Source organism: Genypterus blacodes, unplaced genomic scaffold (assembly GCF_046128005.1).
Source record: "Genypterus blacodes isolate CSIRO-AG114 ecotype Tasmania unplaced genomic scaffold, CSIRO-AGI_Gbla_v1 ptg000115l_1, whole genome shotgun sequence".
Lineage (NCBI taxonomy): Eukaryota > Metazoa > Chordata > Actinopteri > Ophidiiformes > Ophidiidae > Genypterus > Genypterus blacodes.
The window spans coordinates 182694-249285 of NW_027466919.1; the positions used below are offsets into that span (position 1 = coordinate 182694).

The following is a 66592-nucleotide window of genomic DNA, read 5'->3' on the forward strand; positions in this document are numbered from 1 at the left end:
CAGAATGGAGCTAAGAGAGACTGAATTCAGTCAAGTCCTTTTTATTGAGAGCATATTTAATAATTCTGCTTCACCGAAAGAGAGAGAGAGAGACAGAGGGAGAGACAGACAGACACTCAGTCCCTCCCTTCACTCTGTGATCAGACTTTGTTTCACCTGTTGGGGCGTTTAGAGTTCAAGTTCAAACTCAGCTGAGCTCAAACCAGTAGAACTGGAAACACCTGTGTGTTACTGGGTCAAAGGTCACAGCTGGTTCAGTTGGACATTCATCAATGTTCTGTATGTAATTCCTCCTCCAGCTTCAGTGTATGAACTTGTTAGAGGGAATAAATTAGAGCTCGTCAAGAATTTGATGCAAAGTGTGTTATCTCTAAAAGACAAGGGAAAGACTCATGTTACTCTCATGACTAATAAACGGTAAAGCAAACTGTTCCAAGAAACACACACACACACACACACACACACACACACACAGGATGTGTTCTCCAATTTTTAATCCACATATTTCATACAAAAATTCACAGAAAAATATAATTTCATTCAGTGGATAACAAATATTTACAGAAAGTAGCAGGAGGAGCTGCAGGGAAACTGTTCAAGGCTGCATCTGGGAAAGTGCTCTCTGTGTGTGTGTGTGTGTGTGTGTGTGTGTGTGTGTGTGTGTGTGTGTGTGTGTGTGTGTGTGTGTGTGTGTGTGTGTGTGTGTGTGTGTGTGTGTGTGTGTAAACCCAAAGCAACTTATCATATAAACAAGGAGGGTTTGTGAACAGGAGTTGTGTTCTTGGAGTGTAACCATGAGCTGCAGTGCACTGCATCAATCCACCTTAAACCAGTGTGTAGGTGTGGGTGTGTGCAGGGCAAATGTCCTGAACATGGAGGGGAAAGATGTTCCACAGAATCCCTGCAGGATGAACCTTCACTGTGACAATCAACAACATTGTCTCCAGTCTACAGTAATATGAGGCCTTTCATCTCAGCTTTGAGTGGCAAACTGAAGAAAACACAAATCCTGCATAGGTCATGAACAGAAGAGAAGAGAAGATCTGGAGGCTTCACTGATCTAGAGGCTCCAGACCTGAGGACCCCACTGGAGAGCTACAGGCTATGGCACTACGGCAGAGAAGGGGGGGGGGAAGAGAGAGCGAGAGAGAGCGAGAGAGAGAGAGAGCGAGAGAGAGAGAGAGAGAGAGAGAGAGAGCGCCAAATTTCTGCTCCAATTTAACCCATTGAGTGCCGACAATGTCATCACTCACAGATCAAGTCAGATTTATTGGTGCGGCCTGATATCACATACAATGTCTGAAAGAGCTTTACAGGCCCGCAACAACACAGGGATCCTGACCCAGAGCTCTGCGGGATGACAAGGAGAAGAAGTCCAGAAGCGGCTAAGGAAGAAAGCTTGGAGGAGGAAATCCAAAGAGAGATTCCCTCCGCTCACACAGAGCAGCTGAGCCAAAGGAGCGGCTGCTGCTCTACCTGCATGGATCTCATCTTGATACTCAACATGGAACATCATACATTTATTTGGGCATCAAATGGAGTGCGTCTGAGGTCACAACGCTGCTCTCACACCCCCCCTCCTGGATTTCTTCACCTCCTCGTTAAGTTGGAGCCTCGTCAACATGCTCTCCACCAGGGGGCGTGACTGAGCTCGGTCTGAGACGCGTGTCGTAAAAGAGGCGCCGCAGACAAGTGGACGTAAAATAAGCGGTGAAGGCGTTCAGAGGCATGTTGGACATTGTGAAACGGCGCCCCCGTGTGGCGGTGCGGCTTCCTAAGGCAGTTTGTAGGCACTTCCACAGGCACGGGTTCTTACAGGAAACACATTCAATACAACACAAACTCCAATCATGTGCTACACACCTCCTTTAAAAGTCTGGATCCTTACTCTCAAACGTGTCAGGAATCTGGGTGTGATGGAACTAAGACACGACGTCATCTCTGCAAACATGAATCCAGACTGATGGAGCTCCTAGCCGAGGTCGCCACAGGCAAACTTTGCAAGAAGAAGCTTGAAAGTTAAACCGATGCTTTAACACAGACATCTACACACACACACCAAAAGCCCCTGAGCACCAAAGGTACATTATTGCATATAACTGCTGCCCCACAGTCTCGTTACAGGACTGCAGATGACATCACCAAATTACCTAAGAGAGCGTGGAACCGCGTGTTCCTCTGTGTTTCCCTGGACGGCCGCGTCACTTAAAGGGGCGCGTTCCAAACTCTGGCGATCGCACGGGTCCTCCTCTTCCTCCGGCCCCTCTTCCTCAGTCTCCTCTTCCCTCCCTAAAAAGCCCTGCTGGTCCCACAGATCCTGGCCGTCGCACACTTCGATCCCAGAGTCCCCCGTGAAGCGCCGGTACCTGCCCGGTGTGGAGTCCTTGTTGGGGTGGACGGCGGCGTGGAGCTGCGTCTGGCTGGACTCGGGGGTGGCCGGGTGCAGCGAATCGTTGTCTGGCGGGTCGGCGGTGGCCGCGGGGCAGCGAGGGTCATGGGGGCTCTCGGGCGGGCCGGCAGGCGGCGGCGCCAGCTGCAGAGGGGTGTAGGGAGGGGGAGGCGTGGCCGGGCGGTCCACCACCTCCTCATAGGCCGGCAGCAGGTAGGTTGGTAAGAATCCTGGAGAACAGCAAAGAAGAAGGTGGAGACAGTAGAGGGGAAATGTTACTCTGCTCACGCCAGGTAGGGATGGAGACGGGATTCACAAGAGTTACATAACATGCCTTATAACATGCTTCATAACATGCTTCATAACATGCTTGAGAGTGAGTGAGTGAGTGAGTGAGTGAGAGCGAGAGAGGGAGTGTGAGTGAGAGAGTGTGTGTGTGAGTGAGAGTGTGTGTGTGTGAGTGAGTGTGAGAGAGGGAGTGTGAGTGAGAGAGTGAGAGGGAGTGTGAGTGAGAGAGTGTGAGTGAGTGAGTGAGAGGGAGTGTGAGTGAGAGAGTGTGAGTGAGCAAGTGAGTGAGGCAGTGAGCGAGTGAGAGAGAGAAAGAGAGTGAGTGAGTGAGAGAGCGAGTGGGCAAGTGAGCGAGTGTGAGTGAGTGAGTGAGAGCGAGAGAGAGCGAGAGAGAGTGTGAGTGAGTGAGAGCGAGCGAGCGAGGGAGTGTGAGTGAGAGAGTGTGAGTGAGTGAGTGAGAGCGAGCGAGCGAGCGAGGGAGTGTGAGTGAGAGAGTGTGAGTGAGTGTGTGTGTGCTGGCAGCTGAATCCTCATGTACACCAACACTTCACACTGCAGTGGGTCCTTGAACGTCTCCATTCTCCATCATGAATAAAGAGCCGGTCACACTTACTGAGATAGAGCGGCAGGTGAGTGTTGTTGTGAGCCTCTCTGTAGGCAATGAGGTTGATCTCGTTCTGCCGGCGCTGCTGCTGGAAGCGTTGCTTGGAGCGCCAGTGCTGACACACACAGCAGCATGTCAGGATAATGATCAGAGTCCACACCAGCCAAAACCCTGCGGTGGGGGAGAACAGCAGGCGGAGCTCAGACACTCAACACATCTGAGGACAAATACTTCTACTGGGGAAAGGTGTTGTTGTCTTTGCACAAATCGCCACAAAAACCTGGAGCATGCCGGGTTTTTAAGGCAGATTGACGCTAGGGAATTAGGAGAACGAGCAGGAATTGTACTCACACTCTTGCAAGGTTTGCTCATTACATTACACTTTGAAACTGCAGTTAAGTCAGTACATCGTTTTGACGCCATGAATACAACAAGTAACAGAACTAAGCAGCATGATGAGGTCATTTATTATCATTTCCTCCATGTGCATCTGCCTGGTAGCCTGAGGCCCAGACGGCTGAAGGTTCAGGCCGTATTGGGAACAGATTGACCTGCCGACGCTGGAGGATTCCTACAATGCACGGACGAGAGGTTCAGGTAACTCACACCACAGCTCGTAGTAGTAACTGCAGCACTGCGTCTGTCCACAGCAGTGTCCCACCTCACAGATGTAGCTCTGGTTGTTGGCTCCCTGGCACACCAGCTTGCTCTGGGAAAAACACACACACAATACACACACACACACGTAAGCTGGGAGAAGCTACCACAACAAAGTCATAATGGAGGATGCATTTGAGGCCTTCTTGAATGAAACCGCAGGTCTGCAGTCCCGTCCAGGGGCGGGCAGAGTGGCTGGAGGGGGCGGAGTCAAACCAGGCCTTTAGCAGACCAAAGGTATTCTTGGTATTCAGGGTGAAATCTGTGATCTCCATGTGAACCAGAGGGAACGTTTAGAGCTATAGAATGCCTGTGAGTCATTTCTGACCGCATTCCTGCCGTGATGTGAACTACAGCGACCTCATTCACGGGTCAAGTCTTAATATCAGAACCAGAAGAAGGAAATGAACACAAAAGTACAAAACCCAAAGTAGGAGGAAATGACAGCATGACCACCAACGCCAGATTCAAACGCCGCTCATACGCGTTCCAACAACACAACCTCACCATAGAAACATTGAGCCAAACCGGACCGGCTCCTGTTGTTTATCTTCCGGCCGGGTCCAGGAGCTGCCTGGGTCTGACCGAGGAGAAGGTCAAATGTCCCCGGAGCGGACAGAACGGCGGAGCAGGAGGAACACAAACCTGCGGGTCGACTGATCTTAACAGCAGGACGACGACAAATGAAGCAGCGGCGAGTGGGAAACCATTTTACTGAGGCAACAGGACGCACAGATCAGAAACTAACCCAGACGTTTGTTGTCACATCAAATAAAAGCTTTTTAATACAGCAGAACAACCCAACACACATACTTCACTACATTATAGTCACACACACACACACACACACACACTTTCCTTCAAATACACTCAGGAGTTATTCGTGCTTTTATTTTGGCACATTTGACGGTCGGCTACAGATATTGGGTTCCGTTACTCAGCAGCAGGGAACTTCACCAACAACTGAACCTCCTGCAGTTCTGCCTGCCAGCTCGTCTCCCAGCTGGTCCTGAGCTACATTACAGACCTTCTGACCCTCATGGACCAAACTGCAGCTTGAGGTCACCGCACGCTCACAGTACCTTGGTTTAGTCACTTTAACAGATGAGCAGACTCATTTCTGTGCTTTATAAAACGCTCCATGTTCAGCTGCTGCCCCACCTTCATGTTCTGCTGCCCGGCTTGTACACATGAAGGTGGGGCAGCATGATAGCCACACAAGCTCCTCTCTTCAGCAGGTAGATTTGCATTCCAGCTCAGTCGCGTTACATCATCACCATGTCTCCAGTCTGAAGGGGGCGGCAGAAGCTTCTAGCCTCACGTCTCCGTCTCTTCACTGCGGCGCGTTTGTGCCGCTGATGAACTTTATTTAGCAGAAGTTCAACTCAAAAGTGAAACTCAGACGGAATGGAACTATGCGTTTTCTGTTTCACTTACTTGTTCGTTATTTGTTGATATTTATGTTATTTCTGATGTATTATTCTGCATTTGTGGCACCTTTTCTGTCGTTAAATTCAGATCAAAGGTTCAGATGTGAGCTGCTGTAGCTCCATGTTGTTGATTTCCTACTGATGTTTGTCATGTTTGTGACGTTTCCTGTCTCTACCTTAGCTAAGTATGCACAGTGACGACAGCTTGGTGGTTTTATATCAGTAAATATCGCCCACTTCTCATGTCCGCAGAGTATAAGAGTGTAGTATAAACATGTCTGCTGCTGTAGGTTAAAGGTGAGCCTTTGACATTTATCCCAAAACATCAGGCTAACACTGAGCTAGCTCCCTGCTCTGTTTCCTCCTGGCCGCTGGTCTGACAGTGAAACACGCAGCGGCTCCGTGTTTAAAAGAAAGATGTTGATTCAAAGTAACGAAGCTGCAAAAAGAGTGACGTCCAGCTGGAAGAGTACACACCGGAAGTGAGAGCCAGCTGGGCTTGGCTAGCGAGCTCGTGCTATGCTAACCTCACTAGGGCTACACTGCTAACGTAGCTCTTACCTCCGCCACTGTCGCCGCTGTCGCCGCGTTGTCCATGCCAGCGTTGGACTTCAGTAGACCCATCTCCCGTAAAACCAGAACCTAATCTACTTTACCCGGTAAAGCTTTTAGTTACATAGCTGGAAACGTCTGCCTTAGTGGCAAACACAAACAACAACAGCCGGAGCTCTTACACCTTCATGAACTTGTTCTTAGAACCCGCCTCTCACTCGCGCTGCCATTGGCCGATTCACGTCTATCTCGGACAGCGATTGGTTATTGATGATGTCACTCTACCAGCGTCCTCGCCGTACACGCATACGGCACTGTCACTGGGCGGAGTCAAAACATGGATAAACACGGACATGGACGGAGCGGAGCGAAGTGTGCGACGGCCAGGATCTGTGGGACCAGCAGGGTTTTAGACCTTTACCACGTTAAACCGAAAGAAGAAATTGAATATTCCCACTGTTTTCACTCAGGCCACCCACCTGACTTTGAGCCGGCGTTCCTGTCTGCTCACCAAATGCTTGTGCGTCGTTGTTTTTTCATAATGTAAATATAAGCATATACTGCACACACACATCCATGTAGCAGATGTAAATAAAGGTTAAAGTAGACAGACACACACACACACACTTGCGCACTCGCTCGCTCACCATCTGCTCTGGTTCCTGCTGTTTGTGACACTAAATGCCTGCGACGTGTCAGCAGACCTGCAGCTCTGTGTGTCGCTCTGCCTCTGTGATCATGCAGGCAAGGCTTTATGAAACTCTGGGTAAGGACAGTAACTAGCCCCCTCCACATGCTTTACAATAGCCGAGTGCTACAGCGTCACTCAATGGACGGTCAGAGTCATGGCCTGTAACAAATCCCAACATGTATTACTCATAAACAACCAGTCATCAAGCAAGCACACACACACACACACACACACATACATGCAGGTAGCGAGGAGAGAGCCACCGTTTGACCTTGACCTGAGAGAAACTGCTGACAGTGTAAATCTGCTGCTTCCATTATGCAACTAAGAAGGAGAGAGAGAGGGCGAGAGACAGAGAGAGAAGGCTAGAGACAGAGAGAGACAGACAGGGAGGGAGGGAGCGAGAGAGTGTGTGTGTGTGTGTGTGTGTGTATGTATGTATGTGTGTGTGTGTGTGTGTGTGTGTGTGTGTGTGTGTGTGTGTGTGTGTGTGTGCCGGGCCTTTTTCTCGCACACTAAATCTTGATCCATCCGTCTCTGAGGCAGTTGACCTGGCCAAGGGTCACCAGGGGTCAGACACACTCAAGGGTTAGAGGGTTCAGTTGGTCTAATCTGTGTCTTAAAGGCGTACAAGACACAGATACACACACACAAACACACACAGGCCATGAGTGAGTGTGAGAGCAGAGTGTGTAAAGCTCAGTCATGTTTGGATTGATCCTGGATTCTTCATCTAGATTCTCTGCTTTTACAAGCCTGTAAATTCAAACTTTTGTCATCCTAAGGCTTTTTTCATTTTATATTTGGAAATCATAAGCTCATATATTTCAAATAAAGGTCCAATAAATCAAATGAAGTGGTTCTGTGAGGTCTGAGGTGAGCGAGCGCCGGCCTCATTAAAGCCCCACGACCTCTCTGACATCCTGAGATGGTTCACATTAGCGATGTCGTAAAGCGTCTCTGCAGGCATCATGGGGGCTGACGCTTATATAGCATAGAGGACGGAAAGAGCTGACAGCACACACACGCACACACGCACACACACGCACACGTTGCCAATGCAAATGACATGACATCTGAGCTCTGTGAAGGAAGATTTCCATGATGGACAAAACACAAATGAGTAACTTTAGATTCTTTGTCCTCCTGTGCTGACATAAGCGTTTCTCATACACACAGGCAGGCGTACGTGCACACACTCACACACACACACACACACACACACAGCAGATTTCCTCTGCAGAAGCAAAGACCATCAGCAGCTTTACAGTGACGCTCAGCGTTAATGAGCCATGCATGACAGAGCCGAGTGAGGTCACTGTGGTTCCTGGTCACTGTGGGTCTTGGTCACTGTGGGTCGCAGTCCCAATACATGCGCGATACAATTGGCAACTTCAATATGAAGACAACGGGAACACTGGTGTGATTCTCTCTCTGGATGCAGCTGTCATCGCTGCATCTTATTGTCAATTAAGTGCTGAAGTTATTTATATTTCTTTCTGAGCAGCTGAAGACGACCCACACACAAAAAAACACACACCCCACCCCTGGCTAGCAGGCTAGCACGGCGAGCTGCGCATGTGCCACAGTTAGACCTCAGTGTTGTTTGATAGAAGTCTGCACCATTACGTCTCTATGAGGGAATGGCAGAGTGTGGTGTGCATCTAACCTCTGAGTGTGTATGTGTGTGTTTGTGTGCGTGTGTGTGGTGGATTGTATTTGACACAGTTGATAAATGACACGCAGACAGGCGAGGATGGAGGAGAGGCCGGAGAGGAATCCAATTTCTGACGACACGGGACATTACTCCTCAGTATCAGAACCTGTTTAATACGTTTGGCCTCGGAACCGTGCGTCCTGTGAGGCAGATTCACTAAAGCTTAGAGAGAGAGAGAGAGATAGACACACATAGACACACACACAGAGAGAGAGAGAGAGAGAGAGAGAGAGAGCGAGAGAGGCAAAGAGAGAGAGTGAGAGAGAGAGCAGGTTATGAGTGTTAGTGGAGCAGAGATGGTGGACAGACTCGTCCATCAGTCTGTCTGTCTGTGTGTGTGTGTGTGTGTGTGTGTGTAACTACATTTTGATGTATTGAGGTGTGTGTCCAAGTTCACATTGGACATTGTCAGGGATGAAACCTGAGGACATCCACAGAGACAAAGGGAGACAAACCTGTCAGTCTGGACCTGCACAGAAAGCTTTGACTCTGATTGGTCCTTTGCTGTGAAGCGGTGATGTCATCGCCTAACACAAATCAGTTTTGACGCGCTGACCGCACACGTATGTGGGTGATGCTAGTCAGAGCAGGCTCGGCTATTCGGGGGCGGCCCTCAAAGAGACAGTACCTGTTTTCACTCAGGATGCACAGAAGTACCAGGTTTTTATTGATGAGTACAAAATAAAAACAATCACAATAAACAGAATGAAAACCAAGTGATTAACGGTTCACTGAGATAAAGACAATAACTCATTGAGTGGGGTATAGCACTGTCCTCACCCAGAGAGCTTCACCTCCATTCATCACTGCAGCCCGGGCTATTTGATTATTGATTATAATATATTAATTGTTTAAGGCTATCATCTTAAAAGACATCAAATTTAATTAAAAAATGTAATTTCATGTGAACTTGGTGTCAGTCTCAAACAGATTCAATACATTTTCTAATTCATTTCGGCAGCCTTTATAAACACGACATCTATAACAGCTATAAAATAGGTCAGGACAAAGCTCATATAGTATATGAATAATCAATCATCAGCTGTCATTGTTTAAAGACTTCCAGCTTTGATTGGTCGTTTAAGGAAGAAATAAGTCAGTTAAGAATCTTTGTTTTAGGCTATAAGGAGTCAGGAAGGTTGAATATATATTTTGCTGCTTACATCAACCTCACACTGATGATAAGCTCGCCAATAAGAGTGACACGTGTCAGGATGCGACCAAACATCAGGGCAATGGCAGACTGTAAATAAACTGATCCACTAAGAAGTTCCACACTGCAGCTTTTACGCTGCAGCGTTTAATCAGAGCCGTTGTCACATTCTACAGACTCTCATTTCCAGATGTAAAAAGAGCCGATAACATGGTCAGAGAGCCGTCATGAGCAATGCTGGGATGTAAGAAGGAAGCAGATGTGGTAATGTTCAGAGCCGCTGGGCTCTGCTGAAGGGATGCTGTCAGTAAGGCGGGCTGGGCCGGCGTGGACGTGACAAATTGATGCTGCTTTGAATTCCTCCCAACCATCAGCATCTCCGGCTCAGAGGAAATAGGCCTGTCACACTCGCCTGATAGATTAAAATAGTCTCCATATACATACATGTATTTACTGAGATACACTTTCCATTTGATAGCTGCCTAACAGCGCGGCAGCAGTGTGTGTGTGAGAGTGTGTTGTAGATAAATGTGATTGATTTGAAAGCTGTGCGTGTTCGTGTTTATGCCTCTGCTGGGACGAGTTTAGATATCACAGCGCTGCATGAAAGCTTCAACCGAAACTCTTTGGCCTTGGATGATGACATCGTTACCTCGTTTACACTTTAACATTAAAATGCAATCTGTACCTGGAAACCATGTGGGAACAAACACGTTACTGCAGAGGAAACGTTAGGATGGGAGAGAAGTCAGACCGATCCCGAGTAAGGCCAGTGAGCGGGGATGGGGGGGTTTGGGGGAGGCAACAGCGCCGCTCAGAGTACAGTCTGGGTAAGGGTCTTTATTTCAAGGAACCTGACAGTCCCCTTAATTCAGTTGTCTCTGAAGAACCGTCCAAAGATAAACCCGTCTGTGGCTCCACTGGGGCCTTAAGTGCCAACACTCGCTCTCACCGCAGTAATGACTGACAATCAATGAAGCAAATGAGGAGGTTTGTTCAGAAAGGGAAACTTGCTGTGTGCTCAGTAAATAAAAGCAAAACACACAACTTGGTCAATGCGAGAGAGGTGGTGTGAAGGGAGAGAGAGAGAGAATGGGAGGGTGGTGAGGGAGAGATGACAACATCAGAGATCAGAGAGCACCCAAGAGCAGGAAATCAATATCTAATTCTGCAGGCGAGCAGCCGGCGACTCGTTGCCGCGTTCGTCTGCATTCCAGGGAAAATGGGATTATTTGGCCACGTGCTCTGTAATCTCCACACACATGAAGACTGGGAATGTGACGGATGAATGTTTAGTCAGAGCGAAGCCCCTCTGAGCGCTCGACCGCCGCTGCTGCTGATCGCTACAAAGCAAACAATAATAAAGTTCATTTTCCATAATAGATCCATCACAAGCTGTCATGCACTGATAACATCTTTATTTGATCAGATTTAAAGAAGTAAATAGTAACGATAATAATAAATGGTGTCCTGGATGAATGGAAGCAATAAGTGAATACATACAGGAGATTAGATTATTGATCAGAGTTAGCTCATCGTTTCTCTTCCTGGGGGTGACAGTGAGATCTTCCTGAAGCTCTTCTTCTTCTCTCTGCTTTCTTTGGCTTCCTGGTTATGGGAGTAGATACCTGCAGGAGAGTCGCAGGCCCAGATGATGCACCTGCATGTGGACGATTACGCAATAGCATCTGCAGAGTCTTATTAACTCCGTCTCTGAATACGTCTTACTCTCATTGTTGCCTCGGTTGCAGTGCAGACCAAAATCAGACCAGCGTTCGTGGAAACGTGGCCACAGGTTTGAAAGTCGGGCTGTTTGATGCTGCTTGTGGGAAAATATTCGTGGGACTCTTTAGGAGGGATCTGGATGACTTCTTCTTCTTCTTCTGGTCTGATTAACATGGAGAGCAGCTTGGTGTGGCCTCATGGTCAGGAAACACTTGAACTCAAGAAGCATCCCCTTGTTGCTGTGGGGATCTGATGCTCCATGTCACATGATTTGATGTACCTATAGAGTTGATGTGATGTTATGTTGCTGTGCACCGGCTCGTCCCCTCCTCATGAGTCACAGTGTTCTATTGGCTTGTGCTGCTGTAACATTTTTTTTGTTAATTGCAATTTGTTTTTATTGAAGGATATTTTGGAGATCATTTTTTTATATAGAAAGAGGGGAAAGATGAGAGAGAGATAGAGGGAGAAGGAGGGAAGGTTGTATTATCACTACTATTGTTGTTAAACTTTATACATAGACCCTAAGGTAGAGTACAACTGGATTGGAGGTGCAGGTGCAATGATGTCATAGGGTACATACAGTTCTTACAGTTCATACAGGATGATGTCAAACAGCAATGTAGGCTAGTACAAATTGCATCATCATGTGATAGAGAGAGAGAGAATGAGAGAGAGAGAGAAACAAAAACAAAAAAGGAAAAAAATAGAGAGAGGACATCCCACCCGTTTCTACCCCAAGAACCATGAGTTTGTTCCTCTGACGGAGGAATGTGAAGGAAAGAAGGTCGAGCTTGAGAAGACAGTGGCTGAAATTCAGCAGAAGATGCAGCAGAGACGACTGAAGATCCAGGAGATCAACCAGTCAGAACAGCTCAGCAGGGAAGCTGCAGACAGAAAGAAAGCAGAAGGACTTCAGATCTTCGCCACTCTGAAGCAGCGTGTGGAAGACATCCAGACTTCACGGAGAAGACCGTGGAGGAGAAGAAGAAGAGCACAGAGAAACAGGCTGAAGACTTCATCAAAGAGCTGCAGCAGGAACTTCCTGAGCTGACGGTGACAGCTGCTGAGGTGGAGAAGCTCTTACGCTCTGGTGACTACCTCCACCTCCTCCAGAGCATCTCCTTCATCAGCAATTCTCCTCCCACCAAGGACTGGACACAGGTCAGAGTCCATCAAAGGTCAAATGAGGGGAGCATGGAGAAAGCTGTGGCTCAGCTGGAGGAGACCATCAGTAAGGAGGTGACGAAGCTGCTGGAGAAGCTGGAGCTGAAGAGGATCCAGCAGTTTGCAGTGGATGTGACTCTGGATCCTGATACAGCTCATCCTTATCTGATCCCGTCTGATGATAGGCAACAAGTTCATCATGGTGATGTGAGGAAGAATCTCCCAGACAAACCACAGAGATTTGATCCAAGTGTTTGTGTTTTGGGAAAGCAGAGTTTCTCCTCAGGAAGATTTTACTTTGAGGTTCAGGTCAAAGGAAAGACAGAGTGGGATTTAGGAGTGACCACAGAGACGAGCAAGAGGAAAGGAGACATCAGACTGAGCCCTCAGCATGGTTACTGGACTGTTAGTTTGAGGAATGAAAATGAGTACAGAGGTTGTGATGACCCTTCTGTCCCTTTGAGTCTGAGGTCAAAGCCAGAGAAGGTGGGAGTGTTTGTGAACTATGAGGAGGGTCTGGTCTCCTTCTATGATATGGATGCTGCAGCTCTGATCTTCTCCTTCACTGGCTGCTCCTTCACTCACAAGCTCCTCCCATACTTCAGTCCCAGTCTTAATTATGGTGGTACAAGCTCCGCCCCTCTGATCATCTCAGCTGTCAGTCACACTGAGTAACCTGCTGGAGTTGATGTGTAAGGATTCTCGTCAGTCATTTAAGGTCCAGATGATCTGATCTGCCGTCTTTACTTGGACTTCTTCTTCTTCACATTCTGCTTTTCCATTGATGACATCACATTTGTCTCTGATGTTTCTCGTTGTTTCTTTCTGCTGTAACACAAGCTTCAGCTTTACTGAACCTCAGGGAATCACTGCAGAGTAAAACTGCTAAAACTGACACACCTGTGAAGTCCTTCCTGCTTTCATAGCAGTGCATCGAGCGGCGTGCACAGCAGGGGGCCGGCTCAGGTTAGGTGATCAGAGATGGATCCATATTTTACGTGTTCAGACGTGAGGTCAGGTCAATGGTGACAACTTTAATGATCGGAATCCAAACAAAACAAACATCAAGGAAATATGGCTTCAACACACACACACACACACACACACACACACACACACATTAAAAAGCTGAAACCTCCACACTGAGCGTCTTCCTCTGTTCCTCTGCTTGTGTGTTGAGGCGTCTGTCCTGTTTGTTACCTGCAGCTGCACCCTTTAAACAAAACAAAGAGGCGGAGCATCAACCTGATGATCCTCCAGAGAAACAGGAAATGAGTCAGTGAGTCAGAGAACAGAGCTGCAGTCGACTGGACTGAAGCAGAAGAAAAGCCAGAGGATCAGAAGTTTGTCCACAGCACAGCAGCGTCTCAGCCAAACTCTGGTGAGTCCAGACACAATCTTGAGTGTTTCAGCAGCATGAAGCCCAAAGCTGAGCTGCTCTCACACGGCTCACTTCACTTCTTCATTCTAAAAGGCTTCACTCATGTTTCAGTGTTCACGTGTTGCTGCTTGTAGACAAACCAGCTGACCGATGGATCGGCCTTCTTCCTCACTGTGTTTACACCGTCAGAGCGGGAAAAGAGCAGCGGGAAGTGAGCATGTTAAGCTGTGTCAGTGAATCAGTGAGACTCACCCACGACAACACGAAGTGAAGTGAATGCAGCCTGATTCAAGTTCAGCTCTAGTGTGAAAAATGAAACTTTAACAGAGTTAAACAGTCAGAATAGAAGCAAAGAGACACAAGCTTCATTTCATAATAAGCTTTCATAAGCTTCATTTAATAATCAATATTAAATTAATCCTAATGATTGAGCTCTGAACCTTTCCACACTAACACGTCACGCTAACGGATCTTCAGCTGTTGGATTTGACCTTTAGATTGAGGTCACAGCCGTGGTTTCCCCTCTGATGCCCCCACAGTCAGAACTATGTAACTACAGCTACGTTGTGTCTCCATGTTTCATTCCTTGAATGTAATCAGATGTTGATCACTGAGGAGCTTTAAAGCTGCTGCTGTGGTTCCAGACTCTTAGTTTTGTTAGACTCTCAGTGGTCGTGTCATTCCAGAGTTGTTGGCCCTCATTGTCTTCTTTGTTCTCAGCAGACATGTCTGCTGCCAGCCGTCTGCAGTCTGAAGATCAGTTCATGTGCTCCATCTGCCTGGACGTCTTCACTGATCCAGTCTCCACATCATGTGGACACAACTTCTGTAGAACCTGCATCACTCATTACTGGAACAGTAACGTCCAGTGTGTGTGCCCTCTGTGTAACAAGATGTTCTGCACAAGACCTGAGCTGGAGGTCAACACATTCATATCTGAGATGGCTGCTGAGTTCAGACAGTCCACTAAAAACAAAGCCAGTAGAAGATCAGAGGAACCAGCTGCCAAACCAGAAGAAGTTCAGTGTGACTTCTGCACTGGAACCAAAGTGAAAGCCATCAAGTCCTGCCTGAAGTGTGAGGCCTCCTACTGTGAGACTCATCTGGAGCCTCATCTGACAGCAGCACGCCTGAGATCACACCAGCTGATCCATCCTGTGGACAACCTGGAGGACAGGATGTGTAAGAAGATCTGTGTGTACCTCATCTGTCCTGTTGTGATACTGCTGTGTCTATACATGCTAGGTGCTGTTTTCTACCCCAAGTACCATGAGTTTGTTCCTCTGACAGAAGAATGTGAAGGACATAAGGCCGAGCTGGAGAAGACAGTAGCTGAAATTCAGCAGAAGATCCAGCAGAGACGTCTGAAGATCCAGGAGATCAACCAGTCAGAACAGCTCAGCAGGGAAGCTGCAGACAGAAAGAAAGCAGAAGGACTTCAGATCTTCGCCACTCTGAAGCAGCATGTGGAGGACATCCAGGCCGACTTCATGGAGACCGTGGAGGAGGAGAAGAAGAGCACAGAGAAACAGGCTGAAGACTTCATCAAAGAGCTGCAGCAGGAACTCTCTGAGCTGACGGTGACAGCTGCTGAGGTGGAGAAGCTCTTACTCTCTGGTGACTACCTCCACCTCCTCCAAAGCTTCTCCTTCATCAGCAATGCTCCTCCCACCAAGGACTGGACACAGGTCAGACTCCATCAAAGGTCACATGAGGGGAGCCTGAAGAAAGCTGTGGCTCAGCTGGAGGAGACCATCAGTAAGGAGGTGAAGAAGCTGCTGGAGAAGCTGGAGCTGAAGAGGATCCAGCAGTTTGCAGCGGACGTGACTCTGGATCCTGATACAGCTCATCCTAAACTCATCCTGTCTAATGATGAGAAACAAGTTCATCATGTTGATGTGAGGAAGAATCTCCCAGACAAACCACAGAGATTTGATCCAAGTGTTTGTGTTTTAGGAAAGCAGAGTTTCTCCTCAGGAAGATTTTACTTTGAGGTTCAGGTCAAAGGAAAGACAGAGTGGGATTTAGGAGTGACCACAGAGACGAGCAAGAGGAAGGGAGACATCACACTGAGCCCTCAGCATGGTTACTGGACTGTTATGTTGAGGAATGAAAATGAGTTCTCAGCTTGTGATGCCTCTCCTCTCCGTCTGAGTCTGAAGTCAAAGCCAGAGAAGGTGGGAGTGTTTGTGGACTATGAGGAGGGTCTGGTCTCCTTCTATGATGTGGATGCTGCAGCTCTGATCTTCTCCTTCACTGGTCGCTCCTTCACTCACAAGCTCCTCCCATTCTTCAGTCCCAGTCTTAATTATGGTGGTACAAGCTCCGCCCCTCTTATCATCTCAGCTGTCAGTCACACTGAGTAACCTGCTGGAGTTGATGTGTAATGATTCTCTGTCATTTAAGGTCCAGATGATCTGATCTGCTGTCTTTACTTTGACTTCTTCTTCTTCACATTCTTCTTTTTCATTGATGATGTCATATTCTTCTCTCAGCTTTACTGAACCCCAGGGAATCACTGCAAAGTAAAACTGCTAAAACTGACACACCTGTGAAGTCCTACTTCCTGCTTCCTGTCTTCATAGCAGTGCAGTGAGCGGCGTGCACAGCAGGGGCCGACTCAGGTTAGGGGAAAAGAGATGGATCCATATTTTTCGCGTTCAGACGTGAGGTCAGGTCAATGTTGACGACTCTAATGATTAAAATGTAAACAAAATAAACATCAAGGAAATATGGCTTCAAAACACACACACACACACACACACACACACACACACACACACACACACACACACACACACACACAGACACAGTGGTTGCGATCAGTTAGCTGTGAAATTAGTTGATCCCAGTGTGATTGGAGCAACAGCACAAGACCCGCCATCTGCAGCGTACACGCCTGAGAGAGAGAGAGCCTGACAGAAGCTGTCTCTTTTCAAGGGAGAACTTCAAAGATGGAGTCATGTGTATTGGTTCAAGAGTTGGCTTCCTCTGTATTAAACTTTTTGAGCTCAGAAGCACTGGACGTGCTAAGAAGAGACTAGACTAGTAAACACCAATATATGAGCAAACCACTATAACACACACATAGACCTTTGATGAAACCTATAGCAACACGTGCTGATTTAGTGAAGTGCACCTATAGTTTAACTATGGTTTATTTGTCGATTTGATTCATTAGAGCGATGGCTGATCATAAACTCCAGCACAGTGTGAATTCACTTTAACAGGCTGCTAAAGCACAAACGCTGTAAACACATCCTCACTGGGCACAACCCATGTTTTATTTACTGAGGATGAACTGCTGTGAAAGCAGCCTATAGTTTAGAGTATATTCTTATATTCTCAGTATTCATTCCTTGTTTTCTGCCGCTCCCTGTTTCACTCCCATCAAACCTATGGGGCAATAATATGGAGGGAGCAGATGAATATTTCACAGCTTGTCTATCTGCAATATACCCAGATTCAATCACTGGCTGTTCCCCTGAAGGCATCAAGGCTGAATCTTAAACAGCAGCACCAGGAAAAGAACCAAGGAACAATAAAGCCTCAACAACAAACATATGGAGAAGGAACCAGTGTGACGGCTGAGAGCGTCAGTTTATTACTTCATATCCTGTAGAAGACAGAGGCACATCTGTGAATAATGCAGGGAGGCACTGAGTGTTGGGCCTGAAATGATCCGCTCTGTAGAAGAAGAAGAAGAAGAAGAAGAAGAAGAAGAAGAAGAAGAAGAAGAAGAAGAAGAAGAAGGTCACGTTTCACACAAAGGGAACATGAGTCGGTAAGTCGTCAGATGACCTCCAGAGCAGCTCAGTGCTCTTCACCGCTCCTGTGTCTTTCAGCCTCTTCATCGCTCTGCGTGTCTCTGCCATTTTAAACATCAAACTTCATTCCTATTTCTATTACACTATTTCTGATGCAAATTAAGATGTATTGATCCAACAACAGCTAGTGGGGAAAATTGGATGAAATTTCTTTAATACTTCAAAGTTCCCAAGTTTATTCAGAGCAAACAATGCTTTCAGTCACCGTCTCCCAGAGGCAACAGAGCGGCCGTCCAACATGTGTCTGTCTCCTTCATGGCTGCGTGAGGCTTCTTTCCTTGTTTTGTAGACAGATGTGGTCGACCCCTCCCACCCTGGACACAAACTGTTTGAAACCCTCCCCCCTGGAAGGAGGCTGAGGTCCATCAGGACCAAAACCTCACGACACAAATTCAGTTTCTTCCCTTCTGCAATGGGCCCCATCAACAAGGCCCGGGTCTGCCACTGACTATATAATTACCTATAAGTAACTTGCACGTTTAATTCAATTTAATTGAGTTCATTTATTTAATTTTGTGTGTTTTAATTAATTTTTTTGCACAGTTGTTGTTTTATATGTTGAACGCCAACAACCAGAACAAATTCCTAAACTTAATTGGCAACAAAGCTATTCGGATTCTGATTCTGATTCTGGATGAAAGACTGAAACATGGCTGACGTCTGCTGAGACAGCAGACGTTTAGGAAGCAGCTCAGAGCTTTGACAGGTAGATGGAACCTTCTGCAGGATCTCGCAGGCAGGATGGTTCAGGACGAGACCGAGGTGAGCGCCGCTGCTTTGCCGCTGCTCAAAGTTCAACCCAATTCAGCTTTGACTTTGTTTTGCCTGTGACCTTTCTAAAAGCGTGTACCAATTACAGAAAGCCAGAGGAGAAGATCATGGGGTCGTGTAGAGCAAATTTACAATTTTAATTAGGAGACACCCAACGGCACACGAACGCCACAACGTCTCCGGAGACAGTTAGTGTTCATTACTGCTCAAGCCATGAGAGCAGCCCAATGCACATGTGCATCCCGTCCAAGACGTCTGCAGCGTGTCAGATCAGTCAGAGTCGACTGAGCGTCTCACACTCACCCCTGACCACAGCGAGGAGCTAACTGCATCTTGGTTTCCTTTGTGCATGACTGTAATATGGAAACCGGTAATGGCTGCATGTATTAGAGTAATAAATGTTAGGCAGCCTGAGAGAAGCAGTGGATAGATCATTCAGACCCACAATGAAAAGATCAGACTTTAATAATACGCTGGGCTCAAGCATGATGTTCTCCCTGCACTGTAATGGCTCCGTATAAATGCCACGTACACTCTGCTGCTCTGCTCACAATAGCTCCACTCATCATTGAGGTGACAGGCTCATAATAACATGGCTCTGTGGCTAATGGCTCCCACACACTCAGGGCTTCAAATGTATTTGTGACTGCTGGTGCGACTGCAGCCATGAAACACATCCAACAAAGCCTGTGATCCAGGCTAATGACTGCAGTCAGCGCTGCTCTGCCTGCTGTTTTGCTTTGAGGTCACGGCTTCGTCTCGGCCCTTTGACTCTTCTGCACAAACTAGTTGGAATCTTTTGCTTGGGTTCGTGTCGTGTTTTTAAAGCTTGCTACTACAAAAGAATTTAGAATTACTCACAATGCAGCAGCAGAAGATTAGTGTGACTTTCTCCTTCTAAAGTCTGCGCTTCATCACATTCTGAGGCGGAGATGAAGAACCAGAGCACTTGTTGCATTGAAGCTCTTCCTCTCCCATGGAACATTCACTCTTTCTTAGCCCATAGATCTCAGCCATCCTCCTCCATCTCTGTTCACAGTCAGTGGTCATCACACGGCATCACGGCACTGAGAAGAAGACAAAATAGAGAGAGCACCATTTTATCACGCGAGATAAGAAATGGTAAGGAAATCTGATATGTGTGTGTAATGTAATGACCCCTCACACGTTCACAGGAAGGAAACGGCCTTGCATAGTCAAGCACACTTCCCTGTGGTGACTTTCTCTCTCTCTCTCTGCCTGTCTAACCCTCGATCGATTCTGATAGAATTAATTGCGTCTCCACTCATCCAGGCTCTCTGCTTACATAGCAAAAGCAAATGAAACAAATAGATTTTCCTTTGTAAAGAGAGAGAAGCCATTTGTGTACATGTTGATATCGTAAATGTATTCAACAAACAAAGCAACATCAATCAACTGGTTGTTATTTTGGTACTAGCCTGAAATAATTGTGTGCAGCCACTTGAGAGCTAAATAATGGAGTCACTTGTGACTTTGTTCATCACACGTAATATATTATTTCTTCAAATCTGTTGCTCAGGTTCCTTTGAGTGCTGCTGGCTTCCTGTCCTGCCAGCTCCTTAATTGCCTCCACCTGTGGTTCCAGGTGGAGCTCAGCCTCTGATGATTCAGACCATTCACCACACTGAGCTCTCATGCCAGCGTCCATTTATGAGCACAGACAATGGAGAAAAGAAACAGTTGCAGTTGCCAGATTATGAAGCCACGGTTACATCACAGCAGTGGGCACCGAGCCTGAATGCAGCACATCACAACAGAAACGTTGGGCTGAGAGATATCAAAGGACGAGGCTGCTGCTCTGCAACCCCAATGCTATCTACGATTGACAGAGGGGTGAATGTCAATGTCAAACGTTAAATGAGAGCGGAGGTCTGCTCTAGGCTGCTCTATTCTACTAAACTCTACTAAACTCTACTCTCTTCTGCTCTACTCTACTAAACTCTCTTCTGCTCTACTGTACTCTACTCTGCTAAACTCTACTCTCTTCTGCTCTACTCTACTAAGCTCTACTCTCTTCTGCTCTACTCTACTATGCGCTGCTCTACTCCACTCTGAGTAGAGACAGGTAAGCTGTCAGTATTTGTCGTCTCAGTCCTGACCTACTTACATTGTCTCTGTGAATGTTCCAGACTTATGGACCCAAAGTCGCCTGAATGAAACGATGTGATGCAGACTGAGCTCATTAGAACAGGATATATGGTGTTAAAGGAGTGTGTTCTCATTATGGAGGCTAACGGAGCGCTGCTGTGTTATGGGTGTAGCTGTCATCATTTGGACAGTAGCTTCACTTTACTCGAATGAAAGAGAGAAAGAGGGAGCGACACTCAGGGCCACACTAGCAAAGTGATGTGTGTGTGTGTGTGTGTGTGTGTGTGTGTGTGTGTGTGTGTGTGTGTGTGTGTGTGTGTGTGTGTGTGTGTGTGTGTGGCGTTGGTCAGCTTCATTGCTCTGACTTTCCTCCACTTCTTCCTTCCCCTCTTTCCCTCCCTGGCCGCCTCCAGTGAGCCCATATGTGTTTCTGCTGTCATATTGTTTACGTGTCATTAATCTCCCCTCACCTGCCTCCGTCCATCCCCGGGGACACGAGGCTGAGATGAAGAGAGTGTGTGTGCGTGTGAGGCAGTAGTCGAGTGGGTAGAGCTTCCGCTTAAGACCCGGAGGGTTGCCGGTTCGAGTCCCTGCCGAGGTGCCCCTGAGCAAGGCACCGAACCCTCAATTGCTCCCCCCTCTGCGAAGGGTGGTAATGTAAGTCGCTTTGGATAAAAGCGTCTGCCAAATGATCGTAATGTAATGTAATGTGTGTGTGTGTGTATGTGTGTGTCTGAGGGTTTGTTCATTGCACCTAGTGACAGACCATCTAAACCCCTGTCCCAGTCGATTGTCTTGGTGTGTGTGTGTGTCTGTGTGTGTGAGCGCTCAGGTGTGCTGCTAAGAGGCCTGAAAGTTGTAAAATCAGAGAAAACACACATCGAATGAAGATATTATGATATGACATAACCCAAGAAGTGACCCTTCATTATATTTCGTGTGTGTGTGTGTGTGTGTGTGTGTGTGTGTGTGTGTGTGTGTGTGTGTGTGTGTGTGTGTGTGTGTGTGTGTGTGTGTGTGTGTGTGTGTGTTCAGTACTGGACATATTGCCATTATCATGCTGTAAAGAACAGCGGCTCAAAGGTTAAATTACTTCCACCTGATAAGGAGAGAAAGGGAAGTAATGTGTGTGTGTGTGTGTGTGTGTGCCGGGGGCGGGGGGGGTGGAGGGATCGGGGTCACCTTAACGATGGGCGGAGGTGTTTTATGGCGTCCCCATAGCTTCAGCAGATGGCAGCACGGAAGCCTGACCTCCTGTTGTTTGCTGTCCTGTCTGTTAAAACAGCTCAGAGCATAAAGGGCTTAGTGAGTGTGTGTGTGTGTGTGTGTGTGTGTGTGTTTCATTAAGTGAATGAACTGCTGGGCACTGTTTCAGCACTGTGACATCATTTGCTTTAAAGTCTTTAAAGTGAAGAATATTTGAAACAACTAAATTGTATTTGCCATTGTGTGTGTGTGTCTGTGTGTGCGTGTGTGCACTCTGACTGAGTCTGATGTAATGATGAAGTGAAGCTTCACATGAACATGAGTGTAATTACAGCAGTTGTGATTCATGAATCAGTTCAGTCGAGGCCAATCTATGTGTTGCAGGTATTGATGGAACGTTTCTGTCCTGTGGAGATTTTCTGGATAACAATAACAGATGGATTTACACTTATCAGAGTCTCTGAATGGCACTTTCAGTCCCACGAGACGTTCAGTAACACCTCTCTCTCTCTCTCTCTCTCTCTCTCTCTCTCTCTCTCTCTCTCTCTCTCTCTCTCTCTCTCTCTCTCTCTCTCTCTCTCTCTCTCTCTCTCTCTCTCTCTCTCTCTCTCTCTCTCTCTCTCTCTCTCTCTCTCTCTCTCTCTCTCTCAAACTGCAGAGAAGGGAAGGAGGAGAGAGATTATGTAACATGACATCACATGTCCAGCTTTCCTGTAACTTCTGCCGGAGGTGTGTGTGTGGTTCAGAGGGATATGTATGTTCTACAGAAGTTCATCCACACCTCCATGTTCCACCTGCTCTGTGTTGGAGTCCTGGGGGCCAGCAGGTCAAGCTGAGCAGCCCAGATGTTCCTCTGCCGGGTGACGACTGGAAGGACACCCTCCTCTCTCTCCCTCCCCCTCTGTCTCCTCCTTCCTCTCTGTCTCCTCCTTTCTCTGTCCCTCTCTTTGTCTCCTCCTTCCTCTGTCTCTCTCTCTGTGGCCTCCTTCCCCTCCCTCATCATACTGTAACTAATTGTGATCCTACAGTTCAAACCAGAGCCATTTTTAGCCCTTGGTAAATTATTAATCAGCTTCCATTATTCAGTGAGCGTAATAAGTGCAGAATGCCAGTTAACTGAATAATGGAATGGCAATCATTACAAAAACACATACATCACTCCGTCTAACTCACAACGCTGCTCGTGTGACCACAGCAGGCTCGACTCCAATTCAATGGTTTGAGTCTGATTCATGAGTTGGAGCGTTACTGTGGAGCTGGTTAGACCGTCGTAGGACTCCATTATCCTCCACAGGATCATTACATCATCCACAGTAACAAACGCAACAACAATCATCAGGTCCATCTGACAGACTTCCTTTCACTCCCTTCTCTCTGAAGGAAACGCCTGTAGGTGTGTGTTAGACAGTAAATCCTGTCCTGAGGTCAAGTTGAAATGTTCATCCACTTACATGATAACAGTGAGGATTTTGTGATGTGTGTGTAAATGTGCCCGCAGGTGTGAACACGTTTGGCCGGAAAACATCGGATTTACATCGCAAGAGAAAAGCTCCATTTTTCAATAATACACAAGCTACAGATTTGATTTGCTCTTCAATGTGTTGGTGAAGGAAAACAAACAACATCTGTGCGGCTTAAATGTGTAAATAATTAGCAATGAAATGAGGACACGTGCTGTCAGGCGTGGTAATTCCTCCTTCTGACCTGGAAACTTACCAGGAGTTCCTTCCGCTCCAACCTGCTGTGACCTGAGTCAGAATAAAGAGGGTTTTCTGATGATGGTATAGGAGGCAGATTTATGCGGTCTTTACAGCAGGAGGCCCAGAGTTCAGCCCTCTGGAGGAGCGACTGAGTCATTCGGCCGTCAGACAGATTGAGTAACGGCGAGAGTGGCGGTCACGGCCGTGCGGCTCGACCCTCTCAGTCGCTGCAGCTCAAACTACCATGCTGCTCGGCGGACAGGAAACAAGAGAGGCGAGCAGCTGTTCTGACGCAGCGACCCAACAACAAAACAACACAAAACACAAAGACACAGATGCAGGATGTGCTGTTTAGAGACGGCGCCATGTAAAAAAAAAAGGATTGACTAAGGAAATCGCAAAAAAGGTTGACTAAGGTCAACTCTGAATTGCTTTGTTTAGAGTAAAATAGAGTACAAGACCCTAGAAGAGAGAGGAAAAGACGCTCATACAGCTGCTGCACGGCCCCCCAAAGCCTCCAGCATGGAGATGAAGCTTGACTTCTTTATCAGCTGGCCACAGACGCACCTCCAGCTGGCCCACATACCACCTCCGGCAGTTTGAACTGAATGTGAGCATTTATTAACGACATGAAGGACTTTTCAATTCACAACTTCAAATTGCGAAAACACAAGTCAGCAGCACTCTGGTCCAGGTTGCTGCAGTCACAGTCACCGTCCCTTTGAGCCGCAGACGCACCTGAGCAACTCTGGCGCCCCCTACTGCTGGCAGAGGCAGCCTCAGGGTATTCAACACATACAGGCTTTAAAATGATTCACCCAGATGTACCCAGAGGACGGCTGACTGAGGACGGCTGGCTGAGGACGTTTGAGCTCCTAGCACATCTGAGCCTGACAAGCTGAGCCATTTTCATTGAGGTAACAACTCTAGCGCCACCCTCAGGTGAAGCTCCACTCTGTCACAGCACTGATGGCAGGGCTCAGAGTGACATTTGTCCCTTTGCATATGTAATGAGCGTAGCATCCCCATGGGGGCGTTTATGTGGCGGTCGATGTTTCGTCTTGTTTCCCCCCTTCGCACATTTCCATTTAAAACCCATTTCATCCCTCGCTTTCATCTCATTTCCTTCCCATCTCCTTTGTTTATGTCAGATAAAGACACATACAGGCCGGTGCACACACGCCATCACACACACACACGCTAACACACACGCTCCTGCAGGCTCTCAGGCTTTTCTTTCGCCTCTCTCAGTAAATGCAGTTTTTCATTGCCTCTCTCTCTTTCTCTCCCTCTCCCTCTCTCTCTCTGCCTCTTTCTCTCTCTCTCGTTCCAGCAGTGCCCTCCTTCGTCTCTCTGCTCTACCTCCTCCCTTCCTCTTCTATTCTTTGGTCACATTCTCTCTCCGCTCCTTGCCTCTATTGTGTCAGCTCTAATGACTAAATGTCCCAGTACAATTGAATTTCACTCTTCCTCCCTCTTTTTCCTTTTCTTTCCACCCTGACACATCTTTTCTTCACATTCTGACTCTCGCTTATTGGAATATTAACACTCTTTTGTTCCCAGTAACACTGCTAACACTGGTAACACTGCCCACCCTACATATCAACGCCACATAAGAAGGCCCAATGGTGCTTTAGTCTTTAAAAATACAGATTTGGATGGTCTTAGACATAAAAACCCTCTAGATTATTGACTTGAAACTGCTAAAAAGTCTCATTCTTCATTTTAACGTACAGTTTGTATTTTGAATAACTTGTAAATGTAGCAGAGATCCAACTTTGTTCTCCTCTCGCTGCGTGCAAACCTTTGTACATGTATGATGTGTATGATGAGTCAGCCGGAGTAGAAACCCTGGGAGGTTTGATGACAGTTATTGGCTCGTACAGTTGAAGGCAGGGGTGAGGTCACCTGCCCTAGTCTCCCGCCCTGTGTCTCTCCTGAGACAGACAGGCGTTACACCATCGATCCATGTCAGGTTAGGATGTACCCCCCCCCCCCCCCCCCCCCACACACACACACACACACACACGACAGGAGTGTGAGAGTGTGTCCTACAGGGTAATTAATGGCTCTATGGCAACTGTTGGACCCACACACACTTCCCTTATGTCTTGCCTGATCCTTTGCTGAGAATGCTTATCGTCATGCTGTCACCTTGATGGACCCTCACACTGAAGCAGGCCGGGGTTTTCAGGCTGTGATTTGGAGTTTTGGAGTTCCTGCAATCTCTTTATTGTGCACAGACAAAAGATCAAATTATCTACAGAAATATTGGAAGAAAATTGGATTTTTTTGAAAGTAAATGCGAGATCAGAGCTAAAGGGGGAGCGATTCAGTCACACAACGAACACGCAACGCTTCAATGCGAACGAGTGATGTAACATTGAGATTTCAGATTGTGACTCACTGTATGCTGTGCTGAATGATGACGTAATCACCAGTTTAATTTATACGTTTTTATGTTTGATTATTCCTAAGTTTTATCTTTAATTTGTCCAAGTTTAGTTTGTGTTTTATGATTTACTCTTCCTTTTCTAACTCCACTATTTTATCACAAATTTTACTGCTGTCATTATGGGACAATTTATAGGCATGTACTAAAAAGTGCTATTAAATATGTATCCAGTCATTTCCTGTTTTATTCTAAGACCTTCCTGTGTGTGTTTTATTCTCTTTTATCGCTGCTTCTCACCTTGACGCCTGTGTAAATGTGCTGCACAGCTAGACGGGCCTTGACAGGTTAATCATAAGGAAGCGACACCATAACATAAAGGCCTAGACTACATGATGCAGTCCAGTGCCAAGCAGAGACACACACACACGCTTTACTTTAACTCAATTTGCACTGAACAACATCGCTGTGTTTATCTCTGTAAAATATTTCCCCGCTCCTTCGCTCATCACTGCAGAGAGTCGAGAAAGTGACTCACTCCTGTTACATAAGCCTGGGACCAAGCTGTCTGTCACTACTTGGCAATTATTTTAGAAGAAACGTTGCAGTAGAAAAAGGAAATGTATTCTTTCAAACGCTACCCACACCTCCTGCTGCCTCACAGCCGGGCGGCCTTGTTTCCTGCTGCAGCTCTTTGATTGCAGCGCCTCTGTGTTCAGCACAACAGCTGCAATGTTGAGGAAATCATTCTGAATGTGGTGAAATTGAGACGCATACAGTGGATAATTAATCAGTCACTGCGGCAATCAAGTCCAACAGCAAGAAGAGGCTGATTGGCAGCCTGCTACATACTGACACACACGCAGGCACACAGACTGAACGTAGTTCCTTTGCAGAGCTATGCCAAAACAGATGAAACGTCTTGTTTGCATATGTTCTATATTTCTCTAATAGAAGTAAACTGGAGGAAGAGTCAAAAAATACATACAAATTAAAAGTCACACTATCGTCAATAATGCCACAGAATGGTTCATGGCTCGCATGAATAAATTCCAGTAAATGCCGTGTATCTTACAGTCCGTTAGATTTATTCAACATTATCGTTTGCGAAACAAGTAAATTCCACGAAATCCTTTTGCCATTTTTGAACAGGCACGCGTCAGACACCTCGCTGTCCTCTGACGGACCCCTGACAGATCCAACATGGCTGCGCTCGTGCCGCTGCGCTTCGTCCTCCGCTCCGCTCTCTCAGGTAAACTCATCCGCTTGTTCTCGTGCTGCCGCTGCGGGAAACGAGGCGCCGCAGACCCGCGAGTTCGCTGCTCGTGTGCGGGCTAAGATACGCGGACGTGCGCTTTTATTCAACGACCGGAGACTCGCGTTAGCACCGAGCGGAGTCACGAGAGGTTACAGGGGAATACTAAGCATCAAAACAAAGTAACAAAGTGCAAAGTAAAGATAACTCACCGTGACGCAGAGTCAGCGCGAGACCTGAGCTGGTTAACCTGTGACCAGGCGGCCATGACGGGAGACAGGGACGCCCGGAGTGTGTCCCCATGTCCTTATGTCCTCATGTCCATCAGGCGCAGCGGCTCCTCAGCCTGAGCAGTGAGGCCGAGCCCGCTGAGTATGAAGCTGTCAGTGCGGTCGCTTCCGTCCTCCTCGTCCTCATCGTCCTCGTTGTTGTCCTTCAGTAAACCTCAGGCTCGTCCTCCGGTCTCGGTTAACTCGTCTTGTGTCACCTGGAGTTGGACTCTAGGTGTTTTCTTGTAAAAACAGCTCTGTGTTTGTTTATCTCATTATCGGGCTAAGCTCTCAAACATGTATGCTTGTTTATTTGTTCACTTAGTCTCTCTGGGCATCACAGGTTTGTGTCAAGAGGCACAGATGGATGTGATGGAGAGAGAATCCGGTTATTTTTCAAAATAAAATACCCCGCAGACTCAGCTAGTCAATAAATGTAATTTATTCTTTCTGTGTGGCCCAACTGATTCACTAAAGTGTCATGGGGTGTCTTCTTGTGTTCCAGGTGCAGTTCCTCACTGTCCCATAGGGGGAGCACGTCAGGTGTCCCACCTGGCGGGTGGCGTCTTGGCACCTTTCATCCAAACACACCCTGCGTCACCGCCGACAGCATGGCAGCAGAGCAGGCACAGCAGCTTCTTCAACAAGTGTACGTGTGTGAAGACAAGAGGACGTCCATCACTGCTGCAACACTTCAATCTCTAAGTTTGTTTGTGTGTGTGTGTGTGTGTGCAGTGACAGCAGACCAGCTGTGGAAGGGTGTGTTAGCAGAGACTGGAGCCGGAGGCCGTAAAGGCCGTGGAAAGAGAACCAAGCGCAAATCGAAGAAAGATCTGAACCGAGGACAATACCTGGGAGAGGGTGAGACCTCGCCTGTCTGTTTGTCCGTCTGTCTGCCCGAGCAGACTGACGTCACTTAAGTGTGTTTGCTCGCTCTCTCTCTCTCTCTCTGTCTCACCCTTTTGTCTCTCTCCCTCCCTCGCCCCCTTGCAGGTCGTGGTGGTTTTCTGTGGCCAGGTCTGAATTCCCCGGTGCTGAAGGACGGGATGGTCCAGAGGCTGACCCGCAGAGGCGACGCCGAGCAGCAGGAGATGCAAGAGGAACTAGGTACACACACACACACACACTGTTGTTTGTGTGCGCTGTGACACAAAATGAACACAAATGATCACATCAGGGGTTTGAAGATGTTGTTCCCGGTGTTCCGTCTCTGCTCTGATATCTGGTGTGTGTGTGTGTGTGTGTGTGTGTGTGTGTGTGTGTGTGTGTGTGTGTGTGTGTGTGTGTGTGTGTGTGTGTGTGTGTGTGTGTGTGTGTGTGTGTGTGTGTGTGTGTGTGTGTGTGTGTGTGTGTGTGTGTGTGTGTGTTGCATTTGTGGCTCTGCAGTGCGTCAGAGAGATAATTGGGAGAAGAAGAGGAGGATGAAGGTGACGAGGGAGAGAGGCTGGACAGGGAACTCCTGGGGAGGCACCAGCTTGGGCCATCCCAACCCTGGACCCAACGGAGGTAAAGCACACACACACACACTCTCACACTCTCTCTCTCTCCTGTGTTAACACACACAAGGCCGTGTGTGTGAGAGGTAATTATTTCTCTTTTCCTTTCTAAAGAAACCTACGAGGACTTTGACTCCCGTGTGATTGAGGTGAGTTTTTCTCTTGTTCTTGACATTGGTCGTTATGGCAACCCCTTCTTCCTCCTTTATGTCCCACATTCCGTTCTTCATGTCGTTCTCTCCATAACTGAATCCTTCTACCTCTTGAATTCTTTGGTCCTTTGCTCCTTGAATGGACAGAAGCTTCTTGATCCCTGAATCGCTCTGATTTCATCACCACGTTTCTAAACTTCATCACGTCTCGGTGTCTGTCTTTCGTTCTTGTGACCTCATTGTCCCGAGCGCGCCAAAGGGACAGATGCCGCCACCGGCTGACACGTCCTGCTGGTTGTCCTCTCATGAGTCAGTGCACTGCATCACGTCGCTCAGTCATCTTGCTCCTCCAAAGTCAGATTGGTAGAAAGCCCCACCGCCGGTCTGTGAGGTAATTCTGCTGAGTGAGCAGAACTGAACTTCATGTCGCGAAGGCGGCGGCACAGAGAAAAGAGATCCTTATTGAAATGTGGAGTTTCGATCTGTGCCCGGAGCTAAATTGTGTTTTGATGAATGAGTCCCTCTGTGTGTTTGGACAGTTCTGCATCTGACACAGAGGCGATGATGTCATACACCAATGAAAAGGCCAATCAGAAGTTGGATGGTGGCGCCACCACTTTAGGTGTGTGTGTGTGTGTGTGTGTGTGTGTGTGTGTGTGTGTGTGTGTGTGTGTGTGTGTGTGTGTGTGTGTGTGTGTGTGTGTGTGTGTGTGTGTGTGTGTGTGTGTGTGTGTGTGTGTGTGTGTGTGTGTGTGTGTGTGTGTGTGTGTGTGTGTGTGTGTGTGTGTGTGTGTGTGTGTGTGTGTGTGTCATTGATAGTCTTCCTGAGCCTCCTAACATCAAACAGTGTTGTCACAGACATTAGTAGGCTCCCCCCTGAAACTGATAGAAGCTTTTATGCCCCCCCCCCTCCCCCCTCTCTCTATAAATATCCACCAGTGTGTGTGTGTGTGTGTGTGCACCACTATAAATTCAGGCCTAATGAAATGAAAAGGGCTTACTGGAATGAAGGGTTCATCTCCCAAGGACAACGATGCCGGAGCGCCATTAGAGAATACATCCGTGTGTGTGTGTGTGTGTGTGGTGGGGTTCAGCTCTTAGCTGCAGGAAAATGGAAAACAAACAAAGCTTCAAAGAAAAACTGGATTATGGACCACATCAGCCCCAAGGGAGCCATGCTACCGTACGCAGGGCCGAGCTGAGGGGGGCCGAGGGGGGGCAGCAGCCTGTAGAGCTTAAAGCGGCTGTGGCTGCTGCTGCATTGATGAGGTGAGGCTGATCTGTATCAGCTGAGGGGAGAGAGGGGAGTGAAGGATGGCTGAGCAGCAGGAAGGGCAAGAGGGAAGAAGAGCAAAGGGAGGCTTTGATTCTCTTCCTCCCGTCAAGTCAAGAACCTTGAAAGTTTCACAGGAAGTCAAAGTGCAGTGACATCAGCTCACACACAATTAGATGAGTGTGTTTCAGCTGCTAGGTCGAGCTCAGAGCTCATCTCATCTGCTGCCAGAGTCACATACTGGATAATACCATTCACGTACTGGTCGGCACGCACACGCACACGCACACACACGCACGCACACACACACACACACACACACACACACACACACACAGCTGATTTAGGCCTTTTTCACACCCGGAGTCTAAATAGCTGACACCTTGATTGTCTTGTCCCGTGTGGGAGCGGTGCGCTGGCTGGTGTGTGACAGGATGGGGGCGGGAATGATTCTCCGCCTGTTTTCACCGAGCGGAACTCTTCTGTCAGCGCAGACAGACTGGGATAGAGACGCAGCTGTAGACGTGAAACAGACGAGCGAGCGAGTTAGAAACCTCCCACCATCATGCTGTCGCTCATCCTGTAGAGACGACTCGGCCCATCTGCTGCTCTGCTGCCGCCCGGCAACAACCGCTGATTCTTCATCCAAATGCTCAGACTCACAGGAGACGTTTGGCCCGATGCTGACTGATCCTAAGCTGTTACTAAGCTACCAGACCCAGTGAAACATAAGGAGACAGAACTGTCTGCTGTAACTGTTTGTTAAAACGATTCCATCTGGTTAAAAGGGGGAATTCTCTATCTTCACTCACTCACTCACTCTCTCTCTCTCACACACACACACACACACACACACACACACACACACACACACACACACACACACACACACACACACACACACAGCCATTAATCCGTCCTATCAGAGTAGACAAAAGCATGTGGGTGCAGGTTTATGAGGACATGATTTGTTTGTGGGGTGTGTGTGCGTGTGTGTGTGTGTTGTCTCACTTTGGCTCATTTCTCCATCTTCACCGTTCATGTCTGAGTGTCGAAGCTTTGTCCTTGTAGGTGAAGATGAGTCATGGCTGCAGGCGCCATGGTAACGAGGATGTGATGGCCTTATTCCATTTCCTGTTGAATGGGTTAAATCTGTTCTCATGTACGGGAGGGAACAGGCCACTGAAGATCACATGACCTCAGTTAGAAAGCTCAGGAACAACATCCTTATGGTGTGATGTCATGCTGTTACCGTGGAGATTGATGAAACTATGGATGATGTACAAAAGTATCAGTGTGTGTGTGTGTGTCTGTGTGTGTGTGTCTCGGGTTGCACGTCTTTGATCCAGAGGAGCTCCTCCTCCTCCTCCTCTTCCTCTCTGTCCGTGGAGTCTTCACCTCTGTCCTCAGCTCATCCTCTCACCTTCCCTCTCGTCTCTCTGCCCCTCTTCCTCCCTGTGGTGGGTCTATACTGACCCCCGGTGGTTGTAAAGATGTAGAGCAGGTAGTTTGTGTGTTTGTGTGTGTCATTCATTCGTCCTTAGATGTTTTTGCGTTTGTTATTTATTGTTTCTTTGTCATTTCCAGGTGAAAAGTGTGTTTAACATGACAGCCAAGGAGGGAAGGAAAAGATCCATCAGCTGTCTGGTCGCCGTGGGAAACGGCAACGGAGCCGCAGGTGGGTTTGCCAGACGGACATTTTCAAAACTTTAGAAGAGTTAATAGATAAGAATCCTTTCCTAGAGTCTCAGAGTTTGCCAGCCCACTGGAAACCGTTTTGACAACTGGCACCGCTGAGAAGTCTAAAGGTTTCCAGAATAAGTGTCAGTGAGACTTCTTCTTCTTCTCTGTGTGTGGAGCCTCTGGGAGAAAAGTGCCAGAATGTTTTGACAGTTTTTGAGCTCTTTACACGCACGAATGAAGAAGAAGAATCCTGACGCAGCAAAAAAGCTTCAACCGTGTCTGAAGCCTCCACAAAATGGAAACACTTCACTATCCTGCAGCATGAGTGTGTGACAGCTGTACACCCGTGTTTCAGTCCACATCTAGTGAATGCCGTGTGTTGACGTGTAAATGTTTATGTCATTGATGTGTTTAAGTCGATTTCCTCTTTTAAGGCTTTGCGTTGGGTAAAGCAGCAGACAGACACACGGCGCTGAGGAAGGTACCAACACACCTCACACTCAACATGATCAATCTATCTGTTATTGGTAGTGATGATGGGAAGAACTAAGTGTGTGTGTGTGTGTGTTCTGCAGGCAAAGAACCGAGCCATCAACTTCTTGTACTATATAGAAAGATACAACAACCACACAAGTAAGTCTTCCTTTGTTTTGTCCTCATCCTTCTCCTCCTTGTTCCTCCTCACGTTTCTCTTCTGCTTGACTGCTTGTTCTCCTCCTCCTCCTCCTCATGCTTTGCCTCCACTGGATTGTCCCTCTGTGTCTCTCACCCTCTTGTCTTTGCGCTGTATTCACCCTCCCTCCCTCTCTCTCCCGTCCCTCCTTCCCCGTCTGCCATTGATCCTCCTGTAACTTTCCCGCGTTGGTACGATCCGTGAAAGACGCTATGAGAGCTCAAACGGGGCCGGCAGTGAATTCAACTCAGTTTTTCTTTTTTGATAGTTTATCATGACATTGAATCCAAGTTCAGGAGGACGACTCTACGTATGAAGAAACAAAACAGTGGTAGGTGTCCTGTCTGTCTGCCTGCCTGCCTGTCTGCCTGTCTGGCTGTGTGTGTCTGTCTGTCTGAAGCTGTTTGTCCTTCCCTGTAGGTTACGGTCTGCGCTGCCATCGTGCCGTCATCACTCTGTGTCGGCTGATCGGCATACAGGATTTGTACTGCAAGGTGGAGGGATCGACTAACCTCCTGAACATCACCAGGGCGCTCTTCATCGGGTTAGCCAATCAGGTGTGTGGGAACTAGAGAATGGTTCCACATGAACGAATGCAGGCCTCATCAGGCAGAGACCTAAGACACAGATCGGCTGCTCTAGATCATTTTAGACACACTGTCGTAAATATGTGACATCAATTCTATAGATTTATGTCTTACAAATGTATAGATGCCTATGGAGAAACATTCTGTATTCTGAGTATGTGACAAGTGAACCCTTTTACTCCTCAATCATTTAAAGATGATCCCCATAATCTGCCTCAGGCTCATTAAATACAACAAAATGTCTCAATATTTCCTCCTAGAACCAAATCAAACTAAACAGGAAACGTCTTCTGGTAACATCCATCTCTATCTCTCTCCCCCCTACAGAAAACCCACCAGACCCTGGCAGATAAGAAGCAGCTTCACGTCGTGGAGTTCCAGTCGGCCCGTGGCCCTCTGCCCATCGTGGTGGCAAGTCCAAAAGACGGAGCACGATCCGACCCGGAGCCTGAGGACGAGATTCCTAACACACGTCTGAACTGGGACGACGTACGTGTCGCGCAGGGAACCAAGGGATCCGTGTGGGCGAAGCTCAAACGCACCATCTGGTAGAGAGGGAAGGGGGCTTCTGGTCTCTTGGCCTGTTGGGACCACATAGACTGTCAGACCTGTCAGACTGGGTTTGGAACGTGGCCGATTCCTCTCTGTACCAGTGAAAGATAAAGTGGAACAATATGAATTTATGCAAAGAATAATATAGGATTTGACCCTGGATGTGGTGATGACAGTCTGCATCGTCATGGCTACAGTGTGTGAATGTGTCACTGTGTCTTCATGAATCTACTTCCTCCTTGTCATGGCAATATTGCTAAATATGGATTATTACAATAAAGTATCAATCTCAAAGTACTGCACTGTGTACATGTCTCTCATTCTATAGATATTTAATTTGGTGTGTGTGTTCAGCGGCTTCTACAGTGCCTCTGCTGGCTCCTTCACGTACTGCAGCATTGACTCTGGACTTGCTGTCACCTAGCGGCAGGCAAGTGGAGGAAAAATGTCAACATTGTACCAACACACACACACACAAGTTTAGAGCATAAGGGGTTGTGTTTGAGAGCTAGAATGGCCGATTTAAATCACATTAAAGCGGTTGTTGATGTGGGCAAGAAAATGGGTTTCAGGAAACGATGCAGGTCACCAATCATGACAAGCTGACCGTGAGACCTGTACAGACCCGTCCAGCGTGCATTCTGGGTCCTGCCAGGGACATGGGCCGGGTCCTTAATGCAATCTGGGCCAGGTCTGGTACTGCCATCAAACAACAGACGGCCAAGCGTCTCCCTCTGTGTGATGCTTTCATCTGAGCAGATAATGTCCTGACGGGGCGTCTGACAGGTGCAGTTTGAATCATGGCCGCTGTTTGTCCTCACAACGCCCTGCATGTAAATCAGCACAGCATTCTCTCAGCTACTTCATGTTATTGTGTGTGTGTGTGTGTGTGTGTGAGAAAGTGTGCGATGACCTCTATCCCACTTCCGTACACGCCCACTACACTTCTACAGTTCCACAGGCTGAAGAAAGTCAAATGGAGGTGAGAGTAAAGGCGGAACAAACATGCAGCCAATCGTCTCCGACTTTATTGGACTGTAGCGTTTCTGATAAATAAGCAGTGATGAAAAAATACTTTCAGTTCAGATTTCAAATGATAATTTGCATGTGTGTGTGTGTGTGTGCGTGTGCGTGCGTGCGTGCGTGTGTGTGTGTGCCCTTGTATCCTCGTGTCCTCTCTGGTTTTAACAATGAAACTATAGCATGATCATCACATTTTGACTTCACATGACCTTGGCTGTAGAGTATATTGAGTTCTCCCGCCGACTGTGTTACTATCTATGTCACGCGCGCACACACGCCTCCACGCACACACACACACACACACACGCACACACACCTGCTGGTCATATGAATATTTCCCTGTTGGTGTCATATTTCATCTCTAATAATAAACCTGAAGGGAGACCCTCATGGTGGCTGTGTTTGTGTGAGTGTGTGTCTGTGTGTATATCTTCTTGTGTCTCACAAACAGCACACATGTTGTGTTAAAGTTCCAGTCAGAGGCAACAGAGTAAACATTTCACAAGTAATGCAAAGATAACAACAACAAATATGTTATTATGCATACATGTGTAAATCAGATCCTCATATCATTTAACCTTGCGTTTACATCTTATCAGAAACAAATGTGTGCCGACAGGTTGTCTGAGGGCAGATCCAGACTAAACCGGTCAGGTCTCTGCTGTTAACTGAGCTCTGGTCACATGGACACATGACGTCTCTGGGCTGGTGTCAAACCTCAGCTGGCTCAGTTCCTAGAAAGCCTTCCACAGCAGCAGCAAATGGTTTCATGACCCAGTCAGGATATGACCGTGTGTCACCCTCTGAGTATGAGTCCCAAGTCCAACTCACCCACAAGTGATGACATGGAGCCTTGGAGTGCTGGGATTAGATGCATTTACACAGGAGGTGTGCACACATGTTTTTCATTTAATAGTGGCACCCCGAATTGAATCTTCTCTCCACTGTTTAAATAGATAATTCAAATACCAGTGGGTTTCTCCTATTAACAGTCATGAGGGCATAAGATCTTCCATCAATCTCTCTCTTTTAACACTTTCAGGCCAAACTCAGGCGGTTGAGATGAATATAGCAGGTGTTAGTGGAGGTATTTGAAAATAAAGTTAATCTAGTTTGACTGAGGGTTTGATCATGTGTGGGGTTCTCAACCAGTCATTCCATTATCTATAGCCACTTCCCCTGCACAAGGTCACATGGGGTTAGGAGCCTATCAAAGCAGTCATGAGTGAGAGTCATGGACAGGGCTCCAGTCCGGCACAGGTTCAATGCAGAGTCACGAAAGCGGCCCCAGTTGGATTCGAACCCATGACCCTCTGGTTGTGAGGAAACGTTTAATCTCTTAATTAATTATTAATATTCACTTTCTATTCATATTCTGTACTTACAAAAGAAAACATTGATTTTAGAAAGTGTGGAGTGCATCTGGTGTTCCAACAAATGGCCAAAGATGCACCGCAAAGGGGAAAATAGATATGACCAAATGGAAGATAATTTCGCCTCCCGTCTAAGCACTGATGATAGACCCAAAATATAGACCTGTTTAACATGTATCTACCACATTACAATGAAGACACAAGTGACATTTACATTTTTTTTTTTTAATAGATGTTTCATCCATCATATCGAACATATTGACCGTGTTTGAATATACTTCATGTACATACTTCATATACTGGCTTATCCAGCTTTCACAGCCAACAGCTCCATCAATAGTTTACAACTTTACAACATCAGTTTGTCATCTTTACAGTAAAATAAGTTAAAATGCAACTCTTACAGGCCTGTTAAACCAGGTAAATAACATAATCTCCCTTCACTGTAAGTAGTACCATTGATAGATTTGGGGGGGGGGTTGATTTTGTGCCAGCTGACCTCACACACAAGCGTCTGTAGTCAGCACCTCTGATCTCTAAGGAGGCAGGTAACAGTGCATCTCAGAACAGTTAAAAACTCCATCAATGGCTCTAATGACAGGCAGGGGGCGCAAACAGGAGTTTGGAGGGGCTATTTCATTCATCTGTGGAACCACACGATAAATGGAAAGTCAAGAAACGCAAGGTGTCCAACCTCTAGTCACTCTGGTACAACTGCTTGACAACTTTGATTTATGGTTTTAAAACAGACGCTGTTAGCGAGTGGTAGAACTGGATGCACGTTGTCGAAAATGTGATGGGTGACAGTTTAGTCGACTTCTCATGTTTAGCATTTTTAAATAAGGTGATTGCATTTTTACATAGAGTCATCAGTGCCACTTTGTCAACCACTAAATTGCACCAATGGGACAAACATAAAGCCTGTTCATGCCTAAAACAAAAAAAGAAAAGTTAAAACAATGATTTTATATTAAATATTTAGGTCTGTGTCTGCTTTATGATGTTGCCGATTTGAGGTATGCAATGAGGTCTTGGCGTTCTCCCTTCTTTTTAATGCCAGCGAAGATCATTTTGGTTCCAGGAATGTACTTCTTGGGGTTCTCCAGGTACTCTGTCAAGGTGCCCTCATCCCACACGATGCCTGGGTAAGAGAGGGTTAACATTGAGGGTCAGTAATGAAACCTTTACTGACTTCATTTGCAAATTGTTAAATCTATCCAAGAAGAAGCACAACACTGACAAAAGGTACAAGGAAAGCAAAGCTCCAGTGAACCGACCTTTACTCTTGTTGGCATCCGTGTAAGAGTAGCCTTCCGCCTGGCCGGTCTTGCGTCCGAACAGGCCCCACAGGTTGGGGCCGACCTTGTGCTTGCCCCCCTGCTCTACCGTGTGGCACTGAGCACACTTCTGCACAAACGCCTTTTTTCCTTTGGCAATGTCTCCCATTGTTGGCTATGGAAACAAAGAAACATGCAAAACAAAAGGATGACTAAAAAGTTCAACCTGACTGACATGACAGGACACCAACACTAAATCGTACACCAGTAGTGGAGCCAAAGTTGCCCTTGCGCTGCAACATATCCTGTCACTTTACACTAGCATTAGGCAGCTTTATAGAACCAATTGTTACTGTTACTTCTTGATAGATAATTGAATGTGCTGCATTGTACTTGTGTCCATAGTTTAGAATAGCTCCACTCACCTTGGCACTGTTATTTTTAACTCACTCACTGTTACTTCGGCTTTCTGACATGATTACAAACAAATGCCACTTTCAGCAGACTATCCCGCCCATAATCGGTTACAGTAGTGACTTAACTGTGGTCAAAATACAGAAAACTTAACATTACATTACATTACGGTCATTAAGCAGACGCTTTTATCCAAAGCGACTTCCAACTAACTTGAATTGTCCCCTTTTTGTATTTCCTGTTAATATTTCATATTAATCTGACAGGTACAGTTGTTGACAGCAGAAACAGCCTGTATTTGTTACTAACTGAGACCCAAGTACATGTAACGTGATCAGAACTCGGTATGTCCGCTCTGCTCTCCTTCACTGTGTCCTGCGCTGAACCGGCGCCATCTTGTGAAGGTCGTTTCAGGGGACCGCGCACCTGCAGGAGGGAAGAACCGCCGCGCGCCTCGTATCATCACGACATTTAAACACAAACGAAGACGAAGAAGATGAAAGCCCCCTCCCGGCAAAAAGGCGCCAACAGCAGCAGAGACGCGTCTATGTCGCCCTTTCCGCCGCGCTGCAGGTGTTATCACCGGCTACTTGGTTTGACGGAAACGGCCCGGTCTACCGTGTCAACCGGGTTAATCTCGACCGAGCCTACGTTCACACACCGCTAAGAGGTTAGTGAGAGAGTTCATTCCGCGGTGTCGTTAGCATCCACACACACAAAAAAAAGTTCCTTCTGTCTACGAGGTGAAATTAACGTTTAAAGGTTCCCTTCAACAATTTTGACATGTTGCTGCCTTTAAACCCGTTACGTGACCGCAATGAAAACCGGCTGCACCAAGCGACCCCGTCAGGCTCAGTGTGACCGTCTAAGCGGCACAAACACTGAACTCCAAACTAACTACCTCTGCACTGTGATATCTAATGACATTCCTGTACTCGTTTCTGTCGGCTAGCTAACCACGACTATGTTTCCATGCAACGGGTAGCGCGCAGATTTGAGAGCCTTTCCATTTCTTATCGTATATTGATGCGTTTCAGATCCAGCAGAAAGATGTCGGAGCCCTAAAAACCGCGGTACATTTTGCAGGAGCAGGTCCCTTGATTCCACGCCGGGTTCTTCCGTCAAAATCACCGTCGCTTTCCATGACAGCGACTGCACTGCCCAGCTGTCAGGTGCGAGCACAGTTAGCCCGGCCGAGCTAGCCTGCCTGCCTGCCCGGGCGGCGTCAAGGATGCCTCAATGTCGGCGACATAACCTCACACTAGAATGTCTGCGGAGACTGAGGATTTCACTCAGGATCATTGAGTCCAACAACAAACGTTTCGCGTTGCTGTCGAGCACCCGGCGATCCCAAATAGAGCACCCACAAATACATACACACATATATATATATATACACATATATACATATTCACAAATATGGGAGCTAACGTTAGCGATAGACATGACAGTGAGTGGATTAGCCAGTGACCGTGTTAGCTAGTGACTAGCCAGGGTGAATCGATGATTTGTTGTGATGCCAAGGAAACTGAAAAACCATCATTTGGTTGTCCAGGCGAAAGCCCAAAATTGTCCACTTTCACATTGTCCCCAGTTCAAATGGTCACTAGATATCCCACTACACCGGTCTGCAGTACCTTCCGTTGATTAAGTTCCATCTCAGCATATTAAATGAATGTGATTACCATTGTCTGAAAATAATCATTTGTAGCGTCCATTGTCTCATTGTGAGGTATAAAATAGTACCTTTAGTTCAACCGTGAGCGTAAACCCTGAAGTTGAAGGTGTCTGCTGCCTCCTCCGTCTGATGAGCGGCTTCTAGCGGACGCGAAGAAGGTCACTCTACTGTAGAGGCACCGGCATTCGACGTCATCATCCAATCACGTGCAAGATGGTTTACGCACAAGTCCTGTCGTGATCTCAGTCAGCCCGGCCCCGTTCCATTCCAAGTCCTATTATTACGTGTTGTAATGGAATGGTGCTGGCAGATCATCGCTGAAGAAAGTTGTCGTGTTCATTTCAGTTCGTTACATTGAACCGATGGTCTGTCAGCCGCCAGAGATACTAAAAAGGAAGCCACTGCTCAGTTTTGGAACTGGTATGTGTCTTGTCGCATACATCGTCTTCCGCTGGAGCACCAGCGCCTCGTAGAGCAGCCTTATAAGGACAAACATGGCCACTTTGATCCACCTCATTTACTTTGCTAATGAAAAATTTAAGTATTTATTATTTAATTCAGAAACTAAACAATGGTTTCCAGTCACTTTACCAGTTAATTGAAAAAAATATGACCCAAATTAGATCTGTAATTTAAAATAGTTGTGCATATTACAAACTATCCATATCACAATCAGAGTCATCAAGTTCTTAACTCACAGTGCCTTTGGTAGCTTTGTAACTATTAAGGTCAAATGAATGTGCAAACACATACCAGGAATGATATTACAAACACAAGTTATATTGTTGCTCTTGATCTCATCCATCTGTGGCAGCCTGAGAACTGATAAATCTAATAACTCAAATATACATTTACATAACATTGTACACAGTACCAAATGAAGCCATCAAGACAGAATTACATTCTGTGCCACAGTCACAATTATTTGCATAACTGACAGTCCTTGAGAGCGTCACTAACACCAGCCAGACCTACGCAAACAATCACACATACAGTATGGGCTAACGCAGCCAGTCCCCAAACATGCCTATGTGCATAGTCACAGGCCTCCGTAAAAATGTATCCCATAAGAATATAATTATTTCATAATTGTAATAGCTACAGCATATTATTTAATAATGTGTGCATTTCATCAGAGGCAGAAGTGAACACAATATAAGTTGGCTGCTGATAAAAGCAACATCAGTCCATTCATTCATCCATCCATCCTCCTGTTTGGCACCCTACCTGTTTGGGAACCTATCCTAGCATGTACTAGATTAGACATGCCCAAGCACCCATGTTAGTCTTACACATATAGACAGACAGACACTATATGGGCAATTTACAACTCTTATTACTAAACAAAAATACCTAAACAACATCTTGTAATGCGTTCATGGGGTTCAGTCCTGGTCTGCCCAGAGATGAAACTGAACAGTCTCACTGCATAACTAGTCACAGACAAGCTTCCAGAAGAACAACAGTGACCTCTTCTGTTCAAAGACAATATTACAGAAAAATATACACGCGATAATTCAGAAACAGATAAACTCTCAAAACTGAAATGGTATTTTATCAAAACATTTAGGCATAAAGTTGTTGTTTTTTACTGACAAACAGTATTGAGGGTTACAGTTTTGTGATCACACAGGCAACATTCATGGTGATTTTATTTAGCATCATTTAGTAGAATACTATATTCTATGGCATTGATGAACTGAAGCAGTTTTATAAAAAAGTAATGTCCGACATTCCATACAAAATCAGACAGCAATAACATAATAAACACATGTTTTCTCTACTCTGCCATCACAAAGTAGAACAAATCTGCAGATGGCTTCACACGTAGAAATTATCTTTTCAAAATTCCCTTTGATTTCAGTTCCATGTTCTGTTTTTTAAGTACAGGCTAGGAAGCAACATATTAACTCCAACTGGAATTCATTGCAGTTAATAATAAATTCACAATTCTCAAGATAAATCGGCATTTTAAAGTTTAGTCTGCAACCAGAAAGACGCTGATGCTGGAATGGTGAAACATGGATCTGTCACCAAGCAAAAAGTTACAAGTTGCAAAGTTTAAATTACTTATGTCAAAGCAAGGGTCATGTTGCTGGCAGTTAGAGGTAAGTAAAAATAGCATGTTTATTATACTTTATCATTATCGAAGCTAGTTAACTAGTGATTGTGGTGAGCATTGTTGTGAGAAGTGAAGAAATACAGAGAAAGATTCTCAAACAGAGTCAAATTATTTTCATGGATAGTGCAGTCTCCTCTTCACGGTGTGGATCAGAAAACTGACAGAGACTTACAGCGGTTGAAGTGTTGCTTGCCGATGTTGGATTCATTTTTTTAAATGTAGTAATTTACAGTGAGTGATATCTAGTTAAATAAGTTACCCAAGTTAGATCATCATTGTATTGGCAGGATCTAAGTTTCTCATCTATAAAATGTTTTTATCATGTATTCTGATTTAGCAACTTTGATGTGACTGATTTCAATGATGCATGTAAAATAATTTTTGTCATTATTTGTCATCGATCATGAATCGATTGCACTGGATCACTATTATAAGCGGATTGTATGGCGATTGGAGATTATCAGGACGGTGAACACAGGAATCCCCCAAGGCTGTGTTCTCAGTCCACTCCTGTACACTCTCTTCACATATGATTGCGTGGCCTCCCAGTCTGGCACTAGCATCATAAAGTTTGCTGATGACACCACAGTCATTGGGCTGGTGACAGACGGGGAGGAGATGTCGTATAGGAGGGAAGTGGCGGGGCTGGTTGCCTGGTGTCAGATCAATACCCTCTCCTTAAACGCTGAGAAGACTAAGGAGATGATTATTGACCCCAGGAAGAGGCGACAGCAGCACACTCCACTGTACATAGGTGACACTGAGGTAGAGAGGGTCAAGAACTTCAAATTCTTGGGGACACACCTCAGTGAGGACTTCGGCTGGTCACACAACACCCGCCAGCTCCTCATGAAAGGGCAGCAGAGACTGTACTTCCTAAGGAGACTGAGGAAGTTTGGCATGTCAGCCAAGATCCTCAGTAACTTCTACAGAGGTGCAGTGGAGAGCGTCATCACTTACGGCATCACAGTGTGGCACGGCAGCTGCACTGTGCAGAACAGGAAGGCTCTGCAACGGCTGATAAAAACAGCGCAGCACATCACCAGGGCAGCCCTCCCACCACTTCAGGACATTTACACAACAAGGGCCGTCAAGGGGGCCCAAAACATTACAAAGGACAATACCCACCCCAACACAGCCTGTTTACACTCCTGCCTTCAGGAAGGCGTTACAGGAGTGCCAAAGCAAGGACGACACGTCTGGCAAACAGCTTCTTCCCACAGGCCATCAGACTGCTAAATAAACTTTGAACTCTGCCCCCACCCCCTCACCCCACTCCACTATGTGCAATAACAATCAAAATAATCTGTACACTCTGCACTTTAAATAAACATACCTACCTCCACTCTGCACCCTTGTACATTTTTTATTGCATTTTTGTTTCGCAAGAATATTTGCATTATTTTCTATTTTTTATATATTTCTTTATTTCGTTTAGTACTTTTTTATTTTATATTATTTGCACTATTTTATTTTATTTGCATGTCGGGAGGCGAAAAAAACAAAGAAAGAATTTCATTACACACTGTAAACTGTGTTTATCTGCTGTGTATATGACAATAAACATCTTGAATCTTGAATCTTGAATCAGTTCAAATCGGGCTATAATTTGTTGTGAAAAAATGCAGTCCGTACTTTATTCAAGAGAAGATGGTTGAAGAATATATTGGAATATCGATGAGACAAGTTTGATGTTTATTTCCGGGAATCATTATATTAACTGAATAATAAATAATCTGTAGATTTATCAACTCATCGAGAAAAAAAAAATCTGTAGAAAAATCAGCCCTAGAGCCAACACAAACCATACCACCGGATTGTATTTTCACTTGAAAATTTTCCCATTTCCTCTGAAAGATGGTCTTTGTTGAAGAGAGAAAAAAGGCAGAATAACAACAAAAGGAACAAATGTTAGCAGAGTGAGGTGAGCCAACAATGATCTGAATGCAGAAGTTCAGGTGGATGTAGGCTCATGGATGCTGTTCTGGTTGCTGCCTTAAAAGCCTTGTAGGGACTTCATATACAGTGTAAATGCTAACAGTTGGTGGTAATCATTGGCTCTGAGGCCTCTTGGTGAGGCTCATTCTCTTTGCATCTTGAGGTTCCAGTTAGTGGTGTCAAAGGTTGTGCAGGGTGCTCCACTTTAACTTTAAACACATCCCACTTCTCTGGAAGTAGTCCTTTGTTGAAGATCAGAAAAGCCAGGTAGGAGAACAACAGGATGGAAGCAAAGGCAGCCAGCATGGAGATGGTCTTAACTGGAGAATACTGGATGTAAACACCATCCTCAAGAGTGCATCCTGGGAAGTAGAGTACAGGTGGCATCCCTAATGATGGTTTGCCACTCAACAGTCTTAATACAACCCCCACTAGCAAGCCCATAACAACCCCGTAACCATTGGAGATGTTGAAGAACAGGACGCAGAGGAGCTGAGGGAAGATTAAGATGTAGGCTATCTCTGAGGAAAGGAACCAGAACATGATGATGCTGTTTTTCAAGTTTGTGAGGGATGTACCAACCACAACTGTTACCATCACAACAACTCGGATCATCCACTGTTTTTCTCTTTCTGATGCCTGAAAGAGAAGAAAGAAGAAGGGAGGAAGAACTGGTGGGTTGGAATGAGCAGAGACTCACATTTTTAACAATCATATCCTTCACCTCCCATTTAATTTCTCCACACTTTTCTTCATTGGTTCTCAATGAAGAAAAGATTGCCAGTCCATCACAGGGCACACAAACAACACTCGCCCTCACATTTACACCTAAGGACAATTTGGAGTCACCGAACTAACCCATTTATAATCCATAGGGTGTCAATTTAGAAATATACATATTTTTTGACCTGAGGCCTGAGGATGTTATAGATATTAGAAGTGAAGATGGAGGCTGCAGACAGCAAAGCAGAGTCAGCTGATGACATAACAGCAGCAGCAATGGCAGCAATACTAATGATGGAGATGTAGGATGGTGTGAGGTGCTGCAAGGTGATGGGCATGATGAGAGCTGCCTCCCCACGTTCAAATGGAGATGGAGAACCATGAGAAGTCAGGTTCCAGTCTGAAGAAAAGAAAGATGAAGATTACTGGTTGCATAGATTCTTTGAGGTATTCCTTCTTTTACTTACATATGTAATGATACACTAAAACGTGCTTTATTTTCAATTTACAGTGTCATTTTCATTACACTTGTACAAGGTGCATGTCTCTGCTACCTAGTTCATTGATAGTCAAAACAATTGCCAATGTCACTAGTTAACAACAACAACAATCAGATTTTGTTCAGTTTTGTTTTTAGATGTGGCTGAATTTATCGAAAGTGAAAGTCATGACAATCTTGCATGTGCCTGTGAAGAAACACAAACACACCTGAGCTACCTAGCAAGGCTCACTGTAGTGGAGACTGTACTAGAGGATGTATCTCCGTGAAAAAAGTGTGTTTTGGACTAAAACAAAAGTGAAACACAGAGACTGATCGAGTGGATGCAATTAATAACACAAGCTAGGGGCCCCCAAAATGTAAATAGTGCTACTTTTAATTCTAAAACAAACATTAGGATCTGTTTTATTGTACAATCAGTTAGTAGCCTACTGGACTGCTGTGCTTTTGTGCAGGTAAGGTTGGCTAAGGTTGATAATTTCCCAACTTTTCATTACATCCATTTGTTTTGCTAGGTGGAGCTTTGCGTAATGTCAACCATTCAACCGAGACCTCTTATTTGGTTCAGAACTAGTCTTGGATCACAACAAACGTCCCAGAGATCCAGAGAAGTCATAAGAGACCAGTTGCTTAAACCACTTTCTATGTGGTGTATGTGTGTGGTGATGATGACATACCTGTCGATGCGGCCACCGCCCCAATCAGTATAGAGGGTATCAAAAATATTGGGATACAGAAAGCAGCAACGTAGCATGCAGTTTTGGCAGAAGCTGAGGATGAAGCAGATAAGGTCCTCTGGTGGAAGGCTTGATATCCCATACTCCCAAGTGTCTTGAAAGTAAAATAGTGAATAGTGAATTAAGTCTGCATAAAAAAAATCACTGTGGTTACTTCCAAACCTTTCCCCCAAGGAATTTAGTATTCAGCAATTCATCATCTCAAACAGACTTTTGCAAAGAGCGCATTATATCTTGATTGAGGTGATAATATCTCAGACTGTGTCAGTACCTGTCATGATCCATCACTCATATCGTGCACTCAGCACTTGGTTACAAACATCACTAGACAAGGTTAGCCAGATTGTTTTACATCTTTCCAAGCAGTCCAGCGTTCCTAGTTTTCATTGCCTATCCTTCCCTTGATTCTTGTATTTTGACCCAGTTTGTCTCTGCCTTTTTGTCAAATCTCTGCCCGCCTTGACCAAGTGGGTTTTTGCCTGTGCCTATATCATCCTGTTTTTTTGTGTGGTGACCTCAGCCTGACCTTGATTAAAGCCTGTCGATGACATAGACACTGTTTGCGAGTAGGTCTTTGCCAGATTGTCTTACATCTAACTAAGCACTTGCTGTCCTAGTTTGCATTGCCTGTTCCTCTCTTGGTTCTTGTATTTTGACTCAGTTTGTCTTTGATCTTTGCCCTGTCCCATTGTACACATGCCTGCTCTTCTGCTGCTACTTTTTTAAACCTGAAAACCTTTGATCATCATTATCAACAAGTTCATGACTGTTTCCACATTTTTCAGATTCGAGGAATTTGTAAATGTATAATCTTCACAAAATAGTCACCATGAAAATTGATTCCTAACTGGTAGATAAAAGCATTCAATAAGGCTAAACTAAACTAAAGTGACAGTGAGATGTCACACAAAAGGAAATTAATATGGTGTGAAATTAGACGAGTTTTGAGCATTGCATTAATACTTTACATCCTGCCACATCACACCTAAACTACAATAGATCAATTTCAGTTTCAGGTGTAAAGCATTTTGCCTCAAATATGTCAAGACTCTTTCAACCTTTGTGTAATGAATCATAAGGTCACCTGTCATGGTAAAGATCCCCACTACAGGGTGGAGGTTTCGGTTTGCCAGCAGGGTCATATCCATGCTGTTTGCTGCATGCTCCTTTTGTTTTCTTTTGGCCTTGATGGAAGCCCATATGCCAGTTCTAAGGACCAGCAGATAGAAAACCACCATTGCTATGACTCCTGCAATGTTAAGAGCCATGATGTTCACTGATACTGTATGACTGTCCTCCCCTGCAAGTGGAATTATAACTGTGAGGCAGGCACTGCCTAGCCGCACCGCCTCTCTTTCTTCTGTTGCTTGACCAGAAGACCAATTGTCGACAGTGTTGCATGATAGCGCAGTCATTCTGCCTGAGGCTTTCTCCTAACCTGAAGAAACTGCGAGATAGTCATCAGGCTTTCTGTCTGTCCTGTTTGTTTGGTTAGGTGTTTGGAGCTTTGGTTAGTTTTCTTTGAAACATTGCACCTTTCACATCACAAATCCAGACTCAGAATACCCTACTGATATTACAGATTCACATTTTTTTTTATTGTTACATTACTTTGACTGTGTACATTTTTTTCCGCAAAGTGTCACGTCAAAAAGTCACGAGTGTAATTTTGTTAGTGAGTCTATCTTTCATCTTTCACCACAGTCATATACTTACATACAGTCATGTTCAGTCAACTCGTCCTTGATATTCAGTCTAAACACACTTTTGTTATGTTGGAGTCACACTATGACAGAATTACATTCTGTGCTACAGTCAACTGAAAGTCCTTGACAGTCCTGACCCAGCCACACCTAACCCCATAAACACACATATTGAGTAGACCAGATAGAGAGCATTCTTGAGATTGAGACACAGGCATCTGAAACCTTATGGGGCTTGCAAAACCTGACATACCTGATCACAGACAGCACTGAAATTTGAGTACAAAAAGCCGATGAGCTCACTGTTTAATGTCTATGATTTTTGTTTCACTACTTGGTCAGACTATTTGTGCATTGTTATCACACAGGCAACATTCATGATTATATTCAGCATCATTTGGTTGAGTACTATATTCTATGGCATTGATGAACTGAAGCAGTTTTAGACATTTGCAGCTGACATTCCTCTTCACTCTTCTGCAGGTCTGATCAGCAGCCACATGAGATGTTTGGGACAACATTTATCATTGCTAAAAAAAGAGAATGAGTCAACATTATGTCCGCTAAAGACATAAATTAAACAATTATATGTATGCCACAAGTATCTGCATAATGTGCCTGTCCAAATGACTTAAGATGAGACCATATTCAGCAAGTGAATAATGCAGGAAATCCTAAAGTGTCACATCGTGAAAGTAAGAAAGCAATGATTATTATATCATTAATTTCTTTTACAGGAATGGTAAAACAAATAATAAAGCAACTCTGCAGATGGATTCACACATAGAAATTATCTTTTCAAAAATGCCTTTAATTTCAGGTCCATTTTCTGGTTTTTAAGTATAGATTGAATAACTGACAAGGGTTTGTTCACAAGATGATATTAACTCCCACTGGAATAAAATCCCTTTAATAAGAAATCCAGAATTCTCAAGCAAAATCAGCATTTTAAAGTTTTGTCTGCAACCAGAAAGACGCTGCTGCTGGATTGGTGAAACGGGAATCTGTTACCAAGCAAAAAGTAATGTTTACATTACTTATGTCAAAGCCTGGGTGATGCTACCGGCAGTTAGAGGTGAGTAAAAGTAGCATGTTTATTATTGTTTCTCATTATCTAAGCTAGTTAACTAGTGATTGTGGTGGAAATTGTTGTGAGAAGTGAAGAAATTAAGAAAGTCCAAGTAAAAAGTTGTCTTAATGTTTTACATTACTTTTTATTGCAGTTACTGCTGTGTTATTGTTTCCTTCAGCAGTGCCTATGGGTGTTGGTGACTGAGGTGACGAGTTTTACTTTAAAAATGTAACACATCTTAGGAAGTTGTCCTTTGTTGAAGATAGAGAAAAGGTAGAGAACAACAAAAGGAACACATTTAGAAGGTCAGGTGGATGTAGGCTGATGGATGCTGTTCTGGTTGCTGCCTTAAAAGCCTTGTAGGGACTTCATATACAGTGTAAATGCTAACATTTGGTGGTAATCATTGGCTCTGAGGCCTCTTGGTGAGGCTCGTTCTCTTTGCATCTTGAGGGTCCAGTGAGTGGTGTCAAAGGTTGTGCAGGTTGCTGCACTTGAACTTTAAACACATCCCACTTCTCTGGAAGTAGTCCTTTGTTGAAGATCAGAGAAGCCAGGTAGGAGAACAACAGGATGGAAGCAAAGGCAGCCAGCATGGAGATGGTCTTAACTGGAGAATACTGGATGTAAACACCATCCTCAAGAGTGCACCCTGGGAAGTGGAGTACAGGTGGCAGCCCTAATGATGGTTCTCCACTCAACAGTCTTAATACAACCCCCAACAGCAAGCCCATAACAACCCCGTAACCATTGGCGATGTTGAAGTAGAGGACACAGACGAGCTGAGGGAAGATTACGATGTAGGCTATCTCAGCGGAAAGGAACCAGAACATGATGATGCTGTTTTTTACGTGTGTGAGGGATGTAGCAACCAGACCTGTTACCACCACAACAACTCGGATCACCCACTGTTTTTCTCTTTCTGATGCCTGAATGAGAGGAAAGAAGAAGGGAGGAAGAATTCCAAGAATGGTCAGTTGGAATGAGCAGAGACTGACATATTTAACAATCATATCCTTCGCTACCCGTTTTATTTCTCCACACTTTTCTTCATTGGTGCTCTGCACTACGTTCACTTCTCTTCAGTCTTTGTTTCAACCATCCATTATCCATTACCACCTATCCACCAGTGGGTCCCTGGAGTCAGTCCAAGCTGTTAACGGGCAGGGTACATCCTGGTCAGATCGCCAGTCCATCACACGGCACACAGACACAAACAACACTCACACCTAAGGACAATTTAGAGTCACAATCTGACAACAGTCAGATTAACCTGACTGTCGGAGGAAGCTGGAGTACCCGGCAAGGTCACACAGCAAGGCCCTTGTCTCGTACCCACAACCTTCTTACTGTGAGGCACAAGTGCTAACCACTGCACCACTGTGCCACCCACTGCTTCAACCATGACAACATTAAAAAGTGATCAATTTACTGATCACTTTTCCATAGTGTGTGAAATTAGAAATGTACTTATTTTTTTACCTGAGGCCTGAGGATGTTATAGATATTAGAAGTGAAGATGGAGGCTACAGACAGCAAAGCAGAGTCAGCCGATGACATAACAGCAGCAGCAACGGCAGCAATACCAATGATGGAGATGTAGGATGGTGTGAGGTGCTGCAGGGTGATGGGCATGATGAGAGCTGCCTCCCCACGTTCAAATGGAGATGGAGAACCATATGAAGTCAGGTTCCAGTCTGAAGAAAAGAAAGATGATGATAACCGGTTACATAGATTCTTTCACAGCTATTCCTTCATTTTCTTTTACCAATATGGCCTGTGAAGTTAAGCATCCTTTTAAACACAATAAGGTGTCCTGACTCAAGAAAATACTGGACAATTTGATGGTGAGAAAAATTCTGCTTTATTTTGCCAATCCCATTATTTCTTATCTTGTGACACCATGTAGTTATGTCGTGATTACACAATGTTTAAACCTACAGTTGGTTAAAGAAAAGTCAAAACACACACACTTCACCTCATTAAGTTCTGATACAAATCTTTAATTAGAGTGCTCCTTCTTTCTGTGTTAAACCTTTAATCACAGCAAGGCAGCATCCAAGAGCCAGTGTCAAACATGACTCCATGCACATCAACCCCACACAGCACAGCACAATGGTGGAGCCACCAAAACTAAGTCTTTAGCATTATTAGCCCACTGGGCTGCTGTGCCTTTTTCCAGGTCAGGTTCAAAATATCCAAACTTTCCATTGCATCTATTTGTTTTGCTAAAGCTAGGTGGAGTTCTGCGTAATGTCAACAATGCAAATGCAGACTTCTCTTCTTCATCAATGAACATGTCGCTCTGTAATTTGGTTCAGAACTTCTTTTGGATCACAACAAGCGTTCTAGAGATGCAGAAACTTTTGAGATCAGAGACCAGCTGCTTAAACCAGTTTCAATGTGGTTGTTTTAGTCAGCAGTGGACTTGCATAGTTCAGACCTGTCCAAATGAATCACACCAAGGGGGGTAATAACTGACTGAACCAGACAGAACCACACATGTGAAAACACAAAGTGTCTGTTTTCTAACAAAGAAACAGTTCATTCCATGATGCAGACATACCTGTCGATGCTGCCACCGCCCCAATCAGTATAGAGGGTATCCCAAATATTGGGATAAGGCAGGCAGCAGCATAGCATGCAGTTTTGGCAGCAGCAGAAGATGAAGCAGACAAGGTCCTCTGGTGGAAGATTTGATATCCCATACTCCCAAGTGCCTTGAAAGTAAAATTGAATGAGTTTAATGATTCTGCTTAAAGAAATGAGAGATGTATCTGCTGCTGATTAAAATTACATGATTAAAGCTTCATCATACTTTCTTATTTTGTCCGCTGTGTCCATCTACCTGGTTCATGTCAACACCCAAGTTGTCTACATTAACTAGCTTAAAGTTTTAATGGAAATGAACAAAAACCTTTGATCAAAGTTCAGTTCAGAATGTCTGGATCTGGATGTCTAGATGGCACAGTTGTTGTTACTTTCTCTTACCAAAAATAAGAAATAATCAATCCACTTTCCAGTCATTTTTGCCTCCAGTTTACCAAACCAGGGAGCATGGAGGGTGTTGTTTAATCCTGTCTGAGTGATGTCCAATGAGGCAGGGTTCATCAGGATGAAGGGCACACAGAGCCACTGCAGGAACACGTGAATGACAAACACATCTCTTAAGCTTGAATATAAACAAATTTTTTTTCGGTTGCTTGCACAGGGACAAATAACTGTAACTGTTTGAACCTTCATATCAGAACAAAGATCAGATTCCAACCCACTGACATGGGCCAGTTATGTCTGTAGGTTACATGACAAAACCAGAGAAAGAAGTCATTTGTTCTGTAGATGTGTTTGGTCAAACTGGAATGCATCAGAATGTCAGATTCGTTTGGCACCTCATCACTTTGATCCCAAAAGAAATCCCTTACTTTGATCCTTCCAAAGTCAAACATGTCAAATTATTATTAAAATAATGCTAACTGAAAATGTTTCAATGCCGGTTCAAGTCCCTGCCTCTGTAATGGGTGGTAATGTAATGTAAGTCGCTTTGGATAAAAGCGTCTGCTAAATGATCGTAATGTAATGTAATGTTTAAAAGAACTAAACTTACCAAGCTAACGAACATGAGGGTGAGCTGTATAATGTCTGTGTAGGCCACAGAGTAGAGACCTCCCAGCAGTGTGTAGATAATGACCACAACAGAAGAGATCCAGATGCTGACATTGAAGGGCAACTCCAGAATCACACTTAGGGTTACACCTACCACACACACACACAATGCACAACACCTTCAAATGTTAAGCCTGACAGCCAAGCATTCAGCAAAATACTCGAAGACATGGGGGAAGCAAGACATTTTTTGTCAAAAATTAATTTAATTTGCTCTTTACTGGATTGAGTTGCTTTTGCAAGTTACTTGGTTGTTACCTCATATTGTCCAAATCTATGCATGAAGGGAGAACTAAAGCTAGGCAGTTGGCCGCCCACCTAGCTAGGTTAACCAGTTGGTTTGGGAGAGAAAGGAATGAGACACACAGAAGCACAGCAACGAATGAAATTAACACAAGGAATGCATGGTTTTCATCTCTACAGGACAGGTTCCACAACAAGCTGTGAGACAAGAGGGCAAAGAAACATGGATATGCACAGATAGAGAGGGAAGGAGAAGAGAGGACATTAGTGCATCATGGGAAGTCCCCAAGCAGTCGAGGCCTATAGCAGCATAACTAGGGGCTGGTCCGTGGCAAGCCTTGACGGTCGGTCCTAACTGTAAGCTTTAAAATGGAAAGTTTTAAGCCGAAAATGGGGAGGTATGTCGGAAAAATCCTTACTGTACCTAAACCAATGAGTGTCCCAGGCACCCACATGATATCCAGTGCAAGTGAACCCAGGGACAGAAGAGCTGTTAATCCTTTTCCATACTTGATGGTGAAAGGGTCCATCATGGTCACATATCTTCTGTCTCTCATTGGCTGAGCAAAGAACAAGCCACCTTTGTAAGAAATGAGAATGTAAACATTATACTATACATATCTTTAAGAGAAGAAACAGTAAACAGAACAGCAGATATTGTACTTGTAGGAGGACCGAGCAGAGAGTCCCCCTACGTGTTCGTTGGATTGGTGAGTTGAATGAGGAAAAGACGGACTGAAACTTCCAGAGAGTTAATTGTGATAAAAACGGAAGCAGCGCTGGTCATCTCTTCTGCATGCGATGAAGAAAGGCCACAATTATCTCCAGACGTTTGCCTAAATGCTGTAAACTCGGGGCGTTCCCAAGCTCAAGAAGACGCTGCAGTCAGAAAGCTTCGGATTTCTTGGCTGGTGGTTGCCACCAATATATAAGCTATATGCTGGCGGGGGTGCACAGGCATGTCATGTCCTGACTGTTTGTAGATGGTCATCCCCTGGTAATTTTCAAGTTATCTTCAGGTTATCTACAGCTGCAGAACCTCCTGGACTTTTATTGCAAGGTGCCAGTCCCTGCACATCTGTGTAATCACAAAATCTTAGCCCTATAGCTTTTAGAATGGGCAACATAAGTTTACTGCAGGTAAAATAGTTTTACTACAGGGAGAGTCTGTCTGTGTGTCTTATCTCCAGACTTGTCGGTGCCAGCACTCTGGCTACTGTGAACTATGTTGACCCCAGCTTCTTCATTCCATTCTATATATTTTTCTATATATTTACCATTAATGTTCTATCTCAACATACTTTATATAAAAAAATAGTATTAAGTTGTAAAGATATAAAGATGTGGTCACAGTGTCACACATTGACATTTGGGGCTGCGAGGCCACGCCTGTACCCCTGGTTCACCTTCAACCCCACAGAAACAGACACAGCACAGGCAAATATTGTGCTTATTATAATTATAAAATCTCACCTATGATAAATGATGCAGAGTATGCAATAAACGTTGTGACAGCCCAGTTAAGTCCCATCGAGGGCAAGTACACCATCTCACTGGTGCCAACGATGATGCTTCCTCCTACCCATGTAGCTACAAGGTGAATACACAAATACAGAGAAATTAGTTCATTAAATGATCGCGTTCGACTGGTCGATCGCGATCCACAATGTGACAATGTGGGTCGATCGCATCGCATACCAAAAAAAAACATTTTTTTCTTTTAAGCATATCGTTAAAAGTTAGCCGACACCGGCAAGTACGCCGTTGCACACCCGGCCAAGTCGGCACCCTCATCTAATGGTCTATGAGAATAAAGTAGAGAGTGCACAAGACAGTGTTGTTATAGGTTGTAAAGTAATACATTCATTTGACTTGAAATCCAATGCTGCTGAGAAATGCTAATGCATGATAATGGCAAATTAGTCATCATCAAAATTGATACCTAACTGGTAGATCATAGCATTCAATAAGGCCAATAAAATAAAGTAACAGTGAGATGTCACACAAAAATAAATTACTATGGTGAGAGATTATTAGGTTTGAGAATTGCATTAATATTTTGCATCCAGCCACATCACACTTAAACTACAATCAATTTCAGTTTTAGGTGTAAAGCATTTTGCCTCAAATATGTCAAGACTCTTTCAACCTTTGTGTAATGAATCATAAGGTCACCTGTCATGGTGAAGATCCCCACTACAGGGTGGAGGTTTCGGTTTGCCAGCAGGGTCATATCCATGCTGTTTGCTGCATGCTTCTTTTGTTTTCTTTTGGCCTTGAAGGAAGCCCATATGCCAGTTCCAAGGACCAGCAGATAGAAAACAACTATTGCTATGACTCCCGCAATGTTAACAGCCATGATGTTCACTGAGACCGTATGACTGTCCTCCCCTGCAAGTTGTATTAAATCTGTGAGGCAGGCACCGCCTCTCGCACCGCCTCTCGCACCGCCTCTCGCACCGCCTCTCGGGTTGCCTCCCCGCACTGCTGTGCTGTTGTTCCACCAGAATTTAGATTCATTGTCATTATTGCTACATCGTAGTTTGCATTGTTTTCAGATTTAATTTGGTTAGTGCTCGTTTGTTGCTCTGGATAAAAGCGCTTAAATTACCCCTACTTAATTATCATGCTGCCAATCGTTGAGTGACCTTTCACAGTGAATATCCCCACTGAACAGTACATATTTCAATTTCCCAGTAGGTTTCATTGAGATTCAGCCTCTGATGCCCTGATGCGGATGTATGAGTGTGCTGATGTCTTGCTGCCTGCTATGGCTTTCCCATTTCTATGTCCTATGCTTCTTAGAATGGTGAGAATGGTAAGGGACGCAATGTTTCTTGAGTAAAACATCATCCATTATCTCATGATAGATCGATTTGTTTCTTCCTTTAAGTGAGTTATCAAAATGTTGTTGAGCAAGACGTTGCACCTCTAACTGCTTTGGGTGTGAAAGTTGGATCCATGCCTTGAATTACTGTATGAGTGAAAAGAAGCATTATATTATTTTAAGTAATTTTTACTTTGCATTCTTGTACCTTTCATCTGTGTGTAATTATCCAATTAAATGAGAGGAAGGCATGCTTCAAGAAATTGTCGTGTTCAAAATACTTCATCAGGGCGGCAAGAAGGACTTCAAGTTGAGAGATCTCACTTAAGCTGTTTAATAAGCAAAAGAGGTTAAAGTTGTGATACAGAGCAAAACTCAGCTGAGGTCTCATGGTCTCAGCCGAGGTCTCACTGAGTTTCAGTGGTCCACAGACTACAACCCAGTCTTGTGTGCACCTCCACTCAATGAGCCCCGAACTCAAGATCTTCATAGAATTTAAAGTGTTCCAATGTGGGTGTGTTTCTTCCTTTGTGTTGGTTGGAGGTTGGTGATCCCCTCCTCTTGGCACATCCCTCTTCATGCATCCTGTGCATTGTAGATGGTATGATAGTGGCATCTTCTCCATCTTGATTCAATCACCACTTCTCTCAGTGATCCCCTTCCAATGATCACATCATCCAATATCCCCGATGTACCACATGTGATGCATTCAGTCTCTTGATTCCCTCATTGATCCTGAAAACCTCTGGACTTGATATCACTGTCCTTTGATAGATGTTCCACTCAACAACACAGTGCTCTGTATTGTCTTGCATTGTCCTCTCATACTAACTGACTCAACATGTGAACTTCGAACCTCCCCGCTATGGACAGAAGAAGAATCTGATCTTGTCAGTTGTAGATCACCTTAGTTGAAGCTTCCTGAGATCAAAATATCTATCTCTGTGTCAGCAGACTTCTCTGTATCATAGTTAACCCTTAGACATAGATCACACAATTCTTAATGACAAGCACAGTTAAATGGAAATGAATATGGTCAAACTCAACAAAATGAACTGCTGACTACCATTTGTTCACTTTGTGAACCAGTTTGATGTAACGGCCTAAGCCAGGATAACATCATTGGTAAAAATCATTTTGGAAATTTTGAACATAAACTCCAAAACGTAATTTAGGGGACCTTTTACCACCAATTAATTCGATGCATGGTTGCAAGATAAAAATTCTAATTTATTGATATAGATACATTTTTTAAGTTGCAAAAAATATTTTGATGAGTTGTGTTTACATAATAATGTTGGTAATTACATCAACTTAATATTGTATGTAATTTTAACTAAAATTTCTGCGTTAATTGATTCAAAACAAAATTCAAGTTGTAGTAACTTAATGAAATTGGTTTGGTAACTTAATTTTTTTCCACCTTGAGTTCAAGTCCCCTCCCCCCACGTAACATGCCTGGACAAATTCAGACAGTTAAGACTGTATGTTAGAGGACCTGTAGCTGAAGAAATATGTTACAAAGGAAATTTTCAAGGTGACTATAATTTAATTTACAAATAAATTCTACTAAAGCAAAGTATTTGGGCATATTCGACCAATAGTGGACCCATGCACAGAGGTTAGGCTACACCTGCCAATACAGTTGATGGAATATGTTGTACTACTATATGAAGCTAACCCTAGTCATATTTAGCAGTGTAATTTGGCCATCCAACCCTTTATCTTAGCATAACAGTGAAGAATGATAAAGTTTCATTTGATAAATCTGCTCAGCTAGAGAGGGCTTTTCAGTTTGGAAAAGCTAGTTGATACAACTTAATTTTTTGAGTAATCAACTTCAAAACTTGTGTTTATGCTACTCATTATTAAGTAAGCGGTAATTAAAAATATGTTTGATTGTAGCGGAAATGCTAATTCCCCTAACTCAATGTAGTTTGTTGGTTAAACATAATTTCATTAGAAGTTGTCGTAACTCAAAAAGGATTGTGCAAAATGTTGCGGTAATTTTTTTTGTTGCATTTGTTTTAAGAGTGTACAGTTTAATATTTGTTATCCACCAAATTAGACAGAGGTCCATAAAACCTCTTAGTGGTGGTGGCAGTAGGGTCTGTCCTGGGAGTTAGCCAGGCTTTTACTATGTATTCTTGAAAACAGACGTAACTGTTTGTTTCTTATTCAAATACATCCAAAACCAGTTCTGATCCAGAGCTTGCACTGTGAGATCCAAAATTATCTTCTGGATTTGAATGATGACCAATTATACAAAAGCTGAAAACCAATCCACCAGTCATTTCCAGAGTGTTCATTCATTCTCCATCGTCGCTTGTCCTCTCAGGGTGGCAGGGGTGCTGGAGCCTAGCCCAGTGGTCATTGGACAAGAGGTACAGCCTGGATAAGTCACCACGCACCAGCAGGGCAACCTCACAGAGACATAGCAGACAGAAAGAAAAGTGACATTTAGAGTTCACGCTTCACCTGAATGTCTTTGGGGGTGGGAGGACTTTGGAGCACCCGGAGGAAACACACCCAAACACAGAGAGAACATGCAAGCTCTACACAGAAAGGACCTGGCTGGGAATCTAACCAGCACCCTCTTGCTTCAATAGTATAAATGTTGCTTTGAATAGTTTAAAGCACAGGTGTCAAACTCAAGGCCGTGGGCCCGTCAGGTCGTTTATGTGGTTTTATGTGGCCCGCAAGAGCAAAATAAACGTCTGTGCCGCTTTTAAGTGTACATTGTCCATAAACTACATTTCCCACAACGCATGTCGATTTTGTGTCCCACGAAGTTACGTTATCCCGCCACTGAAATGCAGCGTTTCCACATCAGCGTCAGATCAGCATTTAACAAAGGTGATTTTCGGAGAATAGATTCTCTGATATTTTAGTAAATGATTCCTTCATGTAATCTCCGCCTGTGAAAGGCTTTCCGTGCCTTATGATCTTCTCAAATCGATCTTCTTGATCGATTTGTTCTTCCCAGCTGTTCATAATGTGTTTTGTAAAAAGATAGTTAAATAGAAGTTAATATTTGCAATATGAACTTCAGTTGTCCATGCACATCCATTTATAGGTTATGTCAGGACCACTTGGCTCAAGTAGAGCTGACATAAAACAGAGAGACCACGCTGATTGTAAAAGTAGTAGTATAGTTTTCTTCTATTTTGTATGTATAGAATAAGTATTTCTACTTTTCACTCTATCGCAGCAATAAAAACAATCCAAAATGACTCGCGAATGAATCTTTAGCAGCAGTAGTGATGGGAAGTTTGGCTCTTTTCAGAGAGCCGGCTCTTTCGGCTCCCACACGGCTCCTAAATTTAATATCATCTGTAGCCTCATATTTTAGCCTAACTTGGCTAATATGTATGGTTTGTGTGTTGATAAACCCATTTTGCATTCAGTGTTTTTATGGGAAGCCTTAAAATTGCCTAATTGTGCATTTGTTCTGTTACAAAAGCAGGCATTCTTACTTTTGTTTAAAAGTTTAATTAAACTTTTATTGTAATTTAACACAAAAACAAATGAACAACAACAACTGTGCTTCTGTGGAAAAACTCCACAATAGCCTTTACCTTGTCCAAGGTTTTTTTTTCACCACCTTCAGGGCATCTCTAATCATCAGGTGTAATGTATGCGCCAGACATGGGTGGTGCATGGGTCCACTTCAGAATTTTTTATGGCTTTGGTGATGTTTGCAGCATTATCACTCACACAGCACACCACTTTGTCCTGTACTTGCCACTCATTTGCCACTCTTCATAGCTCCTCTGCCAAGTTTTCTGCAGGGTGTCAGTCCAGCAGGCAAGATGTCATCTTGTAGTTTTCAATAAAGTGGCCAGTCACAGACATGAAAGAGCAGGTGGTTCTGGAGGTCCAGTAGTCAGTTGTCAGGCAAACTGATGGAGCTTTTTTTCACCCTGTCTTGCCATAATGCACGTTCTGTGTCATATTTTGAGATCCTTGTTTGGGACAGTGTTTTTCTACTGGGTAGAGTGTAAGTGGGATTTAAGGCTTTAACAAAACTTTAAACTTTAAAACCTTTGTCCTCCACAATGGAAAAGGGCGGGAAAATCAGTGGCAACCATTAAGGCCAACTACTCATCGCTATGCTGTTTGGCTGGGGTCATCTGCTTTGGTATAAACTGACTTACTTTGTAGTAGGAGTGGTAATACTTGCACTACTAGTCGATGCCGCAGCAGTTGTTGTTGGTTTGGGACCAGACACACTGCACTGTGGGATGGACAGTTCTGATGTGTCTGTGCAGGTTTGTGGTGGAACCTGCTCTAACCTGCACTAACTGTTCTAAAAAATATAATTTATAGTGCAGGCGTCACTCATATTTTCGTGTTTTTCTGCCGGACTCGCACACTCCTCCTCACCGCTGTCTGCTGTCTCACTCACTGACTGAGGGGGGACGGGACAGACTCGACCTGACTGGCCCGTGCTTAAGTAATATTGTTGCCCTTGATCACTTTGATATGTGGCAGCTTGAGAACGGATAAATCAACCGATCAACCGTCTTACTGACCTTAGGAGTCACCCATTCATTCTTGCACACTCAAATATACGTTAACATAACGTACAAAATGAAGAAACAAAGACAGAATTACATTCTGTGCTACAGTCAACTGACAGTCCTTGACAGTCCTGACCCAGCCACACCTAACCCCATAAATACACATATTGAGTAGACCAGATTGAGACACAGGCATCTGAAACCTTATGGGACTTGCTAAACCTGACATACCTGATCACAGACAGAACTGAAATGTAAGTAAAAAAAGCCGATGAGCTCAATGTTCAATGTCTATGATTTTTGTTTGACTACTTGGTCAGACTATTTGTGCATCATTATCACACAGGCAACATTCATGATTATATTGACCATCATTTGGTTGAATACTATATGAATCTATGGCATTGATGAACTGAAGCAGTTTTAGACATTTGCAGCTGACATTCCTCTTCACTCTTCTGCATGTCTGATCAGCAGCCACATGAGATGTTTGGGGGCATTTATCATTGCTAAAAAAAGAGAATGAATCAACATAATGTCAGCTAAAGACATAAAGTAAACAATTATATGTATGCCACAAGTATCTGCATAATGTGCCTGTCCAAATGACTTAAGATGAGACCATATTCAGCAAGTAAATAATGCAGGAAATCCTAAAGGGTTCTTTTCTAGCTTTTTAAAAAAACTTAATCCGTGTCACATTGTGAAAGTAAGAAAGCAATTATATCGTTAATTTACCTTTTACCTTTATTTTACAAGAATGGTAAAACAAATAATAAAGCAACTCTGCAGATGGATTCACACATAAAATTTATCTTTTCAAAACTGCCTTTGATTTCAGGTCCATGTTCTGGTTTTTAAGTATAGATTGAATATCTGACAAGGGTTTGTTCACAAGATGCAACATCTTAACTCCCACTGGAATACATTGCAGTTAATAAGAAATGCAGAATTCTAAAGCAAAATCAGCATTTTAAAATTTTGTCTGCAACCAGAAAGACGCTGCTTCTGGATTGGTGAAACATGAATCCGTCACCAAGCAAAAAGTAATGTTTACATTACTTATGTCAAAGCCTGGGTGATGTTGCTGGTAGTTGGAGGTGAGTAAAAGTGGCATGTTTATTATTGTTTCTCATTATCTAAGCTGGTTAACTAGTGATTGTGGTGGAAATTGTGGTGAGAAGCGAATAAATTAAGATAAGATAAGACAAGTAAAAAGTTGTCTTATGTTTTACGTTACTTTTTACTGCAGTCACTGCTGTGTTATTGTTTCCTTCAGCAGTGCCTATGGGTGTTGGTGACTGAGGTGACGTTTTTTACTTTAAAAATGTAACACATCATAGGAACTTGTCCTTTGTTGAAGATAGAGAAAAGGTAGAGAACAACAAAAGGAACACATTTAGAAGGTCAGGTGGATGTAGGCTGATGGATGCTGTTCTGGTTGCTGCCTTAAAAGCCTTGTAGGGACTTCATATACAGTGTAAATGCTAACATTTGGTGGTAATCATTGGCTCTGAGGCCTCTTGGTGAGGCTCGTTCTCTTTGCATCTTGAGGGTCCAGTTAGTGGTGTCAAAGGTTGTGCAGGTTGCTGCACTTGAACTTTAAACACATCCCACTTCTCTGGAAGTAGTCCTTTGTTGAAGATCAGAGAAGCCAGGTAGGAGAACAACAGGATGGAAGCAAAGGCAGCCAGCATGGAGATGGTCTTAACTGGAGAATACTGGATGTAAACACCATCCTCAAGAGTGCATCCTGGGAAGTGGAGTACAGGTGGCAGCCCTAATGATGGTTCGCCACTCAACAGTCTTAATACAACCCCCACCAGCAAGCCCATAACAACCCCGTAACCATTGGAGATGTTGAAGAAGAGGACGCAGACGAGCTGAGGGAAGATTACGATGTAGGCTATCTCTGCGGAAAGGAACCAGAACAGGGTGATGCTGTGTTTCAAGTTTGTGAGGGATGTACCAACCAAACCTGTTACCACCACAACAACTCGGATCACCCACTGTTTTTCTCTTTCTGATGCCTGAATGAGAGTAGAGAAGAAGGGAGGAAGAACTGGTCAGTTGGAATGAGCAGAGACTGACATATTTAACAATCATATCCTTCACTACCCCATTTAATTTCTCTACACTTTTCTTAATTGGTTCTCTGCACTATGTTCACTTCTCTTCAGTCTTTGTTTCAACCATCCATTATCTATTACCACCTATCCACTAGTGGGTCGCTGGAGTCAATCCAAGCTGTCAACGGGCAGGGGCAGGGTACATCCTGCACAGATCGCCAGTCCATCACAGGGCACACATAGACACAAACAACACTCGCTCTCACATTCACACCTAAGGTGAATTTAGAGTCACCAGATTAACCTGAATGTGGGAGGAAGCCGGAGTACCTGGAAAGGTCACACAGCGAGGCCCTTGTCTCGTACCCACAACCTTCTTACTGTGAGGCACAAGCGCTAACTACTGCGCCGCTGTGCCACCCACTGTTTCAACCATGACAACATTAAAAAGTGATCAAATTACTGACCACTTTTCCATAGTGTGTGAAATTAGAAATATGCATATTTTTTCACCTGAGGCCTGAGGATGTTATAGATATTAGAAGTGAAAATGGAGGCTGCAGACAGCAAAGCAGAGTCAGCCGATGACATAACAGCAGCAGCAACGGCAGCAATACCAATGATGGAGATGTAGGATGGTGTGAGGTGCTGCAAGGTGATGGGCATGATGAGAGCTGCCTCCCCACGTTCAAATGGAGATTGAGAACCATATGAAGTCAGGTTCCAGTCTGAAGAGAGAAAGATGATGATAAATGGTTACATAGATTTTTTCACAGGTATTCCTTCATTTTCTTTTACAAAATGGCCTGTGAAGTTAAGCATCCTATAATACACAATAAGGTGTAGGCAGTGGCTCAGTGGGTAGTGCTTCCGCTGGGGAACCGGAGGGTCGCCGGTTCGAGCCCCTGCCGAGGTGCCCCTGAGCAAGGCACCAAACCCTCAATTGCTCCCCCCTCTGCGAAGGGTGGTAATGTAATATAAGTCGCTTTGGATAAAAGCCTCTGCCAAAATTATCGTAATGTAAAGGTGTCCTGACTCAAGAAACTAATGGACAATTTGATGGTGAGGAAATTCTGCTTTATTTTGCCAATCCCTTCATAACTTATCTTGTGACATCATGTAGTTATGTCGTGATTACACAATGTTTAAACCTACAGTTGGTTAAAAAAAAGTCAAAACACACACACTTCACCTCATTAAGTTCTGATACTAATCTTTAATTAGAGTGCTCCTTCTTTCTGTGTTGAACCTTTGATCACAGCAAGACAGCATCCAAGAGCCAGTGTCAAACATGACTCCATGCACATCAACCCCACCCAGCATAGCACAATGGTGGAGCCACCATAACTAAAACAAACATTAGAATCTGGTGTTATTTTACAGGCTTTAGCATTATTAGCCCACTGGGCTGCTGTGCCTTTGTCCAGGTCAGGTTCAAAATCTCCAAACTTTCCATTGCATCTATTTGTTTTGCTAAAGCTAGGTGGAGTCTTGCATAAGGTCAACAATGCAAACCGAGACTTCTCTTCTTAATCAATGAACATGTCGCTCTGTAATTTGGTTCAGAACTACTTTTGGATCACAACAAGCGTTCCAGAGATGCAGAAACTTTTGAGATCAGAGACCAGCTGCTTAAACCAGTTTCAATGTGGTTGTTTTAGTCAGCAGTGGAATTGCATAGTTCAGATCTGTCCAAATGAATCACACCAAGGGGGGTAATAACTGACTGAACCAGACAGAACCACACATGTGAAAACACAAAGTGTCTGTTTTATAACAAAGAAACAGTTCATTCCATGATGCAGACATACCTGTTGATGCTGCCACCGCCCCAATCAGTATAGAGGGTATCACAAATATTGGGATAATGCAAGCAGCAGCATAGCATGCAGTTTTGGCAGCAGCAGAAGATGAAGCAGACAAGGTCCTCTGGTGGAAGATTTGATATCCCATACTCCCAAGTGCCTTGAAAGTAAAATTGAATGAGTTTAATGATTCTGCTTAAAGAAATCCAGAGTAACTGTCTCAGCTCCAGTGCTTCACTTCCTGTCTGCTTTCCTCCCTTCCCTGCTGCCATTGTACAGTCCCACTGATACTGACCATTCAAGTACTTGGATTTGCCAGGTGCTCATGCTTGAGCCAGGAGATGCAGCAGTGTTGATTTCAAGCATCTCAGTTCACATAATGCTGAACTGTATCTGCTGCTGATTAAAACTACATGATTAAAGCTTCATCATACTTTCTCATTGTCTGCTTTTGTGTCCATCTACCTGCTTCATGTCAACACCCAAGTTGTCTACATTAACTAGCTTAAAGTTTAAGTGGAAATGAACAAAAGCCTTTGATCAAAGTTCAGTTCAGAATGTCTGGATTATAGATGGCACAGGTGTTGTTACTTTCTCTTACCAAAAATAAGAAATAATCAATCCACCTTCCAGTCATTTTTGCCTCCAGTTTACCAAACCAGGGAGCATGGAGGGTGTTGTTAAATCCTGTCTGAGTGATGTCCAATGAGGCAGGGTTCATCAGGATGAAGGGCACACAGAGCCACTGCAGGAACACATGAATGACAAACACATCTCTTAAGCTTGAATATAAACAAATGTTTTTTTTTCGGTTGCATGCACAGGGACAAATAACTGTAACTATTTGAACCTTCATATCAGAACAAAGATCAGATTCCAACCCACTGACATGGGCCAATTATGTCTGTAGGTTACATGACAAAACCAGAGAAAGAAGTCATTTGTTCTGTAGATGTGTTTGGTCAAACTGGAATGCATCAGAATGTCAGATTCGTTTGGCACCTCATCACTTTGATCCCAAAAGAAATCCCTTACTTTGATCCTTCGAAAGTCAAATATGTCAAATTATTATTAAAATAATGCTAACTGAAAATGTTTAAAAGAACTAAACTTACCAAGCTAACGAACATGAGGATGAGCTGTATAATGTCTGTGTAGGCCACAGAGTAGAGACCTCCCAGCAGTGTGTAGATAATGACCACAACAGAAGAGATCCAGATGCTGACATTGAGGGGCAACTGCAGAATCACACTTAAGGTTACACCTACCACACACACACACACACACACACACACACACACACACACACACACACACACACACACACACACACACACACACACACACACACACACACTTACTAGGCCTAATATACATAAATGCACACCACTTTCAAATGTTAAGCCTGACAGCCAAACATTTAGTAAAATACTCAAAGACATAGGAGAAGTAACACATTTTTATGTAAAAAATTAATTTAATTTGCACTTTACTGGATTGAGTTGCTTTCCCAAGTTACTAGGTTGTTAGCTCATATTGTCCAAATCAATGCATGAAGGGAGAACTAAAGCTAGGCAGAAGGCCGCCCACCTAGCTAACCCTAACCCTAACACAGAAGCACAGCAACAACAATGATAATAGTATTGTGAATATGACTAATGAAATTAATACGAATAGAATGCATGGATTTTGAGGTGGACAGGGTTTTCATCTCTACAGGGAAGGTCCCACAAGAAGCTGTGAGACAAGAGGGCAAAGAAACATGGATGTGCACAGATAGAGATAGAAGGAGAAGAGAGGACCTTAGTGCATCATGGGAAGTCCCCAAGCAGTCAAGGCCTATAGCAGCATAACTAATCCTTGACGGTCCTAACTATAACAAATGTTATCTTATCTTAAACAAAGAGAGGGTGTAAATGGGGAGGTATGTCGGAAAAATCCTTACAGTACCTAAACCCATGAGTGTTGCAGGCACCCACGTAATATCCTGTGCAAGTGAACCCAGGGACAGAAGAGCTGTTAATCCTTTTCCATACTTGATGGTGAAAGGATCCATCATGGTCACATATCTTCTGTCTCTCATTGGCTGAGCAAAGAACAAGCCACCTTTGTAAGAAATGAGAATGTAAACTTTATATTGTACATATCCTTAAGAGAAGAAACAGTAAACAGAACAGCAGATATTGTACTTCATGAAAAACTAGTATTATTTATATGTTTATGTATCTATATATATCTAGATATGAAGTTGTGGTCACTACAGGCTACATTGTATTAAACAGGCTCTTGTCCTGCAGAGTCTGCTGGCTGGCAGAAATGAAAGAGCGTACTGCTGGGTGGAGGAAGAGCTTTTAAAACAGGCAGAGCAGAGCAGTGTCACACATTGACACTTGGGGCTGCGAGGCCACGCCTGTACCCCTGGTTCACCTTCAACCCCACAGAAACAGACACAGGCAAGTATTGTGCTTATTATATTTTTAAAATCTCACCAATGATAAATGATGCAGAGTATGCAATTAACATTGTGACAGCCCAGTTAAGTCCCATCGAGGGCAAGTACACCATCTCACTGGTGCCAACGATGATACTTCCTCCTACCCATGTAGCTACAAGGTGGATACAAAAATACAGAGAAATTAGTTCATTAAAGAAAGAGAACCAGAAAGACTTATTCAAGGCAATCAAACAAGTTCATGAATGTTTCCACATTATCAGATTCCAGGAACTTGGCAAGGTTCCAGCCAGGTGCTTGTTTTAAAGGTTTCAGTCAATTTCTGCCTGTAAAAAACATGGATCAGAGCTGTGTTATTGTTTTAGCAGCTGCAATAGGTATTGTCACTTTAATTGATTCAAATGACTTACTTCATGAAGTTCATGAATATAATTGTAAAGCCCAATTCCACATAGAATGTCTCCAAGAAGACTTACTGTATAAGCAAAACCTTGAGTGAGGTAATTGAGAGAAAGATTGTTCCTCCTCAAATGGCCTGGGAGCCAAGAGAGAGAGAGAGAGAGAGAGAGAGAGAGAGAGAGAGAGAGAAAGAGAGAGAGAGAGAAAGAGAGAGTTCTCTAGCTTTAAACTTTATAGTTGCCTCTTAAAGTCATTAATTCAAGATACTTAAGATACTTTATTAATCCTCATTTTGCATGCAATAATAATAATAATTTGACTTTAAATCCAATGCTGCTGAGAAATGCTAACAG

General features: G+C 44.6%; 7 protein-coding genes across 10 annotated transcripts; 2 read left to right on the top strand and 5 right to left on the bottom strand.

Moving 5' to 3' along the window:
* Window positions 1-477: 477 nt before the first annotated feature.
* Window positions 478-6140, bottom strand: LOC143009760 (WW domain binding protein 1-like). The gene is made up of 4 exons (XM_076161826.1): window positions 5930-6140; window positions 3888-3990; window positions 3291-3452; window positions 478-2619 (listed from the first exon to the last, which is right to left on the bottom strand). The coding sequence occupies exons 1-4, from the start codon at window positions 5990-5992 to the stop codon at window positions 2147-2149; spliced, it is 801 nt and encodes a 266-aa protein (XP_076017941.1). The 5' UTR covers window positions 5993-6140; the 3' UTR covers window positions 478-2146.
* A 7525-nt stretch (window positions 6141-13665) lies between these two features.
* On the top strand, window positions 13666-16259 carry LOC143009749 (E3 ubiquitin-protein ligase TRIM39-like). Of its 3 annotated transcripts, none has more exons than XR_012964711.1 (2): window positions 13666-13754; window positions 13866-14446. XR_012964711.1 is itself a non-coding variant. In XM_076161820.1 (2 exons), exon 2 carries the CDS (start codon window positions 14480-14482, stop codon window positions 16118-16120), a length of 1641 nt encoding a protein of 546 aa, XP_076017935.1. In that variant the 5' UTR covers window positions 13666-13754; window positions 14475-14479; the 3' UTR covers window positions 16121-16259. The 3 variants fall into 3 exon arrangements, 2 of the variants coding, with proteins under 2 accessions (XP_076017935.1, XP_076017934.1); XM_076161820.1 differs by lacking the exon at window positions 13866-14446 and adding an exon at window positions 14475-16259; XM_076161819.1 differs by lacking the exon at window positions 13866-14446 and adding an exon at window positions 14478-16259.
* A 10682-nt stretch (window positions 16260-26941) lies between these two features.
* On the top strand, window positions 26942-33996 carry mrps5 (mitochondrial ribosomal protein S5). The gene is made up of 12 exons (XM_076161834.1): window positions 26942-27011; window positions 27789-27932; window positions 28019-28144; window positions 28277-28390; window positions 28670-28789; window positions 28894-28928; window positions 31792-31882; window positions 32322-32368; window positions 32463-32520; window positions 32829-32891; window positions 32981-33117; window positions 33475-33996. Exons 1-12 carry the CDS (start codon window positions 26963-26965, stop codon window positions 33697-33699), a joined length of 1209 nt encoding a protein of 402 aa, XP_076017949.1. The 5' UTR covers window positions 26942-26962; the 3' UTR covers window positions 33700-33996.
* A 2447-nt stretch (window positions 33997-36443) lies between these two features.
* On the bottom strand, window positions 36444-39679 carry LOC143009767 (cytochrome c). 2 transcript variants are annotated; one of them, XM_076161832.1, is made up of 3 exons: window positions 39533-39679; window positions 37373-37547; window positions 36444-37236 (listed from the first exon to the last, which is right to left on the bottom strand). In XM_076161832.1, the coding sequence occupies exons 2-3, from the start codon at window positions 37539-37541 to the stop codon at window positions 37091-37093; spliced, it is 315 nt and encodes a 104-aa protein (XP_076017947.1). In that variant the 5' UTR covers window positions 37542-37547; window positions 39533-39679; the 3' UTR covers window positions 36444-37090. The 2 variants fall into 2 exon arrangements, with proteins under 2 accessions (XP_076017947.1, XP_076017948.1); XM_076161833.1 differs by lacking the exon at window positions 39533-39679 and adding an exon at window positions 38864-38991.
* Window positions 39680-43620: 3941 nt separating this feature from the next.
* Window positions 43621-46751, bottom strand: LOC143009762 (high-affinity choline transporter 1-like). Its single transcript, XM_076161828.1, has 4 exons — window positions 46593-46751; window positions 45424-45577; window positions 44433-44647; window positions 43621-44163 (listed from the first exon to the last, which is right to left on the bottom strand). Exons 1-4 carry the CDS (start codon window positions 46749-46751, stop codon window positions 43621-43623), a joined length of 1071 nt encoding a protein of 356 aa, XP_076017943.1.
* A 1893-nt stretch (window positions 46752-48644) lies between these two features.
* LOC143009763 (high-affinity choline transporter 1-like) lies at window positions 48645-54523 on the bottom strand. Its single transcript, XM_076161829.1, has 8 exons — window positions 54340-54523; window positions 53638-53754; window positions 52589-52744; window positions 51863-52011; window positions 51250-51393; window positions 50825-50978; window positions 49741-49955; window positions 48645-49187 (listed from the first exon to the last, which is right to left on the bottom strand). Exons 1-8 carry the CDS (start codon window positions 54521-54523, stop codon window positions 48645-48647), a joined length of 1662 nt encoding a protein of 553 aa, XP_076017944.1.
* A 6478-nt stretch (window positions 54524-61001) lies between these two features.
* LOC143009765 (high-affinity choline transporter 1-like) lies at window positions 61002-65489 on the bottom strand. Its single transcript, XM_076161830.1, has 6 exons — window positions 65339-65489; window positions 64504-64652; window positions 63990-64133; window positions 63395-63548; window positions 62097-62311; window positions 61002-61544 (listed from the first exon to the last, which is right to left on the bottom strand). The coding sequence occupies exons 1-6, from the start codon at window positions 65469-65471 to the stop codon at window positions 61002-61004; spliced, it is 1338 nt and encodes a 445-aa protein (XP_076017945.1). The 5' UTR covers window positions 65472-65489.
* Window positions 65490-66592: the final 1103 nt, after the last annotated feature.

What these genes read in the sequence shown, in the direction of transcription:
- LOC143009767 (XM_076161832.1), bottom strand. Translation starts at nt 37,541, where the DNA reads ATGGGAGACATTGCCAAAGGAAAAAAGGCGTTTGTGCAGAAGTGTGCT. An exon ending in GGATGCCAACAAGAGTAAAG is followed by an intron (nt 37,237 to 37,372) that starts GTCGGTTCACTG and finishes TCTCTTACCCAG; the next exon opens with GCATCGTGTGGGATGAGGGC.
- LOC143009763 (XM_076161829.1), bottom strand. Translation starts at nt 54,523, where the DNA reads ATGGCTGTTAACATTGCGGGAGTCATAGCAATAGTTGTTTTCTATCTG. An exon ending in GGGGATCTTCACCATGACAG is followed by an intron (nt 53,755 to 54,339) that starts GTGACCTTATGA and finishes TTCACCTTGTAG; the next exon opens with CTACATGGGTAGGAGGAAGC. An exon ending in GGCGGTGGCAGCATCGACAG is followed by an intron (nt 49,956 to 50,824) that starts GTATGTCTGCAT and finishes TCTTTTCTTCAG; the next exon opens with ACTGGAACCTGACTTCATAT.
- LOC143009762 (XM_076161828.1), bottom strand. Translation starts at nt 46,751, where the DNA reads ATGGCTCTTAACATTGCAGGAGTCATAGCAATGGTGGTTTTCTATCTG. An exon ending in CAAACCGAAACCTCCACCCT is followed by an intron (nt 45,578 to 46,592) that starts GTAGTGGGGATC and finishes TTTACTTTCAAG; the next exon opens with ACACTTGGGAGTATGGGATA. An exon ending in ATAACATCCTCAGGCCTCAG is followed by an intron (nt 44,164 to 44,432) that starts GTCAAAAAATAT and finishes CTTCTCTTTCAG; the next exon opens with GCATCAGAAAGAGAAAAACA.
- LOC143009760 (XM_076161826.1), bottom strand. Translation starts at nt 5,992, where the DNA reads ATGGGTCTACTGAAGTCCAACGCTGGCATGGACAACGCGGCGACAGCG. An exon ending in CAGCGGCGACAGTGGCGGAG is followed by an intron (nt 3,991 to 5,929) that starts GTAAGAGCTACG and finishes TGTTTTTCCCAG; the next exon opens with AGCAAGCTGGTGTGCCAGGG. An exon ending in TCACCTGCCGCTCTATCTCA is followed by an intron (nt 2,620 to 3,290) that starts GTAAGTGTGACC and finishes GCTGTTCTCCAG; the next exon opens with GATTCTTACCAACCTACCTG.
- LOC143009749 (XM_076161820.1), top strand. Translation starts at nt 14,480, where the DNA reads ATGTCTGCTGCCAGCCGTCTGCAGTCTGAAGATCAGTTCATGTGCTCC.
- LOC143009765 (XM_076161830.1), bottom strand. Translation starts at nt 65,471, where the DNA reads ATGAGAGACAGAAGATATGTGACCATGATGGATCCTTTCACCATCAAG. An exon ending in TTGATTATTTCTTATTTTTG is followed by an intron (nt 63,549 to 63,989) that starts GTAAGAGAAAGT and finishes TTTACTTTCAAG; the next exon opens with GCACTTGGGAGTATGGGATA. An exon ending in ATAACATCCTCAGGCCTCAG is followed by an intron (nt 61,545 to 62,096) that starts GTGAAAAAATAT and finishes ACTCTCATTCAG; the next exon opens with GCATCAGAAAGAGAAAAACA.
- mrps5 (XM_076161834.1), top strand. Translation starts at nt 26,963, where the DNA reads ATGGCTGCGCTCGTGCCGCTGCGCTTCGTCCTCCGCTCCGCTCTCTCA. An exon ending in CAACCCTGGACCCAACGGAG is followed by an intron (nt 28,790 to 28,893) that starts GTAAAGCACACA and finishes TCCTTTCTAAAG; the next exon opens with AAACCTACGAGGACTTTGAC. An exon ending in TCATCGGGTTAGCCAATCAG is followed by an intron (nt 33,118 to 33,474) that starts GTGTGTGGGAAC and finishes TCCCCCCTACAG; the next exon opens with AAAACCCACCAGACCCTGGC.